The following is a 72,089-nucleotide window of genomic DNA, read 5'->3' as shown; positions in this document are numbered from 1 at the left end:
AAGAAAGAAAACCTTGGAAAACTAGGAAAGACAATAAGATTTGTTGAAGAGGAAAAAATATTTCTATTCTTAAGTCATATGTATTAATAACCTTACAAACAATCATTATAAAAGAGTAATTAGTCATATGTATGTAATTACTTATACATACAGGCCCAAGCCCATTAATAATTAAATAAACCCTAATTTTATAAAAGACAATAAAAAACTACCATTTTAATTTTTTGACAATCAATGTTTAAACTCAAAAAAGCTTCACAGTGTTCAACCTTATTTTCTCATTATCACATCAAGATCTGAACGTAATTTTACAAGAATTAGCAAACGTAAACTATCTTCATTTTCAAATACAAAGATGTTGAAATTGGATTCAATATGAAAGAATTAGTGCATTGAGAAATGTTGAATCCTGAGATCAAATTTGTGAAAGAATGGAATGAGAAATAGATTGCTTACTCCTTACAATTATAGGCCATAACTAGCAATAAAAGTCTTGTTTGTGTACTATTATAAATGAAATATATGTTATTAGGTATGCTACTTTTGATAATGTTTCTGACCGACCGAAAGATCCAAAAATAATTTACAGAACTATTTTCATCTCAATTCTTTCTCGCCCTTGTCACTCTTTTCTTCTCCGGTGACTTAACTGTCTTTGGCTTCACCGGTGCTTTCTTTGGAGCCGGCTTCAGAGTAGGGGAAGCTGCGGGAGATGTCCTTGTAGAGGTCTTGGCAGTGACAACCTTAGCTTTCTTGACGACTTCCTTTGGATTAGCCGCAACAGCTTTGGGCTTAGCCGCAGCAGCTTTGGGCTTAGCCGCAGCAGCTTTGGGCTTAGCCGCAGCAGCAGCTTTGGGCTTAGCTGCAGGTTTGGCCTTCGAAGCAGCTTTAGGTTTAGCTTCAGATTTAGCAACAGTGACCTTCGATTTAGGGGTTGGTTTAGCCGCAGGCTTAGTGGTGGCAGCCTTAGTCTTGACTGGCAACTTGTTTTTCTTCTCAACCGGCTTGACAGAACTCGGAGGGATGACAGTCTTGGACACCTTAGATCGAGCCGCCGCCGCCGGAATCTTGAACGAACTCTTCACCTTCACCAATTTTCCAGACGCAACGAGTTTCTTAAGTTGAACCAATAACAGCTTCTTAAAATTGGAAGGAAGTTGTTTCTGCTTGTCCTCGATGTGCTTCGCGATTGCGTACTGACTCGATCCATTCCTCTCCTTCAATGTCACAATCGCTTCCGTAACCATCTACAAATAAATCGATTCAAACAAAGATTAGTTAGATATATGAAACAGATTCCGACAAAACAACGTTAATTGACATTCACCTCGATATACCGAGGATGGGTCGGAGGATTCTTAATCTTCTTTGCCTTGACCGCCGAAGAAGTTTGGGTCGCCATTACAGAGAATAAACTTGAAGCTTTTCTAGGGACAAAAATTGATATCAATTTGAAGTAGATTATATATAATTATGAAATATAGATCATTTAAATAGTAAAGGGTGACACCCTATATATAGAAGTTGAAAGCTGATTGGTTGAATTTTCATGCACGCGGATCACTTTTTTTTTATGTATTTTGAATTCTAACCGTCAGATGAAACCCAATCTACGGTTATTAGCGTCAAGGAATGATGCTTTGATGTAGAACAATAGATTGGTTTGGATTTTAGGACTTTTTATTTGTGCTTTTAGGCTTAATTGATATGGCCAAAACTAGACTTATACTTAATGGATCTGAGTGATATTTAGCTGGGTGTGTTGGATATTTCATTACCTTTCCAATGCATATTCGCAATAGTCATCATAGTTTCTAGTTAGGGAGACATTTTAAGTTAAATATATTAGTGTCATGACATGGTTTTATTCTTATCATGTTGAGGTTTAGAAGAGTTTAAAGAAAATTTCAACACCAAATCTCAATCTTAGCATTCAATTGGATAGAAGATTTGTAGAGGAATCCATTACACTTTAAACCTTTAAATTCGGGAAGTTTGGGCTTAAAAAATAGGATTTGAAAGTCAATAAAGATGAAAATTTGGCCGTAAAAACGATAAATGGGAGAATAATGCAAAAATTCATGTTCTTTTAAACCAATCTATTTCTACCTTGTACCAACTCAACATAAACCATCGAAAACGTATTTATCATGTCAAACTAAACCACAAAAGAAATCAAATTAAAAGCTTAAAAAATGTAATAGATGTTCAAATCAACTAGGATTGACTTGGTATTGATCCCAAATTAATACATAACTCATTATGGGGCTTCTTCGGTTCGTCAATCTTGAGAAGAAGATCAAGAACGACTACCCAAACATTAATTTCATAAATTGAATTAGGGCATTTTATTCCACAATCAAGCAACTAGATCAAACGTTGTAAATAACGCTTAAATCATGCAATGATATAGAGATGGCAATGAGTACCCATATACCCGATACTCGTGGGTATCCGATGGTTGAGTTTATGTATTTATAATTTGGTACGGGGTTGGGGAAGAGGAGTGAAAAATGTTACACTAGTGAATAACAAGTTATTACTGAGAGTATAATCTCTCGATAATGACCCGATATTTGTCGGTATAACACTAATACCGAAAATTTAGGAAACTTTGGGCATTTGTTGGTATAGTGGCTTTCGGTAAATCTATTTTGGTGTTTCCGTAAATATTTCATAAATCTCTCGGTTTAGACACTAGAGAGAAAAACCGAATGCCATTGTTCCATGTAGTTGGCGTCCAAACACTTTCTCCGTCAAGTTAAAGTTAGAGATATCTGGTTCGTTGCTTCTTACTTCTTCCATCTCCGCCTGCATATTTAAAATTAATTTTCATTTATATAAGCTATATATAATTTATTAAAATTTCAATTAAAGTCATTTAACTTACAATCTTCTCTTGTGCTCGTACGTCCGAGATCGGGTTAGAGTTTTCTTTATAGCTTTTGGTGTACGGATCCTCTTAAAAATTTCAACAACAATGGGTGTTCGTCCTATTTTACCCGTCTGTTGAAATAAATAACTTATGAAATTAGTAACATTATTTATATTAAGTTATTTGAAATAATGTACATACCAAATCTTTCTCTACTTGTGAAAATGGCTTATTGCCCATATAATGCGGAAATTTCAATTTATTCACGTTCTCTATATTTATACCATTGTTTCTCTGCATTTAAAATAAAAATGAAGTTAGAACTAGTGTTATAAGTTTTTATTTCAATTTTGAAATCGTACCTTAAATTTATGTGTAAAGTAATGGTGTCTACACACGAATTCTCAATCGGCTGGATCGTAGTCTCGTGGGGGATTGCCTAGTCTCCATGATGAACTTAGATATACTCCCTGTTCAAATCAAAGCGCCACCTATCCCATATATGTTTGGTGTATTCCAATTCGATCGCTTGATATTGATCAATATGACCATCCGTAACCTAAATCTAACATATATAACCTAAATATAACATATATAATCAAAATTTTCTAAATCTAGCCTAAATATACACTAATTACTAACCTTGAAGCAATGCGTTGAAGAGGACGAAGAGGACGGTGGGAAAAGGAGAGGTCGAAGATGCAGCGGCGTCGGTTGTGGGCGGAGGTAGTCGTGGGTGTCGTCGATCGTGGGGCGGATTCAGTCTGTAGCGGGTTTAGGAGAAAAGAGGGTGTGAGCGCGGAAAGTGATTAGGAAAAAGGGTTTATATCTAAAATATGAAGGTTTTTCTCGAGAGATATACCAAAATCTCTTGTAATACTCTAATTTGTTACCGAGAGATATACATAAATCTCTTGGTATTTATAGTATATGAAACCAGAGATTTGTGTATATCTCTCGGTTTTGACCTTAAATGTTACCGAAGGATATACACAAGTCTCTCAGTTTTGACCCCAATTACCGAGAGATTATTTCATATATCTCGGTATGCCTAAATTTTTTCCCTTTAAAACATTTAACACATTCATCTAGTTTAAAATTATACACAATCTTTACACATCCATATAATCAAACTCTAGACAAATCATAAATAACATCAAACACAAACAAACATACATATACACTTCTTTATATAATCAAAATACAATCATATACATTTATAAAATTAAAAACAATCCCTATAATTAAAAAATAACACACACTTGATTATCTTAGTTAGGAGTAAAACACCAATTCTCATTCAATACCGAAAGATGTTTAGAAATCTTTCGGTATTCGACTTCTTAATTTGTTATTATTCTAATTGGTGCTTGCACTTGATTTCAATTTCGCGTCTTCTTTCGCTTCCCATTTTTCTTCAAATCAAGATAGAATATTTCCTTTAGGTCTCTCTTGCGTCGTTGTCGCCACCTCCGTCGCGTCGTTTTCGTCGTCCACCTCCTCTTCTTGTGCTACCTATAACAAAGGTAAAAGGAGAGTCGATTTAAAAAAGACCTAGAGCTAAGGAGAAAAGAGAGACGTTTGTACCGCAAAAAATTGATAAATACCGTTAGAATTTGATGAGAAATTCATATAAAATGTGTTAAAAAATTTCGAATCCTCAAAGGCAGAGAATACTGGGCTTCCTCTAGATTTCGATTCCTCGTCTTCCTTCGCTTCCCATTTTTTCGAATCAAGATCAATTTTTTTCTCTAGGTCTCTCTTGCTTAGTCGTTGCCCTCCTCCGTTGCGTCGTTTTCGCCCTCCTCCGTTGCGTTGTCATCTCTCTCCTCCGTCACGTCTCCTCTTCTCGTGCTACCTATACCTAAGGAGAAAGGATAGTCGATTTAGAAAAACCTAGACCTAAAAAAAATGAGAGATGATTGTACGCGAGAATTTGGTAACTACCATGAGAATCTGATGAGAAATTCATATAAAATGTGTAAAAATAGAAAACAAATTTTTAATTTTTAAAAAAAACTTTTCTAAATCCATGAAGGCAGAGAATCCTTGGCTTCCTCTTAATTTCGAATTCTCGTCTTTCTTTGTTTCCCATTTTTCTTCAAAACAAGATCGAATCTTTTCTTTTGGGTCTCTCTTCCGTTGTTGTCGTCCACCTCCTCTTTTGGTGCCTCCTATACCTAAGGAGAAAGGATAATTAATTTAAGAAAGATTCAAGGAGAAAGGGAAATAATTGTACCATGAGAATTTGATGAGAAATTCATATAAAATTTGTAGAAACTCGGTAGATGTCACCCTTAATTATTTATATATAGATTACCTCCCTTCGAATAATTTGTACAAATTCACACACACATTTATGTAGAAGCTCGCAAATATCATCCCTATCGATCACAAATGTCATCCACACTCCCCCATCAATCACAAATTCACACACATTATATTTATGTAAGGACTCTAAATCATACATGCACTATCACTTTCATTTTAATATTTATAAATTCGCATTAATCGAGATTCGAACACTCTGGTCTCTAATATGAAATTTGAACACTTTAACCAATAGACCATTTGTGATTTTTGAATTTAATTTAAAATTTTATGTATGTATAAATATTTAATCATGGTTAATTAATAATAGATAAAATATATAATGAATAAAAGAAAATTAATTAATTATATAAATAATAAATATGTAAGAAGGGATAAAATTAATTTTTTAATGAATTATTTGAAAATTTTAATTAAAGACTAAAGTGAAAATATTTTTAAAATCTAATATATATAATTATATTAAATGAATAAAAAGGTTAAAATAATTGAATAATATATTAAAGATATATTGAATAAAAGAAAATTAGTTATATAAATAATAAATATGTAGATAATGTATAAAATTATTCTTTTAATAAAAATGGAGAGTTATGTATATATATTTAAAATAATACATAAAATATATAATTAATAAAAAATAAAATAGTTGTATAAATACTAAATATGATGAGAAGGTATACAAATATTTTTAAAATATAATATATAATTATATTAAATTAATTCATAAATCAAAATAATGAAATTATTGATAAAAGATATATTAAATCAGAGAAAATTAATTAATTAAATAAGATATAAATTATTTTGAAATTTTAATTAAATATTAATGTAAAAATATTTTTAAAATCTAATAGATTATTATATTAAATTAAAAAGAGTTAAAATAATTGTTCATATAATAAATATGGAGAGAAAATAAAAAATAAATATTTTAATCAAAAATTAAAAATTATTTTAAAATTAATTTAATAAATATGGAGACGTTACATTTATTATTTTATAATGATTCGCATGTTTTTTTTAATAAATATGGAGTATAATTTATAATTTTATATACAAGAGAGAAAATAAAATATAAACTAATTATTATAAATATAATATATATATATATATATATATATATAATATATATAATATATATAATCATAAAATATAATTTATATAGATTTTAGGAGGGAGAAAATTTATAATTTATAAAAACAATTATAAAATTTAAGTGTAAGAAAATATGAAATATATATAAATGAGTAAAGAGAAAATAAAAAACTAATAAATTATTAGAGTTACAAAATTTATATAAATAGAGAATGAGATAGAAAATAAAAACGAAAATTAATTAGGAAAGATATATTATAAATATTAGAGAAATGTATATTTTAATAAATTATATTTGACGTTACTATATATATTATTATGTATATTATAAATATTTTATATATTAATAAATAAATATTTAATATTAAATATAAGTTTATATAAAATTAATGAAGAAAAATAATATACTTATATAAGAGATAAAATAATACAAATAATAATTAAGAAAAAAAATAAAATAAAATTTATTTAGGAAAAAGATAAATTAATAATCTATATATATAATGATGCTTAATTTTTAAAGTGTCCGATTACCGGGTTGAGAGTTGTGGTTAATTTGGATATTTATGTGAGAGTAAATGGATACTTGGGTCGAATTGTGGGTTGACCCGCCCATAAACTTAAAACAGTTAAAAATAAATTTAAAAATGTTATTTGTAGGTTTCGAACTTGCAACCTAACAAAACAAATACAACTCTTTAACCAACTAGGCTAACAACACTTTATATATTAGATTTAACACCATATTTGAAGAACGCGAGATATTTTAACAATAAAAGTTCAAAATTTTAACTAACTAATCTATATATATATATATAATGATGCTTAATTTTTAAAGTGTCCGGATCGCTAGTTCGAGGGATATGGTTAATTTGGATATTTTTATGTGAGAGTAAATGGTTACTTGGGTCGGATTGTGGGTTAACCCACTCATAAACTTAAAACGGTTAAAAATAAATTTAAAAATGTTATTTGTAGGTTTCGAACTTGCAACCTAATAAAATAAGTACAACCTTTTAACTAACTAGGAAAACAACACTTTATATTTAAGATTCAACACCAAATTTGATGAACGTGAGACATTTTAACAATAAAAGTTATATTTTTAACTAACTAATCTATATATATATAATGATGCTTAATTTTTAAAGTGTCCGGATTACCGGGTCGAGAGCTGTGGTTAATTTGGATATTTATGTGAGAGTAAATGGATACTTGGGTCGAATTGTGGGTTGACCCGCTCATAAACTTAAAACGGTTAAAAATAAATTTAAAAATGTTATTTGTAGGTTTCGAACTTGCAACCTAACAAAACATGTACAACTTTTAACCAAATGTGATTGAGATGTGGTTTGTCAAGGGATAATAGTCTGGTATCATTTGAAAATGGTTAAAGAAATATGAATAAATATTTAATTGACCAAAATGTGAGGTTAAAAAATATGTATCAAATATTTGATTGACAAAGTGAAAGTGTAAAGTCACGAAATGAGAGATTTTCATTCGGAAAAAATATGTGATAAAACATGTGAGAAAATAAGTTATTTTATCGAAGTGAATAAAATGTGGAATGAGAGTATTATATTTTTATTTTAATAATTTTAAACATTGAATACATATTATTATAATTTTTTTAATTTAATTTATTTTTATTCTTATCCGTGTATATTTTCCTAGTTTTGATAATGAGAGATAAATTAGTAATTATGAATAGGTAATTATGATAGGAGAGAAAAACTCTTGGAGATGTGATAAATATGGTAAGCTAATTAATAAGATGTGGTAAAAACATATATGTCACCATTTTATTTATATTATGCATCATATCATATCATATCATATCATATCATATCATATCATATCATATCATATCATATCATATCATATCATATCATATCATATCATATCATATCATATCATATCATATCATATCATATCATATCATATCATATCATATCATATCATATCATATCATATCATATCATATCATATCATATCATATCATATCATATCATATCATATCATATCATATCATATCATATCATATCATATTATATTATATATATATATTAAAAAAATTGAATTTTAGAATAATAATTTATTATCATTCTAATTAATTAATCAAGGAATTAAGAAATTCAGTTCTAATTGATTAATTAAGGAATTAGGGAATTCATTTTTAATATAATAATTAATTGTTATAATTAATTAAGGAATTTAGATTTTAAAATAATAATTAATTATGACTAATTATTAATTAAAGAATTAAAAAAATGATAATAATTATTGTAATTAGTTAAATATTAAGTAATATTTATCATGAAATAACTTTGAAATAACGGTTAATATATTAATACATTCATATACAATTAAGAATAAAATTAAAATAATTTATGAAAATAAAGATTAAGAATTATAAAATGGAGTAGTTATGAAATTATATATATATATATATATATATATATATATATATATATGTATATATATATACCTATTATATATATACACATAATTTGAGAATTAAGTAAAGAAAAATATACATATTAATATTTACATAACACATTTTTCAATATTATTATTTTATCAGTATGATTACATTAAGTACACATTAAAATTAAATATTAAAAAGTATTTAATGAATTAATATAGTACACATTAAAATTAAATATTAAAATGTATTTAATGAATTAATATAGAGACCGATAAATACAATAAATACATAACATTAATTTATAACTTAATTAAGGTATTCATTATTTATATTATTCAGGATATAGAGAAAGAAAATAAAGAAAAAATTCATTATTATATTTTTTTTATTAATAATAATTTATAATTAAATAATAAAAAATATTAATAACTCTTTTTTATATTTATCAAGAATTAAGTAAATAAATTATAATATATTAATTAATATAGTAATTAATAAATTTAAAAAATTTAAAGTTATTTATATCTTTTATATTATATTTGAATGAATAATCAATAATGTTATATTACACATTTTAATATATATATATATATATATATATATATATATATATATTTCTGCCTTTATGTATATATTGTATTGATTGAAATATTTGAGTGATTAGTAAAATATAATTAATTGTTTTGTGTTACACGCATATGAAATTTATGTGATTTTGATACATAAAACAACATTCAGATTCTCTGTATTAATAAGACATTCAAAATTTGGTATAATTTTAGGCCCACTTAAATTTATAATTATGTGATTGTTAATCAGCCCAAAGGAAGGTTAATAATTGGTCATATTGCAAATTTAAATAATGTATAAGTTATTAATTTATAAAATATATTTGTTTTATAAGATTAAGACGGTTGTGTTTGTAACTGTGCGGGTATGAATCGAACAAAATGAAGTTCAATAACTAGTCGAGTTACACACTTAAAGTATGTACATAAGTTATTAATTTATGAAATCAATTAATTGAAAAAACATCCTACCAAAGTAGGCCTATTGTGTAGGTTAATCTATTTTATAAATTAAGAAAGTAGCGTGTATGTAATTCATTCGGTCCAAAAGAAAATTAACATTATGCAAATGTGATAATAAATATTTAACAATTACTCGGTGTTACTTGTGAATACTTGGACTATCCAAAGATAACCAATTATTTGAATTTATGTGATTATTAAATTTTTGTGAGTATGGTTATTCATTTATTTTGTTATCTAATTAAATTAACACTTCTGCTTATACGATTTTCTTGTCAACACCTTAAATTCATTTTAAATGATAAAGTTTTAAGGCGTATCTAGAATTTGTTATTTTTTATGAATTATATCTAAAAGGCTTTAAATTGCTAAGGGTATTATTAGAATAAAGATTTCATAAGAAATACACCATATGTTTTATTTTGTTTCAAAATTAAATGAATTAAAGTTAGAGTTACACTAATGTATTCTCATGCATCTAATTTGAATTTTCTTATTCACACTTAAGTTTATTGATGTAAATTGCAGTTGTCTAAACGGAGACTTAGTCTCTATATGAAATCACATCATATTGTGTGTAAGAAAATAAAAGATTGAAACATAAATAATGTTCACTTAGGAAATACCTTTAAAGATAATAAAGAAATAAAGTTGTAAGAATTGCAAATGTTGCACCTAAATAAAATTACTGAAGAAAGTGGCTCATAAAAGAATAAATATTATAGTTTTTTTGTTCTATAAGTAATTTAACTTCAGTACTCATACACATTTGATGATAAACTTCAGTATTACTAAAGGAAATGTGTTGATGTACGGTTGAGTTAGTTGTCAAAAATCAATTGATGGTGAAAGAAACATCAACGTTGGAATTGACAATTCATATTAAAAAAGAAGAAATAAAGAACTACTTCAGATACTCTTTATTTGGAAACAAACATTTATGGAATATCTCAATATAATTAATTTATTTGTAGAGAAGAATTAAAAATACAACTTGTATACAGAATAAAATTTTAACTAAAACAACTAGTAAATTCTTTTGAGGATGTCCAATTAATGTTAGACTTTATAGGTATAAAGAAAATAAATTAGACTAAAGAATTGTTAAATGTTAATTGTTGGATATTTTAAATCGTCTAAAAATAAATTTGGTCTCATAAGTATATCAAGATTAGCCTTGAAAATAAATAAATACAAAAGACTCCTTAAACAAAAGTTTAATGTATGCTCAAGATTATATGAATCGAGAAATTAAGTATATTTATGATGTTGGAAAAATACTTGAATGATTCTAGTTTGGATCATTAAGAAAAAAAATAAAACGAAATAACACACTAACATAATTTGATAACGGAGTTCGGCCAAAATGTTGTCTATGTCTCCAAGCACTAAGGCTATTAATTAATAAGAAAAAGAGATACAAGTATTGAGTGCAATAAACCATAGATGGGAGTGTTTCTTTTATACACTAAGAAACTTCCCCAACTCCCATCATCTTCCGATGTGGGATTTTATTCTAATTATGAATATAGTTTCTTTTATATACTAAGAAACTTTTTTCACTACCATCATCTTCCGATGTGAAATTCTAATTGTGCCAAAAACAATACAAAACTCATTCAAGGATCGACGAGTATTATTGTATTAGGGAACTAGCCCAATCGCCATCAGCAAAAGTAACAACCTTTTAGAATATTATACTTAGCATAGAATAAGACAAGTGACTTGATCATATTTTAAAATTCTGACTATTGAATTATGAGTTTCCAATGATAGGATGAGACATGAATTGACTTAATTTTTGCACCCATATGTGATGTCGGAACTAGTGAAGTTTAGATATAATAGTCGACTAACGTCCAATCGTATGTATATACGGTTCTCGTTCAGCAAAAGGAACGCCTTCATAAACCGGTAGTTTGAGAGTCAAGGGAATAGAATTTTACAAGGATTATCACCAAGAAATCTAATGTCATTTATATGTTCAAAGTGTACTTCCTCTAGTTAAAATAAATCCCTTAAAAAGTTTGAGAAATTTAGACCAAGAAAATACTTGACCTAGTAAAATAGGTGTGAAGACAAAATTCCAATAAACAATTTCCTACTACAAGAGCATCATCAACATAGAACAATAATGATGTAAAATTAGAAAAAAAATATATTTTGTAAACAGGAAACTTTGCAACATATTATTTAAAACCGCATCCTAACAAATTATTATAAAATTCAATGTCACTCATGTTAGGCTGTTGGAATTATTTCCAATATTTGGGTACATATATAATTTAATAATTGTATATTAGTTGTTATCATAATAAAGATTAAAGCCCAAATAAAGTGATCTATTAAAGTATAAAGGTTATGGGCTTATTTAGACATCTATAATAAATATGGGGACATATTTGTGTAGAAGCAGAAATACCATTCATTATTTCATTGATGGGCCGAATAATAAATGGGTATATTAGGGCTAGGTCCCCAACCCATATAGATAGCCAGCCTATTTGTTTCTCTCATCGAACAATAAGGATTTAGTTCATCTCTCAAGAAGGCTATCAATATAGGGTTTGAAGACTTAAACCCCACCCACATGAAACATTCCGATCCAGGTCCAGATCTAGAACGAGAAGATCCACATTTAGATTCAGATCCAAGATCAAGAAGAAGAGAATAACGAAGAACGGCTTAATGAACCGTTCTTCATTAAAGATCCAGGTACGTTTCCGCAACATATGTTTATCTTGATTTATCGACATAGAGTATTAAGAATATAGATTTAAGGATTAAAGATCTAGACTAAATAATCTAACAAGTGGTATCAGAGCCTCTCTATGTCGATCTATTGAGATTTAAGTTTATAAGAGTTTTTAGGAATATGATTAGACATTTTTTTTTGTTCTTGATCTAATTTGGCTAGTTATGTTCTTCATCTAATTTGGCTAGAACGGATAATGATAGAATGAATTAATGAATAGTAACAACAATATTTGATGTATATATTAATCTAAAATTTTGGATTAGATTAAAATAAAGAAAAGACATCAAGTATCTAAATAATTTTAGATATTCAGATTAACATATTTTGTTTAAAGAATTATGATTAAAGAATGTTCATATTCTCTAATTAGATATAATATATGAATATTTAATTAATTAGAAAGATATAATAAAGAAGTTAAAATAAAGAACTGATCATATGTTATAAAGAAAGATATCAAATATTGAAAAGGATTTGTTAAAGAATATTTGTTAAAGCATGAGAGGAAGATGAACGGTTTAGAAACAATCAAATTAATAATTAAAGAATTAATTAAGGAATTTAATATTTTAAGAATATTAATTAATTATTATTATTATTAATTAAGGAATGTAATTATATATACATGAATTATGGAATAAAGAACTCTTCAAATTCTAATTAAGTTTTTTTTTATAACTTAATTAAGATATTAATTATTTATAATAATTAATGTATATGTCATAAAAGAAATTAAGGATGACATTAAAGGTATAAAAAGAAAATAAAATCAAGAATTATATATATAATTTTTTGGTAAGAATATTTGAAGAGTTATATATATATATATAATTAAGAAAGTGAGATATGATTAGATAATTAAGAAGATATTAATCAATATATTATATATATTTTGGTTATATTTGATATATATACAATTTTGTATGAATTTAATAGTAATTATAAAAGAATCTTAACCTATTAATTAAGGAATTTTGAATTTTGAATTTTAGAATAATAATTTATTATCATTCTAATTATATAATAATTATATAAGTATGTAAGGAATTAAGGAATTCAGTTTTGGAATAATAATTAATTATTATAATTAATTTAAGGAATTAAAATAATAATAATAATATATATAAGGAATTAAGGAATTCAGTTTTGGAATAATAATTAATTATTATAATTAATTTAAGGAATTAAAATAATAATAATAATATTTTAATTAGTTAAAGATCGAAGTAATATTTATTTCTGAAATAATTGTTATTGTATTAATACATTTATATATAAGAATAAATAAAATATAGAATGAAATTTTGGAATTTTAATATATACCTATAATATAGTTATGATTTGAGAATTAAGTAAAGAAAAATAGTTATCATGTTTATAATATTTTATAAATATTGATTATATTATGTTTGTAATATATTTAATGAATTAGTATAATATTTAATTTATGACTTAATTAATTAATGTATGGAATATTTATTTATTCATCAAGAATTAAGGAAATCAATTAACCTAATAATTGATAAATTTAGAATTTTAGGTAATCTGTGTAATTGATTATTTAATTATTTATTATTATTATTATTATATTTGGATAAATAATCAATCATGTTATATTACACATTCGAATATATATACATATTTTGGTCTTTATGTATATATTGTGTTGATTGATATTAAGAAATAATTGAGTGATTAGTAAAATCACAATTATTTGTTTTCTGTAACACATATGGAATTTATGCAATTTTGATACATAAAACAACATTCAGATTTTCGGTATTAATAACACATTCAAAATTTGGTATAATTTTAGGCCCACTTAAATTTGTAATTATGCGGTTGTTAATCGGCCCAAAGGAAGATTAATAATTGGTCGGATTACAAATTTAAATAATGTACAAATTATTAATTTATAGAACATATTTGTTTTATAAGATTAAGACGGTTGTGTTTGTAACTATGCGATTATTAATCGGACAAAAGGAAGTTTAATAATTGGTCGAGTTACACACTTAAAGTATGTACATAAGTTATTAATTTATTAAATCAATTAATTGAAGCAACATCCTACCGAAGTAGGCTCTCTTGTGAAGGTTAATATGTTTTAGAAATTAAGAAGGTAGTGTATGTATTTCATGCGGTTATTTAATCGGCCCAAAGGAAGATAAATAATTGGTCAGAATAACATTATGCACATGTGGTAATAAATATGTAACAATTATTCGGTGGGCCATGTGAATAATTGGAATATCCAAAGATAACCAATTGTTTGACAGGACCTATTGTTAATATTTGATTACTACAAAAGAGTACCGTTTGCAAGTTAATATTTAATGTCCAAAGACTAAATATTAATGTTGCGTTTGGTATCTTATGATGAGACGTACCATTATTTTGAATTTATGTGATTATTAAAATTTAGTGAGTATGGTTGTTCATTTGTTTTGTTATCTAATCAAGTTAACACTTCTGCTTATACGGATTATTTTTTTTTGTCAACATCTTAAGTTCATTTTATATGATATAATTTTTAAGACATATTTGGAATTTGTTGTATTTTTAAGAATTATATCTAAAATTGCTAAGGGTATTATTAGAATAAAGATTTCATAAATAATATATGTTTTATTTTGTTTCAAAAAGTAATGCATTAAAGTCAGAGTTACAATAATGTATTCTCATGCATCTAATTTGGATTTTCTTATTTACACTTAAGTTAATTGATGTGAATTGTAGTTGTCTAAAGAGAGACATAGTCTCTATATGAACTCACATCAATTGTGCGTAAGAAAAATAAAAGATTGAAACAAAAATAACATAAATAGTGTTCACTTAGCAAATACCTTAATACATAATAAAGAAATGAAGTTGTAAGAATTGCAGTTATTGCACCTAAAAGAAAATTACTAAAGAAAGTGGTGCATAAAAGAATACATATTATAGTTTGTTTTGTTTGTTCTAAGAGTAATTTAACTTCAGTACTCATACACATTTAATGGTAACTTCAGTATTACTAAAGTAAATGTGTTGATGTACGGTTGAGTTAATTGTGAAAAGTCAATTGATGTTGAAAGAAACATCGGCGTGGGCATTGACAATTCATATTAAAGATGAAGAAATAAAGAATTACTTTAGATACTTTTTTATTTGAAAACAAACATTTATGGAATATCTTCATGTAATTGATTCATTTGAAAGGAAGAGTTAAGAATTACAACTTATATATGGAATAAAGATTCAACTAAAACAACTAGTAAATTCTTTTGGGGTTGTCCAGTTAAGGTCAGGCCTTATAGGTCTAAAGAAAATAAACTAGACTAAAGAATTTCTAGATGTTAATTATTGGATATTTTGAAAGATCTAGAGATAAATTTAGTCTCATAAGTACTTCAAGATTAGCCTTGAAAATAAATATATATACATAATACTCCTTAAACAAGAGTTTAATGTATGCTCTAGATTATATGAATCAAGAAATTAAGAATATTTATGATGTTGGACAAATACTTGAAGGATCCTGGCTTGGATCATTAAGAAAGCAACCAAACAACTAATATGATATTTTAAGAACAAAACATTGCATACTCATATAGTGAAATCGAATCGGATAGAGATCATTTGGTATATTGATTCGAATTTTGTTGGATACTAAAATAGTCGAAAATTCGTGCCACATCATTTTAGTTTAAAGAATTAACTTTTGGAAGAGTGTTAAGTAGACACTCGAATTATTTCAAGTTGATGGCAGAATTTATTAGGTGTTTTGTGGTATCCAATTAAAGAATCTGACTGCAAAATTTTGTCACGAGGTTGCAAATTATGGATGATATAGAAAGACCACTAAAGTTATTACGTGACAATAATTTGCAGTTCTTTTACTTTAATAGTAATATGAGTTTGACTAAGTCGAACTATTTGGAAAATAAAGAATTCAGAATGTTTATTTATCTATTGAGCATATTTGGACAAACTCTAAAATTACGGATCCGTTCTCTAAATATTTGCTATCCGAGGTCTTTCATGAACATATTGTTTCATATGGATATTACATATTTAGATGATATACAGTTTTAGTGGGAGTTTGTATTGTGATGTTTGTATAGATACAATTTGGAATTTATGTGCACATTAAAGAATTAGTTTCTAAAGAAATTAAAGATTTAGTTTTTTAAAGAAAATCAAGATTTTAAAGTTATTTAGATTGATCTCTATAAGGAATAAAGGAGGACCAGTTGGTATTAGACATGTTAAAGATCACACTACATGTTAATCCACACTACACACCCATGTTTAATCTATGTCATTTGATTGTATTGACATATGTGACTATTGAGGGTTTAGTTACGAATTAATGTAACAAAAACCACTTTAATCCTATGTTGTTATAATTGATGGACGAGATTGATATAGATGTATTTGTAATGATAACAATATTTTGAGCTCTTAAGGTTATAATATACAATTGAAGAAAATATTATATGACCCAAGTGGGAGATTGTTGGAATTATTTCCAATATTTTAGTACATATATAATTTAATAATTATATATTAGTTGTTATCATAATAAAGATTAAAGCCCAAATAAAGTGATCTATTAAAGTATAAAGGTTATGGGCTTATTTAGACATCTATAATAAATATGGGGACATATTTGTGTAAAAGCAGAAATACCATTCATTATTTCGTTGATGGGCCGAATAATAAATGGGTATATTAGGGCTAGGTCCCCAACCCATATAGATAGCCAGCCTATTTGTTTCTCTCATCGGACAATAAGGATTTAGTTCATCTCTCAAGAACTCTCAAGAAGGCTATCAATATAGGGTTGGAAGACTTAAACCCCACCCACATCAAACATTCCGATCCAGGTCCAGATCCAGAACGAGAAGATCCACATTCAGATTCAGATCCAAGATCAAGAAGAAGAGAATAACGAAGAACGGCTTAATGAAGCGTTCTTCATTAAAGATCCAGGTACGTTTCCGCAACATATGTTTATCTTGATTTATCGACATAGAGTATTAAGAATATAGATTTAAGGATTAAAGATCTAGACTAAAGAATCTAACATAGGCTTGTTAAAAATTATCAAGTCTCTTTACGAGTAGACAAACCTGGCAAGGTTTAAAAGTAACATAATGAGGATGTGGTTTTAAATAAACCTCTTCATCCAAAATGCCATGTAAAAATGCATATTTATGTTGAGTTGATGAAGATGCCAAGATTTAGAAGCTATAATTGCTAATAATGTTCGAACATATATGAGTTTAACAACGGGGATGAAGTTATCATGGTAGTCTACCCTCTTGATAATTAAAATCTTGAGCAACCAATCATGATTATATCTATACATTATTCTATAGGGTGAATCTTAATCTAATAGAATCATTTAGAAGCAATAGTTTTCTTGCCTAAAGGAAGATGGATTTCATTTTAACATTAAGCTTACAATTCAACCGGTGGAGTAGTATCATTAACTGGAGTGGTAGTGAAGATATAGTAGACGATGAAGAAATGTCTACTATTGGAGTTATTGTTAGAAAATGTTGAATATCAACATAATCATAAATTCAGACACAAGGAATATGAATCTCAAAATGATCGGTATCAATCGAGTGAAAAAGATGTTCAAAAAAAACATTTATACTAACAAATATTGAACCACTATCAACATTGAACAATTTATGTCTTTTGTTAATGATTGAGACCAAAATAGATATATTTAGAAACTCTTAGATTAAATTTATTTTTATGTGGTAAGTATCAGTTGCATAACATATACAACCAAAGATTTTAAAGAAACTTAATATGTATTCTTACCATGTAATATTAGATAGTGTTTCCTACTGAGTATTTTAGTAGACAACAAAATATTTATGATATAAAAAAGCGGAGGACTATGATAGTGTCATACTAGTTCTTCTTATTTAAAAAAATGACCCTAAATTATTTTGTAAATTGGATAGGAAAACAAGAGTTTTTTAATATTTGTAATACATGTTTGTATTTCTCTCAACAACCCTGTTTTATTGTGGAGTATAAACACAACTATTTTCATGAACCATCTCAAACTAATTTAGAAACATTTGACACTGTAAAGAACATAATACAATGTCATTATGAGTGCGAATTGTTTTAATAGTCAGATTAAATTGAGTTTATTTTATAATGTATTTTTAAGAGTATAAACTACTTGGGTTCATGCCATACATTTAGGGAAATGAGAAAAATACTAGAATCTGAACTAAAACTAGACTTATAATTAACTTGGATGTAAAACTTGTTAAAAAAAAGGTTTCATGATGTAGTTACTAGAATTGAAAAAGGTAGATACCATTTTTGAGCTTGGGTTATCGGAATACTGTAAGTGGAAAAGTGAATCGACGACAATAAGCTCAGTTGAAGTAGAGCTAGTAGAAGCATTAGTATACTCGGTATTAACAATTGCATCTCTAATACCATGTACAAACAAAACATAGAGATGGCTAATATTGACATATAATTGGAATTTTCTTATATATTTATATGAGGAGGCATAAGCCTCCTCTATTTGGTAAAGGAAATTACATAAATCAAAAACTATACGATCTAAACATTTGTATGCTAAAAGAAGAGGGTGAAATTGATTTAAAAACTGTATTGAATGAAACAAAGCTCTTACTGTGAAACATTTTTGGGCCACTACTCATTACCAAGAAGCAAGATTCTCTTTGGATTAGATGAGTTCATTCGAGATTCATGAAGGGAGAGTCCAATGTTTTGATAAACTCTATCTCGGATAAAATGTCATGATTGCTTAAAAAGATAATGAATACGAGAGAGTATGTGGTAAAGATGTTTGAATACAGATTGATAGATAGAAAAAGATTCCTTATATTGGCTAGAACCTTGGTTCGAATATCAATCGAGTGAAATTAGATGTTCATAAAAAATATTTATGCTAACAAATATTGAACCAATATCAACGTTGAACAATTTTTATGTATTTTGTTCATGATTGAAACTAAGATAGATACAATTAGAAACTCTTAGATCAAATTTATTAATATGTATTCGTACTATGTAACAGTAGATAATGTTTTTCAACGGAGTATTTTAGTAGGTAAAAAAAATTGATGATATAAGAAAATGGAGGGTTATAACGGTAGGGTGTCATATTAGTTTTCTTTATTTTAAAAAATAAATAAACCATAAATCATTTTTCAAATTTTATGGGAAAATAAGAGTTTTCTCTATTTGTAACAGATGTTCGTATTTCTCTCAACAGTACCGTTTTATTGTGGAGTATAAACACAACTTCTTTGATTAACCATTTCAAACTAATTTAGAAATATTTGACACTGTAAAGAATATAATGCAGTGTCATTATGAGTGTGAATTGTTTTAATAGTTTGGTTAAATTGAATTTATTTTATAATGAATTTTTAAGAGTAGAAACTACTTCAATTTTTGAATGCAACATAAATTTCCAAGTACGTTGAGAAAATCGCCGACAATTGTTAGTATAAAATTAGTATTTAAGATAGAAGTTTTCCAATAACGTCTCCATATATCAACGTGGAATAGATCGAATAAAAAACTCAATTTATAGAGTTATATAGGAAAGAAAGTCGATGTTGTTTAGCTTTCAGACAAATATCATATTCATAAACTTCATTCAATGCAGATTTTGACATTGAAATAGAAGGATAGATATATTTGATAGTATCGACTAATGCATGACCAAATCGTTTATGCCATACATTTAGAGAAATGAGAGAAATACTATAATCTGAACTAAAAACCAGACTTATAACTAACTTGGATGTAAAACTTGTTAAAAATAACTAATTGGAATTTTCTTATATATTTATCTTAGGTACAAGCCTCTATTTGGTAAAGGAAGCTACAGAAAAAAAAAAAACTATACAAATATTCCTGTTGAGACATCCTATACACAACAGATATTAGATGATGATGTGGAGAGGATAAAATATTAGATGTACATTGTATCCTATACACAACAGAGATGGAGACAGTTGTTCATATCATTGAAGTTGATCATTCACCATCGATATAGAAAAAACTCGCAACAACTATGTGCTTGATTAACTTTATAGAAAAATGACACATATCAAAAAATTAGACAGCCAAAAAAGTGAGAAACAACATGTTTGTAGGTAACGCCTTCAAATCTAGTATACTATAGTACTGAATCTATAGTATACTAAATCTAGTCATAAATCTAGTATAATTTTTTTCTTGGGTTAGACAGATAAAGCAAATTTGATGATAACACAATTAATATCCCCAAAATTCAAAAGAGGCCTAACACACCAAGCCCACTTCCTGGTGAACTAATCCAGCATGTGTTTAAAAAAATTGATCCTTCTAAGTGATATTATTTTCACAGCAAAATGTATTTTTATTCCGCACACTGTGTAATGTCTATTTCAAAACTTTTTAATTGTTTTTCCTTTCGATAAATAGTTAAAGGTTCATTCTCAAACCTTGCAATCAGGCTATTAACCATTAGAATATGACATCTTTATTGAAGAGAAGTAAATATAAGTAAACCACTCAATTTATTCCTAAATGACCCTAAGTGTTAGAATCTAAACCACAATAAATGAGGATAAAAGCAATAAAGAAGAACGAACACCAAGATTACGTGGAAAACCCTTTACGGGTGAAAAACCACGGGCAGAAGAGAAGATTTCACTATAACAAAGATTGTACAGAATTTTGGTGGACAACGTAATAAACTGTAATAGAGAAAAGACGGCCGCAATCTCTACATATTGTCTAACCCTAGAATATGATGTAAATTAAAAGGGGCAAACCCATTAAGACTACAGGTCCATATAGTGCGGGCAAAGCCCGCTGACCCAACAAGAATTCGGGCCACAAACTCTAACAATCTCCACCTTGAAACGAATTCCAATCTTTGATAGCATAACCACAAAATCAAACCTCTTTCACCAAAGCCCCTAAGGGCATAACTCAGCAATAAAGACCAACCAGGTTCAAGCAATGCTCAAACTTGGTAATAGGAAGTGACTTGGTCATCATATCTGCAGGATTATTGTGTGTACTCACCTTGCTCACAACAATATCACCACGAGCAATCACATCACGCACAAAATGATACCGTACATCAATGTGCTTAGTCCTCTCGTGAAACATCTGATCCTTTGTCAGAAAAATAGCACTCTGGCTATCACAAAAGATTGTAGAAATCTGCAAATCATCACTAAGTTCGCCAAACAAGCCTTTCATCCAAATTGCTTCTTTGCAAGCTTCTGTAATCGCCATGTACTCTGCCTCTGTAGTAGACAAAGCAACTGTAGCTTGCAACATAGCCTTCCAACTAATAGCGCAACCACCAACACAAAAAATATAACCAGACAATGATCTTCTCTTATCAAGATCTCCAGCGTAATCTGAATCAACGTAACCGACAACTCCATCTCTACTTTTCCCAAACTGTAAACAAACATCAGTAGAACCACATAAGTATCTGAGAATCCACTGAACTGCTTTCCAATGTTCCTTACCAGGGTTTGCTATATATCTACCTAACAACACTAACTGCATATGCTAAGTCAGGTCGTGAACAAACCATAGCATACATAAGGGAGCCAACAGCACTAGAGTATGGCACTCGCGACATATAATCATCATCACTATCTGACTGTGGTGACAAAGAAGACGAAAGTCTAAAATGAGCAGCTAGTGGAGTACTTACCGGCTTGGCACTTTGCATGTTAAACCTACTAAGGACTTTCTCGATGTATCTCTTTTGACTTATGTATAATTTACCAGCCGGTCGATCTCTAAGAATCTCCATTCCAAGCATCTTCTTTGCTGCACCTAAATCTTTCATCTCAAACTCGCTACTCAACTGTTCTTTCACCTTTCTGACCTCTCTCTGATCTTTAGCGGCAATTAACATATCGTCAACATACAACAACAGGTAAACGAACGACCCATCATCACATACTTTAAAGTAGACACAACTATCGTAATTGCTCCTCCTGAAATCATGAGTGGTCATAAATGTATCAAATCTCTTGTACCATTGCCTCGGTGACTGTTTCAAACCATAAAAAGACTTTTTCAGCTGACATACATAGTCCTCCTTTCCTAAGGCTACGAATCCCTCTAGTTGCTGCATGTAGATGTCTTCCTCAAGTTCTCCGTATAAGAATGTAGTTTTTACATCTAACTGCTCAAGCTCTAGATCGTGGTATGTCACAATACCTAGTAAAGCCCGAATAGAACTATGTTTCACAACTGGAGAAAATACATCAGTAAAATCAACACCTGGAGTTTGACTATATCCTTTTGCAACAAGCCTGGCTTTATACCTGGCTTCTTCAACTCCCATTGTACCTTCCTTTCTCTTATACACCCATTTGCAGCGAACAACCGTCTTGCTCTTTGGTAACTTCACTAGATCCCATGTAGCGTTCTTGTGAAGCGATTCTATCTCTTCCTGCATAGCGATCATCCACATACCAGAGTTTTCGCAGGTAATCGCCTCTGAATATGTCGCAGGTTCTTCTTCTGAATCAATCTCTTCAGCCACATTTAATGCATACGCAACTAAATCAGCCTTTGCATATCTCTGAGGGCGTCTAATTTCTCTACGAGGCCTATTTTTAGCAATTGAATGTTGTGGAGGTGCTTCTGAGGAGCTAGCATCATCCATTAAAACTGGAATAAGCTCTGGAGTTTGCTCTGGTGTAGGTTTTAACCCAATTTCAAGCTCCACCTCAATACTTGACTTCTGTTGATTTCCCTCGGAGGGAGTTGAAGATGGAGACCCCTGAAGCATGCTAGTCTCATAAAAAATAACATCTCTACTGATGACGACTTTACTAGTCTCAGGACACCACAACTTGTATCCCTTCACACCTTGCTTGAACCCTATGAACACACACTTCACCGAACGAGGCTCTAACTTCCCATTATCCACATGAGCATACGCAGGACATCCAAAAATTATCAAATCAGAATAAATAGCAGGAGAACCAGTCCATACCTCTTGTGGAGTTTTCTTATCAATAGCAGTCGAAGGAGAGCGATTAACGAGATGACATGCATACGCAGCGGTCTCAGCCCAAAACGACATCGGTAGCCCAGCATTAAGGCGCATACAACGCACCTTCTCCATCAAAGTCCTATTCATCCTCTCTGCAACTCCATTCTGTTGAGGATTATGTCGAACTGTATGATGCCTCACAATACCTTCAGTTCTACATAAAGTATTAAACTCATTAGAACAAAACTCCAAACCATTATCAGTTCGGAGATGCTTCACTTGCCTCCCTGTCTGCTTCTCAATCATTAACTTCCACTCTTTAAAGGTAGAAAACATGTCACTCTTTTGTTTCAAAAAGAATGCCCAAACCTTCCTGGAGAAATCATCTACAATAGTCAACATATAGAATGCACCACCTTTAGATGGTACTCTAGAAGGCCCCCACAAATCAGAATGAATGTAGTCTAGAGTCCCCCTCGTATTATGAATACCAGCCGAGAACCTAACTCTTTTCTGCTTACCAAAAACGCAGTGTTCACAAAACTTCAGCTTCGTAATACCCTGCACATCAAGAAGCCCTCTCTTGTTCAATTCGACCATGCCATTCTCACTCATGTGACCTAGACGCATGTGCCATAATCTTGTAACATCGGAATCAGACAAAGACGAACTAGCAACAACAACATCACCTGTAATCGTAGAGCCTTGCAGAACATATAAATTGACAGTTTTCTTGAGTCCCTTCATTATAACAAGAGACCCCTTGCTGACTTTCACAACTCCACATTCACCAGTGTATTTGTACCCTTTAGAATCAAGAATACTCAATGAGATCAGATTTCTCTTCATGTCAGGAACGTGCCTTACATCACCAAGTGTTCGAATAGTGCCATCAAACATCTTAACTCTAACTGTACCAATACCAGCAATTCTGCAAGATGCATTATTACCCATCACAACGGTACCTCTAGAGACCACTTCATATGTAGAGAACTAGTCCCGATTAGGACACATATGAAACGTGCATCCAGAATCAAGAATCCATTCGTCGCTCTGTTTCGAATCAATATCAGACGTAACAAGAAGTTCTCCATCATTGTACTTTTCAGCAACATCAGCTTCGCCATATTTCTCTGGTTGATTGCTCTTATGATCCTCACCAGCCCTCTTATTTTTATTCTGTAACTTATAACACTCAACAACAATATGACCTTTCTTCTTGCAGTACCTACACGTCTTATCTCTGTTCTTGGATTTTGACCTGCCACGGTTATTGCTGCTAGAATACCTCTCCTGTTGTCTGCCTCGTGCAACAAGGCCTTCAGCCATATTATCTGAACCAACAAGTTTATGCATCTTCTCTTTCGAGAAGAGTGCATCATAAACCTCATCTAGAGTCAAAGTCTCACGACTATAGAGAATGGTATCTCTAAAATTAGCATACGAAGGAGGTAGTGAACACAATAATATGAGCCCTAAATCTTCTTCATCGTACTTAACCTCCATAGATTCCAAATCAGAGACTATTTCTTTAAAAACAGTTAAGTGATTTTCTAAAGACGTATCGTCAGACATACATTGGGAATACAAGCGTTGCTTCAAGTGTAGCTTGTTAGTCAACGTTTTCGTCATGCATAATTGCTCCAATCTTAGCTAGAGTGCAGCAACTGTTTTTTCCTTCAAACAGTCTTGAAGAATCTGATTCGACAGATGCAGATAAATTTTCGATAGAGCCTTACGATCTGCTCGTTGCTTCTCTTCATCAGTCCACGAAGACGGCATCTTGTCAGCGCCATATAGCGCATCTTCCAGATCCATCTGTGCCAAAATAGCTCGCATCTTCACTTGCCATAACGCAAATCTGGTGTTACGATCCAGCAGCGGAATGTCGTATTTCATCGTGGTCATGACCAAAAAATAAAACAAACAAATTTGGCTCTGATACCAATTTGTTAGAATCTAAACCACAATAAACGAGGATAAAAGCAATAAAGAAGAACGAACACCAAGATTACGTGGAAAACCCTTTACGGGTGAAAAACCACGGGCATAAGAGAAGATTTCACTATAACAAAGATTGTACAGAATTTTGGTGGACAACGTAATAAACTGTAATAGAGAAAAGACGGCCGCAATCTCTACATATTGTCTAACCCTAGAATATGATGTAAATTAAAAGGGGCAAACCCATTAAGACTACAGGTCCATATAGTGCGGGCAAAGCCCGCTGACCCAACAAGAATTCGGGCCACAAACTCTAACACTAAGTATGGAAGATCATAACTATTTACATGTGCAATCACTAAGAAATTGAGTGCCTCTAAAGTAAAACCTTCATTTTGTTCCATATCATAGACAACCATTTTTTCTACACAAACATGAAACTCACAAATTAGTTAATCATAATGAGAAGTATATTAGAAGAAAAAGAAAACTATCGTATCAAAAAAATCACAAACAATTTTCAAACCAAATTATTTGAATATCATCTCTACAACGTCACATGTCTTCACTATGAATCTCTTGATGAAAATAGGGCTGCAAATGAGTCAAGCCGCTCGTGAGCCGCTCGTAAGCTACTCGGTCGAAGCTCGACTTGAGCTTGACTTTGACCAAGTTCGAGTCGAGCTCGAGCCGAATCGTTTATTACTCGAGTCGAACTCGAGCCTATATAAAGCTTGCTCGATGGCTTGTCGAGCTTTTTCGAGCCTCAAAATAATTAAATACTTTTTATTTATTTAATATTAAAATTTTACACAATATTTTTTATTTCCCTCTCTCTTCAAAGCCCAATATGAAGGCCCATAATCCCTAAAGTAAAACCCTAATTTCTACTATATAGTTCATTTATCATATTCTACCGTCACTCTTCATCTATTTTCTTCATCAATATTCTACTTTACTCTTCATCTCTTCTTCTTCAGTTACTTTTCATCACTCTTCATCAATATTCTTCTTTACTCTTCATCTCTTCTTCTTCAGTTACTTTTCATCACTCTTCATCTCTTTTCTTCATAAGTTACTCTTTATCTTGTTCATCAGTTACTCTTCATCTTCTTCATAAGTTACTCTTTTTCTTCAATAACTCTTATCTCTTCTTCTTTAGTTTTTCTTTTTCTTCTTCTTATTCTTTAGTTATTCTTCTTCTTCGCCACTCTTATCTCTTCTTCTTTAGTTTTTATATACTTCTTATTCAGTTTTCACAATTTCTTTTACTCTTCTTTTTCTTCTTCTTTATTCAATCTTCACATCTCATTAATTTACAAAATCTATTGGTAATTAAATTTGTTTTAACTTATTTTATAGTTATTGTTTTTGCTTTTAGAATATTTTTTCATGTAATAGGAGAAACTTATGTTTATATAGATAGAGTTGAATAAATATAAAAAAACACTGATTTTCAATTGATTGAGAATAGAAAAAATTGATGAACAATATTAGGGATTTATGATAAAAAAAATGTTAATATATTATATATATAATAAAAGTATGTTATAAATAATAATGAAAGAGATAAATAAAGATTAATATATTATATATAATAAAATTAAATATTAGGGATATAATAACTAATATGTTATATATAATATTAAAATATTAATATATATATAATAAAAGTAAATAGTAAGAATGTAATAATGAATATATTGTGTATAATATTGAAAAATATTAAAAAAACGTTAAAATAAAACTATATAATATATATTGTTAGGATCTAGGTCGCCGCTGGTGGACCGGGGGTTGGACCGGTTAGCGGTTCTCACTCGTAGGGTGGTGATTAATCCGGTTAGAGATCAACACCGGGGTTTCAATACTACACAACCTGTCACAAACCCTTGAACTAGGTTCAAGCGCGGAAGAGGTTTGCTTTCAAGTTGAAGCGGTACACGTGTATGATAGGCGGAGTCGGTTTCGGATGATGGAGATTTGAAGAATGGTGGGTCGGTTTCGGTTATCTGGATATTCGGTATGGTTAGTATAGAGTCGGTTTGGAGCGGTATGGTTAAGTTAGTCGGTTATGTAATGAAGCCAACAGAAAGTAAATGACACAACAGATTTTATGGATGTTCGGAGATAAAGCTCCTACGTCACCCCTTCCTCTCGAAACCGCGAGAAGGATATTCACTAAGGAATACAAATACAATCCGATCGAGACTTATTTTCTGCTCGATAACACTCTTACAATTCACACCGAAATTGTAACACACTTAGAGTTTAGCACTTAGGCTTTCTTAGAATACCACACTGTTATCACTTGTAGTAAATGCTCTCAACGCTTTACTTGTCTCGCTTAATGTCCCGCTTGGTAACTCTTAGTAACTGCATTTACTCTTCTGCAACTGCCTCCTTTTATAGGTGAAATATGCCAACGGTCATATTTCGAAGCCTTGAATCTGATTGGCTGATCAGAGATGCAGTGATTCAGTGTCTCAGACCTGCCGGTCGTCTCCTCAGACCTGACGGTCAATCTCAGACCTGGTATCCTGTTTCAGACCTGCCGGTCTGTAAGGCAAGCCTGCTGGGTTTGTCTTTTACTCAATGTAGGCACTGTCTGTTTGGACAGTTGTCTGTACTTTGAAGATTTCCTTTCTGGCTTATCCCGAAGTAGAAAGATCCGGTAGTACTGTTTTCTGCAGCCTGCAGTCTTTCCTCAGACTTGCATGGATATGGAAGTATTCAGTCTGTTCTTTTGGTATCATTCTCAACAGATACCCAAAGTGTCTTCTTGTACTCGTCGGCCTCTTGACTTGGCCTAGGTTGGCCACTTGACTTGGCCGAATGTCTTTTGATAGTGAAGTAACCGGACTTCTTCCGGTTATGATTGCCTTGTGGATTGATCGGCTGTATGATGGTTCCGGTTTTGAGCTTTGGCCGATCCTTCCTCTGTGCGGTCACGTACCGAATACTCTTGATCGGTTTGGTTTCTTCAGTTGGTTTTCTTTTGTTCATCCGGTCCGGTTCCTTGTTCCTGCGTAGGAAGTTTGTTTAAGTTAGGTTTATTTGAACCGGTATGAATTATCTAACAATTTCTCCCTTTTTGATTATTTTATTTAAAATTATCAAAATTATGTAAGTTTGCAACCGTAGGCCGGTTGTTTTGTTTGGCCGATTTTGAAAAAGACTTAGAGAAAAATTTTTTCGAAAGATTTTGAGGGAGGAGTTTTTGAAGGATTTTGGAAGAATCTCTATCATTTATCTAACAATTTCTCCCTTTTTGATTATTTTATTTAAAATTATCAAAATCATGTAGAAATGCAAAATAAGGCCGGTATTCAAAAATAACTTTATATATTTATAGATAACCGAAAAAGACTAAGCAAAAATACTAAGGCAAGTAATAAAAAGAAGGATAGTCCCTATTCCGAGTCCGTGAATTCGTAGGCACTCTTCTTTCTCTTCGGTTGCGGTGGCGGTTGCGGTTGCTGTTGCGTGGAGTGTCGTGGTCGTTTAGATCGGGACCGCAGCTGTTCTTCGAATTCATCCTCGACTTGGTCGTCTTGCTGCGAAGTACCGGGCTCGACCGGGTCAGAAATTGTATTGAGCATCTCCACAATCCGAACTTTCTTAGGAGCCGGCCTTTTTCTCTTCTTCGGTTCTGAATCGGAGGCGGCCGCTTTCTTCTTTTTCTCGTGTTCCTTCGCAAATCCCGCCAGCCTTCGTTGCTCCGTTTCTAATCGTTCGGCATCCGCTGAGGCTTGTCTGGCCAATTTCTCAGCATATCCCGGATATAAGATCTCGGCCCTTCTTATTCTTTCGGCCTCTACTTCTTCCTCGGTCAGCTGAGTCGCTCGCGGCGCCTCTTTGTCTTTGCTAACTTCGGCGTCCAGCCCTTCCTGGACTCTCTTAGCAACCAGAGCATCGGCCTCTATAGCCGCGGCATCCGCGTTTTCCTTAACTTTCAGGATTTCGGCCATCTGTGCATTAAGAGCCTTTACTTCGGCCACGAGATCTTCGTTTTTCTTTTCCAGTACCGAGACCCGGTCGATTGTCATGTCGACCCGTTCGAAATCCTTCTTTAATTCCGAAGTGATACCCTCCAGAGCTACAATATGCTGAGCACAGTTTGCTCGCTCACCGGCCTCTTCCCACAGTCCGGTGCTGAGTTCCGCTAGGCGTGCTTGATGTTGATCCACAACCTGTTTTGTCACATCGGCGAACTGCATAGCCGTATCGAATATGTTCTCGCATCTATCTTTGAGCGGTTGAAGCTTAGAAACGTTGTGGTCAAGTATGCGGTCATCAATCTGCTCTGATATTGATGCCTCAAATTTCTGAAGCCGATCTTCAATTTGCCCCGATGTGGACACTTCAAATTTCTTAAGTTGCTCACCAATCCGCCCAGAGACGGATGCTTCAAATTCTTGGAGCCGGTCTTCAATCCATTCCTTAGGAGGAACTGAAACGGTGGCTTCCGGTGGTGGAGTGGGAGGGGACTGCTCGGTCGTATCAGGATCGGCTCTCTCACCGGAGTCCATCAGTGCTGCATTCTCATTAGGAGGTTCCAATGTAACCGCATCCTCCAAATTCAATGCCGCATTTTCCAGGATCGGTACCTCGACATCCTCTAAAGTTTGGACTTCAACAGTTTTCGAAGTCGGTACCTCATCATTTTCCTGCATCGGTGTCTCAATGTCCCTCGGTGTCTCAGTGTCCTCTCTTGAAGTTGTTGTCCAGTCAATTGGAAATTCTTCGATGACTGGAGTGGTATATACCGGGACTTGTTTCTGATTGCATATGGCTTCCAGCCGCTCTATTTCTTGCCGAATTTCCAGTTTGCCCTTTTCAAGCTTTTCCAATACTCGCGGTGCTACTGTGGACACCGATCCCCCTTCGGCATATTCTTCCTTAATCTTTCTGATGCGCCTTCTCAGTTTCCGAAGATGACTTCTCGGTATCAGTAGGCAAGTTCGGCATTGTGCCTCATGAATGGTATTGGATTTTGTGAGGCTTAAGATCATCTTCTCGACTTCCTCCAATCTGGCGATGCAATTTTCTTGCGAGAGGTCTGATAGGATGTCTTTATACTTTGTATTAAACCGGTACTCATGCCACTCCAGATATAAGTCTATGACGTCCTCGTCCCGCTTGTTGATGCCGAAAAAGATATTCTGTGCTAGTCTTTCGGCCTCGGCCTCATCGGCTTCTTCCCTGCTGAGGCCTTCATCATTGGCACCTGTGTCAACCCCGTCCTCACCCTCGGTGGTCTCAGGATTGATGCTATGTTCGGCATCGTTCGGACTTTAAGCCGAAAAATCATCGTCATGGTCCGTTCTATTTTCGGTTCCCTCTGTGTCGGCTTCCTCATCGGCCCACTCCTCATCCTCTGTTTCTTGAGGTGGGTCTTCGAAAATTACCTTTTCTTTTCTCTTCCCTCCGGTGCTTGCTTTTGCCGGGGTATTTTTCTTTGCGGCTTTCTTCTTTCAGCCACCTGTGGAACTGGAGGCCGACTGCTTTCTTGGAAGAAAATGCCTTGATCGGATGATGCTACGTTTTATTATCCCAACACCGGGACCGACGTTGATGTTCAAGTGTAAGAAGATCTTGCCGAGTTGTACGGCGTACCCCCACGACCTGTCTGAGTCTGGTCTTACCATGTCCATGAGATTGCTGAAGACCGATCTTGCCCAGTTCACCTCTGTTCCTTCCATCAGACGAAAAATCATTTTGATTTTGTCTCTGGTCAGATTGCTGAAATTTCCTCCTCTTGCCAGTATCGCCCTGGCAAAGACGTCACATGCCGGGATAAGCTCCGGTTTCAACATTTGTTTCTTTCCGGATGTGGTGACCGGCTCGTTGGTTGCTGATAAACGACGGCAAGCCATCTTAAAGATATCATCGTCCATCTCTGCTGTTGCGTCCATGCCGGTAGTTGGGAGACGCAGACTCTCGGCCACCACGGCTTCGGTGATCTCAACTTGGGAACCGCAAACCGTTGCGAGGATTCTATCGTAGGAGATGGTTGCGGTTCTGAAGAACTCTTCAACCGCGTCCTTGTAGATTACGTGAGGTCCCTCCAGAAAATATCCCAGACCAGTTTTAATCAGTCGGTCAATTACGTCTTTTGCCCCGGTTGTTCCATTCTGCCGAATCTCTTCAAAGTTTACTTGAGAGTATAGTTTGAACAATACCGCATCACGGCCCATGTTTGAATAGTTTGAGAATGAGAGAAATCGGCTTCGAAGGATTTAGTAGCTTAGAGAGAGAAAGTGAATTTGTGTGAAAATGACAAATGTGACGAAGGCTCCCCTTTTATAGGCACGGTTTGGAAGCCAAACCGTCCCATCATGAATGGGCGGGAGTTTTCCCTCCAAAACGAAAGGACGCCAAACTGTGGGCGGTTACGTACGAAACGGTGGGCGGCATCTTTGGGCGGGAGATTTCCCTCCAAAAGTTTGTCTATGTCATCGGTGACGCAATCTTTTCTTTGAGACCGAATGGTAGATCGGTTTCTAATAGTGTTTCAGATATTTTGATTGATCGGTGTTTAACAGTTTTAAGCAGATTTTATGAAACCGGATACGAACGATATTAAGCCGGTTATGTTAGATAGATACAAAGAGTAAAGAGAAGCGATCATCAAAACTGAAACGATATTTTATTAGAATGGAAACCGATAGGACGAAAGAAAGACATTTAAGTAAAGATGTTTAAGCAGTAAGCACCATTTTGGAATACTTTTCCACCACGGCATCTCTATCGAGAATATTTGAGGGGGATGCCGGTGTGCCCGGTCCAAAATCTGGCCGGTGCTTGAGAATCAACCTGCTGATGTGGGGTGCAAAGCCGAGACCCTTCTTGGTCCGCACCATTTTCCTCAAGATTTGAAAGAGGACCGCTGCCCAATTAATGGGCGTGTGATTGTAGATGTGGGTCATGATATTGTAGGTATTCTTTGAATACCACTGATTTAGAGATTGGCACAGAATGGACCGAGTGACTATCTCAAGAAGTAGCTGAGTGCTGCGACCGAGACGGGTTTTTAACCCATGGGGTTCCACCGGATCGAAGGTTGTAGAGCAGCGGAACCCATAGTAGTATTCATCAGATCCCTCCATGGCCGGAAAATCAGAGAACCCTTCTTTGGGCAGACTGAAGAGGGTGGCAAATTCGGCTTCATCAAGCCGGAAGGTATGATTCCTTACAGTGGTTACAATGCGATCTCCCCAGTTGATGGCATTTCTGAAAAATTCCTTGACATCCTCAGTCAGTATGGGACCGGATTCGTCAAGGAAGGCTTGAAGACCGGTAACAATGAGACTTTCAAACATGTGTTTCTTTGGATGGTCATAGTCCCATTCGGCCAAGCATGAGCCGAAGTCAACACTTAGAAAATTTCCCAAAGTTCGGCTTGGCATGATTATGATGTAGAGAGAGAGAGATTCAAGAGAAATACTAGTGATTGTGGATGTGAGAAAATGAAAGGAGGATGGCTCCTTATATAGAATCGATTTTGGAGGGAAAATCTGAGCATTGATGGTTAGTTTTGTTTTATTAAGGGAAAGAATCTTTTCCTTTTCAAAGTGCATAGGGAAGTGGCGGTTTGCAAAGCCCGAGGTAAATATTTGTTGGAAAGTAACCAAATTAGTTGGGAATTAAATATGCGGGTGGTTGGGAGTTATTGCATTAATTGGGTTTATCACATTAAATGCATTTAAACGATATTGATTAGATGGAGACCGAAAATGGTAGAGAAAATGCCGAAACTGACATACAGAAATGATGAAGTTAAGAAAAGCACAAATAAAACCGAAATGGACATGGATGAGGCCGATATGGTCAAAGTTGAATAGGTTAATGATACATCCGGTACATGCAGCAAAACGACCGGATGCCAGACGAAGTGACTTAGCGAGGGGGGTTGAAGTTCCTCCTCCTCCATTCTCTTTCAAACCGACTGTAGAAAGAGTCGGTCATTTCCCTAGTTAGCACCTGAGCCTGGTTCAGGCCTTCGCCAGGACAAGTTGGAACGCCGAGCTCCACCAGAAGGGTGCTCATTTGGGGAATGAGACCGACTGACTGAACGTTGATCATCCAAACTAAGGTGTCGAACAGCACCCGGGACCAGTTTACCGGTGTGCCAGTAATGATGGCGGCCATCATATTGAAACTTGCCACGCAATAGGTATTAGTGACATCTCTTCCAAAGATGCCCCTTCCTAACACATCATTGAGGAGCTGGTACTCAGCCCTCAAGAGAGATTTAGAACCATGATCATTGACAGGTTCATCTGACCGGGCAAGGGCTAGGGATACCTCAGCCTTAATGTCTGCAGGAGGATTGAGATCTGTGATCCCTTGCTTAGGCAGACTGAAACACCGAGCAAAGTCCTGCTCGGTGAAATCGAAAATTACACCCCCAACCTTGGATTGGATGTGTGTCTCAAAATGGGGTGTGCCCCGGAATACCCTGGCATTGTAGTAGAATTCCATGACGGATGCAGGGTAGATGATTTGCTTATCATCCAGAAAATACTGGAGACCAGTGTCTTCTAACTTCTTAATCATCCGATACACCTCATAGTGCTCGGTACCGGTACAGGATTCAAAATCTACTTGGAGGATGTTTGGGAATTGAGACATGGTTAGTTTGCCTTAGTGAGAGGATATTCTTGTGACTTGTGAGTTTTGTGGTGAGTGTTACCCTCTCTTAAATACTAGTTTAGGGGCTAACCTATTGTCCAGGCATTAAATGGAATGACATGTATTAACTGCAGGATAAAAGTTTTTTTCACCAAAATGGGTATGTTTGCAGTCTAGGTGTCGGTCATAGGCCTGAACCATGAAAGATATCAAAAGATCTTCACGTCTTTTTAGGCGCGACCAGTTTTCTTTAAAAAGGCAACATTTTAGAACAGATATCTATAAACATTGGTAGTTGTTCCACATCTGTGAAATTCAAATAATCTAGGATGACCTGCTTCCGAACCGGTCAGTCATCAGTTGTTCATCCCGATGCGGTTAGTTGGTGTTTCCACCAAGTAGCCGGTCGGTTTACTCTTTCTGATGAGCTGGGCGGTTCTTCCATAGGCATCTTGAGAATTCAAAAGTCAACAGCTTAAGAAGAACTACCTGTTTTATCTGTCGAAGCCAGTTTTCCTTTTAAGTATCCTTAGGAAGGATCTGACAGATGTCGGTTAAACCGAGAGTAAGTCTAAATTGAGAGAACTTAGCTTCCTGTAGAGGCTTTGTGAAGATATCGGCTACTTGTTGGTCGGTCGGTACGTATTCCAGCCGGATATGCTTCAGCGTGACATGCTCTCGAATGAAATGATGCCTTATGTCGATGTGCTTGGTTCTGGAGTGGAGAACCGGATTGTATGTAATCGCAATGGCACTTGTGTTGTCACAGAAGATTGGGGACTCTTCGGCAATGATACCGAAGTCCTTCAGCTGCTGTTGGATCCAGAGGAGTTGAGAGCAGCAGCTTCCGGCCGCCAAGTATTCAGCCTCTGCGGTTGATGTAGCCACCGATGTCTGCTTCTTGCTATGCCATGATACCAGTCGGTCACCAAGGAACTGACATGTTCCGCTGGTGCTCTTCTTGTCAATCTTGCAGCCTGCATAGTCTGCGTCTGAGTAGCTTGTTAGATTAAAGGATGAGTCCTTTGGATACCACAGGCCGACATCAGGTGTGCCTTTTAGATACTTCAGTATCCTCTTTGCGGCTGTGTAGTGGGATTGCTTTGGATTTGCTTGAAATCTCCCACACACACCAACTGCAAACAGGATGTCCGGTCTACTCGCTGTCAGGTACAATAGGGAGCCAATCATGCCTCGGTATGCAATCTGATCTACTGATTGGCCTTCATCATTTCTGTCCAGTTTAATGGATGAACTCATTGGAGTGGCAGCCGATGAGAATGTGTCCATACCGAATTTCTTCAGAAGCTCCTTGGTATATTTAGGTTGACTGATGAATGTTCCTTCCTTGAGTTGTTTAACCTGAAGACCTAGGAAGAAACTTAATTCTCCCATCATACTCATTTCAAATTTGTCAGTCATCATTTTTGAAAACTTGTCACAGAGCTTTGGATCGGTGGAACCGAAAATAATATCATCTACATAGATTTGAACAAGTAGGATATGTTCCTTCTTTTCAAACTTAAACAAGGTTTTATCCACTGAACCGATGGTGAAGTCATGCTCTAATAGAAATGCGGTTAGCGTATCATACCAGGCTCTTGGTGCTTGCTTTAGACCGTATAAAGCTTTGTTCAGCCGGTATACATGGTTTGGAAATGCAGCATTTTTGAAACCGGGTGGCTGTTCAACGTACACTTCTTCACGTATATCACCGTTCAGAAATGCACTTTTAACATCCATTTGAAAGACTTTGAAATTTTTGAAAGCAGCAAATGCAAGAAAAATCCTAATGGCTTCAATCCTGGCTACAGGAGCAAATGACTCTTCAAAGTCAATGCCTTCTTCCTGTTTGTAGCCTTGAGCCACTAATCTGGCTTTGTTCCTCGTGACCAAACCGTCCTCATTGAGTTTGTTTCTGAATACCCATCTTGTTCCTATGACCGATTTATCTTTCGGTCTGGGAACTAAGTACCAGACTTTACTACTCTCGAACTGGTTTAGCTCTTCTTGCATTCCCAAGATCCAATCCGGATCTGACAATGCTTCATCTATTCTTTTCGGTTCAATCTGGGATATAAAAGCAGAGTTAAAATATCCTTCCAGAAGTTGACTCCTAGTTCGAACAGGTTCTGAAGGGTCACCTATAATTTGCTCAGGAGGATGTTTACTGTTTCTTCTGAGATTCAGTTCAGGGGTGTCTACCAAGTTACCGTTTGATTGATCAAGGCTAGACATGTCGGTAGGCTGACCGAGATTGTCAGACCGACCGGCTTCCTCGGGTTGGACCGAAGTGTCAGCTTCCTGTTGTGGAACAGCTTGATCCGGCTGGGTATCAATATTACCCATTAGGTCATGGACAAATCCCCTGAAGACCGGGGTCTCATCTTCGCTATCAGAATGAATATCGTTATTTTCCAGTCTGTTGTGTAGATCAAAGCATGAAGCAGTATTGCTTTCAACCGATTCATCGAAAACAACGTGAATTGTTTCCTCCATGGTCGCAGTTCTATTGTTATATACTCTATATGCTTTACTTACTGACGAGTATCCTAGCATAATGCCGGTGTCGGTCTTTGCATCAAAAGCAGTGAGTTGAGTTTTACCATTATTATGAATATAACATTTACAACCGAAAATCCTGAGGTATTTAAGTTTAGGAACTCTGTTAAAATAAACCTCATATGGTGTTTTGTTGTGAAATCTGTTAATCAAGGACCGGTTTTGTGTATGGCATGCAGTGTTGATAGCTTCAGCCCAATATTTCTGAGCAATGCCGGAGTCGGCTATCATGGACCGTGCGGCTTCCTTGAGAGTCCGGTTTCTTCTCTCGGCCAGGCCGTTTTGTTGAGGAGTCCTAGCACTAGACAACTCGTGTCTAATGCCGGATTCATCAAGATATGCAGTTAATGTGCTATTAGTAAATTTGGTACCTCTATCGCTTCGAATGCAATTAATACGAGTTGATTTTTCATTTTGCAAACGCTTAAGGAGGTTGATTAGGTTTGATACCGTTTCACGTTTAGATGGTAAGAATATTACCCATGTATATCTAGAGTAATCATCAATAACTACCATGGTGTAAAGCATACCTCCTAGGCTTATGACCTGGATTGGTCCAAATAAATCCATGTGAAGAAGATCTAGACATCGGCTAGATTGGAGATTTCCTTTGCTCTTAAACGATGACCTAGTTTGTTTACCCATTTGGCATGCTGAACAAACCTTATCCTGGTTAAATACTATATCTGGGATGCCTTCAACTAGTTTCTTACCACGAATGTAGTTTAATGTTTTCATGTTTAGATGGTTTAGTCTTTTGTGCCATAGCCAGGTTTGATCAGTCTTAGCTATCATGCATATAGGGTGTTCTACTCTAGTTTTCCAGTCTACCTTGTAGATGTTACCTATCCTATTTCCGGTTAGTAGTACTATCCCTTGAGAGTTCTTAACTAAGCATGCATGTTTAAGAAATTCTACCGTGTATCCAGCATCACACATCTGACTAATGCTAAGTAGATTAAAACGTAGGTTTTCAACTAGAAGTACATTATCAATAGTTAGGTTACCATGGACAATCTTACCCTTGCCCACGGTTTTACCTTTAGAGTTGTCACCGAAGGTGATAGGAGCACCGGTTACTGATCTAATGTCGGTTAGCAGATTGCTATTTCCGGTCATGTGTCTGGAGCAACCGCTGTCCAAGAACCATTCGGAGTTTCCTAGCCGTTTCTTTGGATCCTGCAAAATGTACATATTTACAACTATTTGGTACCCACGTTTATTTGGGTCCACATGCGATTAGTCCCTTAGGTACCCAAACCTTGATGAATCGAACGGTCTTCTTTGCTAAAGTTTCAACTGTTCTCCTCACACTTGGTCTGGTGTATTTCGGTTTTCCTACAGATGACCTAAATGATGGTGGTCTTTGGTTTGATGATCTATAGTTTGACCTACGCGGTTCAGGGAAGTCTTTCTTATATTTGAGGATTTCTGCTTTCCTTTTCTCAAGGTCAAGCCATGAATCGGTTGGGCCAACATAGTCATATTTTGTCTTTTCTTCCCTATAATATGCGGTCTCCTCTTCTTCAGCTGTGCAGGTGCTCTTAAGGAATTTTATAAAGGGAAGGTTTCCTTTTGTAAGCTTTGCTTTCCATATGGATTTTCGGTTTTTAGATCTGTTCTCTGTGTATCCTAGGCCATTCTTACAACGTGGATGCCTGTATTCTTTATTCAGGTTCTTTACTATATCGCTAGATCTCCTATAGGCGGCCATCGTATACTGAAATCTGGCATTCTCTTTCTCGGTTAGTTCTCTAGTCAACTCACTAGATTGTTCGATCTTAGGGTCTGATTCGGTTTCTAGGGTATGAGTATTATCAGATTGTATGTCCTCCGGTTCGGTTATGATGGGTACCTCTGGTTCTACTGGGATAGGTACTATGGGATCGGTTTTGATGTTGAGGTGCTTAGGTAACATGGTCAATAGGTTCTTATATTCTTCTACCATGTCATTCAATGCATTGTATAACTCATCTTTAGTAAATTCTTCACAGGGAGAGTCAAATACCTGTTCCTCATTTGCCATGAGACATGTGAGGTCATCGTCACTGTCACTGTGAGCCCATAGGCTTCCTCCATCATCGGCTATCAGTGCTTTCGGTACTTCACTTCCTTCACCGATTTGTTGATAGTTGTTCCGGTTATTTTGGTAGTCTGGTTTCTGTGTATCTCTCCTTGGTTTCCTGCATTCCCACTTAAAGTGTCCCATACAGTTACAGTTATAGCATCTTACATTGGATTTGTCACCATAGTAGTTGTTTGTTGGTTGGCTCCTTTTCATGAACCTCCCAAACTTCTGCGCAAGCATTGCCATGGCGTCCTCAGTAAACTGTTCGGCGGTTCTGATCGGTGCAGGTGCAGGAGTCGGTACCGGTGCAGATGTAGATATAGGAGCAGGAACAGGTGCAGCCGGTTCCGTAGATGTGAACAGTGCTCTGGTTGACGTTGAGGCCGAGACTTCCTCTTCAGTTCTGGAATTCATCTCGAACTCATATGCCTTAAGATCTTCGAATACATCGTATAATTTCATCTTACGTAGGCTCTTTGATTCTCTCATGACCATCGTCTTTATGTCCCAAGCACTCGGAAGAGATCTCAAGACCTTCATAATGACCTCTTTGTTGTCGTACTTCTTGCCCAGATTTGCCAACTCATCTAATACGCCAGTGAACCGGTCACTGTATTCTTTCATAGTTTCCCCTGGTTTCATTTTGATACTTTCAAACATCTGTGTGGCCACCATTATTTTGTTCTCCTTTGTTCTTTCATTTCCCTCAAAGATCTGGATGACCGTGTTCCAAGTCTCCTTCGCGGTTTTGCAATCTCTGATTTTGCAGTATGTATATTTGTCTACGCTGTTGGAGATCCGGTTTCTTGCATGGTTGTCCAGATTGTTCCTTCTCCTATCTTCAGCCGTCCATTCTTTTCTATCTTTATCAATGAATATCGGTCCTTCGGTTAGAATGGATTCCATTTCATCATCCAAGGTGACTAGGTGCAGGTGCATGCGTGCCTTCCAGTTGGCAAAGTCATCACCTTCTAGCATTGGAGGCCTATCCTGATACATGTTCGCTTGAGTATTGAAACTAACTGCTCTGATACCAATTGTTAGGATCTAGGTCGCCGCTGGTGGACCGGGGGTTGGACCGGTTAGCGGTTCTCACTCGTAGGGTGGTGATTAATCCGGTTAGAGATCAACACCGGGGTTTCAATACTACACAACCTGTCACAAACCCTTGAACTAGGTTCAAGCGCGGAAGAGGTTTGCTTTCAAGTTGAAGCGGTACACGTGTATGATAGGCGGAGTCGGTTTCGGATGATGGAGATTTGAAGAATGGTGGGTCGGTTTCGGTTATCTGGATATTCGGTATGGTTAGTATAGAGTCGGTTTGGAGCGGTATGGTTAAGTTAGTCGGTTATGTAATGAAGCCAACAGAAAGTAAATGACACAACAGATTTTATGGATGTTCGGAGATAAAGCTCCTACGTCACCCTTCCTCTCGAAACCGCGAGAAGGATATTCACTAAGGAATACAAATACAATCCGATCGAGACTTATTTTCTGCTCGATAACACTCTTACAATTCACACCGAAATTGTAACACACTTAGAGTTTAGCACTTAGGCTTTCTTAGAATACCACACTGTTATCACTTGTAGTAAATGCTCTCAACGCTTTACTTGTCTCGCTTAATGTCCCGCTTGGTAACTCTTAGTAACTGCATTTACTCTTCTGCAACTGCCTCCTTTTATAGGTGAAATATGCCAACGGTCATATTTTGAAGCCTTGAATCTGATTGGCTGATCAGAGATGCAGTGATTCAGTGTCTCAGACCTGCCGGTCGTCTCCTCAGACCTGACGGTCAATCTCAGACCTGGTATCCTGTTTCAGACCTGCCGGTCTGTAAGGCAAGCCTGCTGGGTTTGTCTTTTACTCAATGTAGACACTGTCTGTTTGGACAGTTGTCTGTACTTTGAAGATTTCCTTTCTGGCTTATCCCGAAGTAGAAAGATCCGGTAGTACTGTTTTCTGCAGCCTGCAGTCTTTCCTCAGACTTGCATGGATATGGAAGTATTCAGTCTGTTCCTTTGGTATCATTCTCAACAGATACCCAAAGTGTCTTCTTGTACTCGTCGGCCTCTTGACTTGGCCTAGGTTGGCCACTTGACTTGGCCGAATGTCTTTTGATAGTGAAGTAACCGGACTTCTTCCGGTTATGATTGCCTTGTGGATTGATCGGCTGTATGATGGTTCCGGTTTTGAGCTTTGGCCGATCCTTCCTCTGTGCGGTCACGTACCGAATACTCTTGATCGGTTTGGTTTCTTCAGTTGGTTTTCTTTTGTTCATCCGGTCCGGTTCCTTGTTCCTGCGTAGGAAGTTTGTTTAAGTTAGGTTTATTTGAACCGGTATGAATTTATCTAACATATATAATATTAAAAAATATATAAAAAAATTAATTTATTATATATAATTTAATTCTGGTTCAAGCTTTTGAGTCGAGCTTTTGGGTAATATAGTCGAGTCGAACTCGAGCTCAAATTTATAAGCCCGTTCGAGTCGAGCTAATAAATACTTAATCGAGTCGAGCTCATTTGCAGCCCTAGATGAAAACATCATCAGTATATCCCATTTCTACAGAATTGTGGTGTTTTAAAGATGTGTTTGTAATTAGGACATGCCTATGTGAAATAGTAAAAAACCAAAACTTATAGTATGAGATTGGAAGTGAATCTTAACATAACACACTAAAACATAGATTAGGCAAACACAATAACATAAAAAGAGGAAACACAAGAGTGAGCATTGTTTACACTCAAGTAAGCATACATAATATTGACTAGTATTGTTTAATTCAGAATATTAAAATGTGTTACAACTTCCAATAATATTGACTCTCCAAAGTGTTCTTATTTTGAAACAAATAAGATAGAATACACAATTTGTAAAGTAACATTTGCATCAGCTACTCCAGTTCGAGAGTGGAGTCTAACTTACTGGTAGAGCGCACAATCATATATAAGCGTGGAAACTTATCATCACTCATGCAGTTCCTGTGTTCGCCTCTCCATTTGGCGCTGATGCTTCCTTTCATTTTTTTATGAATATTCTATCTCTTGTCATTATTAGCCCCTGGTATTGATTCTTTGTGAGAAGCTTGATGCGATGTCTTGTCTATCTTCTGACTCTTAGGACCAGCTACCGTTATTAGAAACCTTCATCATACTCGAGGCCAGCCAGTTCCGAGCGCACGTCGACGTCTTGAGCGACTGAGAGGGAAGCGCTTTCAGGAATTTGAATTCCTCAATATCATGTATTCAACTTAGGTCTTCAAGATCATTGGTTAGAGTAACTTATGTCCTCACGTATTTGTTGGCTTTTGAGTATTGGATCTTTGAAAAACGATTACGAAGAAAGAAAATCTTGAAAAACTGAGAAAGACAATAAGATTTGTTCAAGAGGAAAAAGTATTTCTATTCTTAAGTCATTTGTATTAACCTTACAAACAACCATTATAAAGGAATAATTAGCTTAGAAACACTAAATTACTTATACACGCCCATTAATAATTAAATAAACCCTAATTTTATAAAAGACAATAAAGACCTACAACATTTAATTTTCTGACAATCAATGCTTAAACTCACAGTGTTCAACCTTATTTTCTCATTATCACATCAAGATAGTGAACGTAATTTTACCAGAATTAGCGAACGTAATTTTACAAGAATTAGCGTCATTTTCAAATACAAAGATATTGAAAGTGGATTCAACCCGAAAGAATTAGTGCATTGAGAAATGTTGAATCCTGAGATCAAATTTGTGAAATAGATTGTTTACTCCTTACAATTATAGGCCATAATTATAAATGAAATATATGTTATTAGGTATGCTACTTTTGATAATGTTTCTGACCGACCGAAAGATCCAAAAATAATTTACAGAACTATTTTCATCTCAATTCTTTCTCGCCCTTGTCACTCTTTTCTTCTCCGGCGACTTAACTGTCTTTGGCTTCACCGGTGCTTTCTTTGGAGCCGGCTTCAAAGCAGGGGAAGCTGCGGGAGATGTCCTTGTAGAGGTCTTGGCAGTGACAACCTTAGCTTTCTTGACGGCTTCCTTTGGCTTAGCCGCAGCAGCTTTGGGTTTAGCCGCAGCAGCTTTGGGCTTAGACGCAGCAGCTTTGGGCTTAGACGCAGCAGCTTTGGCCTTCGAAGCAGCTTTAGGTTTAGCTTCAGATTTAGCAACATTGACCTTCGATTTAGGGGTTGGTTTAGCCGCAGGCTTAGTGGTGGCAGCCTTAGTCTTGACTGGCAGCTTGTTTTTCTTCTCAACCGGCTTGACAGAGTTCTTAGCCGGAGGGATGACAGGCTTGGACACCTTAGATCGAGCCGCCGCCGCCGGAATCTTGAACGAACTCTTCACCTTCACCAATTTTCCAGACGCAACGAGTTTCTTAAGTTGAACCAATAACAGCTTCTTAAAATTGGAAGGAAGTTGTTTCTGCTTGTCCTCGATGTGCTTCGCGATTGCGTACTGACTCGATCCATTCCTCTCCTTCAATGTCACAATCGCTTCCGTAACCATCTACAAATAAATCGATTCAAACAAAGATTAGTTAGATATATGAAACAGATTCCGACAAAACAACGTTAATTGACATTCACCTCGATATACCGAGGATGGGTCGGGGGATTCTTAATCTTCTTTGCCTTGACCGCCGAAGAAGTTTGGGTCGCCATTACAGAGAATAAACTTGAAGCTTTTCTAGGGACAAAAATTGATATCAATTTGAAGTAGATTATATATAATTATGAAATATAGATCATTTAAATAGTAAAGGATGACACCCTATATATAGAAGTTGAAAGCTGATTGGTTGAATTTTCATGCACGCGGATCACTTTTTTTTTATGTATTTTGAATACTAACCGTCAGATGAAACCCAATCTACGGTTATTAGCGTCAAGGAATGATGCTTTGATGTAGAACAATAGATTGGTTTGGATTTTAGGACTTTTTATTTGTGCTTTTAGGCTTAATTGATATGGCCAAAACTAGACTTATACTTAATGGATCTGAGTGATATTTAGCTGGGTGTGTTGGATATTTCATTACCTTTCCAATGCATATTCGCAATAGTCATAATAGTTTCTAGTTAGGGAGATATTTTAAGTCAAATATATTAGTGTCATGACATGGTTTTATTCTTATCATGTAGAGGTTTAGAAGAGTTTAAAGAAAATTTCACACCAAATCTCAATCTTAGCATTCAATTGGATAGCTAGAAGATTTGTAGAGGAATCCATTCCACTTTAAACCTTTAAATTCGGGCAAGTTTGGGCTTAAAAAATATGATTTGAAAGTCAATAAAGATGAACATCTTTATAAAGCGGGCTTAATGTAACAAGAAGACATTATTTCATAATATTTGGTGAATTCATACAAGTCTTTGAGTGATTTTTATTTATGAATATAAACACTAGTTTTTTATTATTAGCGTTGTAATTAGGGATGCTATTTAAAAATCGCCCCGACAGTTACCAAGTCAATCTGAACCGATTGGGAGGATTTTCCTCTCCCTTTGGTTCTTCATCGAGTATTTTGACACCACTAGAGGGTCTTCATTCAACTAGTAGTGGCTCCAACGGAACTTCCCCGAAACATTTGATGACATTTGGCCGTAAAAACAAAAATGGGAGGATAATGCAAAAATTCATGTTCTTTTAAACCAATCTATTTCTACCTTGTACCAACTCAACATACACCATCGAAAACGTATTTATCATGTCAAACTAAACTACAAAATAAATCAAATTGAAAGCTTAAAAAATGTAATACATGTTCAAATCAACGAGGATTGACTTGGGATTGATCCCAACTCATTATCGATCTTCTTGGGTTCGTCATTCATGAGAAGAAGCTCAAGAATGGCTACCCAAACTTTAATTTCATAAGTTGAATTTAGGCATTTATATTCCACAATCAAGCAACTACATCAAAAGATGTAAATAACGCTAAAATCATGCAATGATATAGAGATGACAATGGGTACACGTATACCCGATACTCGTGGGTATCTGATGGTTGGGTTTATATATTTATAATTTGGTACGGGGTTAGGGATGAGTATTGAAAAATGTTACACTAGTGAATAACAAGTTATTACCGAGAGTATAATCTCTCGATAATGACCCTATATCTGTCGGTATAACACTAATACCGAAAATTTAAGAAACTCTGGGCATTTGTTGGTATAGTGGCTTTCGGTAAATCTATTTTGGTGTTTCCTGAAAGATTTCATAAATCTCTCGGTTCAGACACTAGAGAGAAAAAACGAAAGTCAATGTTCCATGTAGTTGGCGTCCAAACACTTTCTCCGTCAAGTCAAAGTCAGAGATATCTAGTTCGTTGCTTCTTACTTCTTTCATCTCCGCCTGCACATTTAAAATTAATTTTCATTTATATAAGCTATATATAATTTATTAAAATTTCAATTAAAGTTATTTAACTTACAATCTTCTCTTGTGTCCGTACGTTCGGGATCGTGTTAGGGTTTTCTTTATAGCTTTCGGTGTACGGGTCCTCTTAAAAATTTCAACAACAATGGGTGTTCGTCCTATTTCACCCGTCTGTTGAAATATATAACTTATGAAATTAGTAACATTATTTATATTAAGTTATTTGAAATAATGTACATACATAATCTTTCTCCACTTGTGAAAATGGCTTATTGCCCATATAATGCGGAAATTTCAATTTATTCACGTTCTTTACATTTATACCAATGTTTCTCTGCATTTAAAATAAAAATGAATTTAGAACTAGTGTTATCAGTTTTTATTTCAATTTTGAAACCGTACCTTAAATTTATGTGTGAAGTAATGGTGTCTACACACGAACTCTCAATTGGATGGATCATAGTCTCGTGGGGGATTGCCTAGTCTCCATGATGAACTCAAATATAATCCCTAAAATCAAAGCGCCACCTATCCCATATATGTTTGCCGTGTTCCAATTCGATCGTTCGATATTGATTGATATGACCATCTATAACCTAAATCTAACATATATAACCTAAATATAACATATATAATCAAAATTATCTAAATCTAACCTAAATATACACTAATTACTAACCTTGAAGCAATTCGTTGAAGTGGACGAAGAGGACGGTGGGAAAAGGAGAGGTCGAAGATGCAGCGACGTCGGTCGTGGGCGGAGGTAGTCGTGGGTGTCGTCGATTGTAGGGGGGATTCATCGCTCGGCGTCTTCAGTCTGTAGCGGGCTCAGGAGAAGAGAGGGTGTGAGCGCGGAAAGTGATTAGGAAAAAGGGTTTAGATCTAAAATATGAAGGTTTTTCTCGAGAGATATACCAAAATCTCTTGTAATGACTCAAATTTGTTACGGAGATATATAAATAAATCTCTCGGTATTTATAGTATATGAAACTAGAGATTTGTGTATATCTCTCGGTATTGACCTTAAATGTTACCGAGGGATATACACAAGTCTCTCAGTTTTGACCCCAATTATCGAGAGATTATTTCATGTATCTCGGTATGCCTAAATTTTTTTTCCTTTAAAACATTTAACACATTCATCTAGTTTAAAATTATACATAATCTCTACACATCCTTATAATCAAACTCTAGACAAATCATAAATAACATCAAACACAAACAAACATACATATACACTTCTTTATATAATCAAAACACAATCATATACACTTATAAAATAAAAAACAATTCCTATAATTAAAAAATAACACACACTTGATTATCTTAGTTAGAGTAAAACACCAATTCTCCTTCAATACCGAAAGATGTTTAGAAATCTTTCGGTATTCGACTTCTTAATTTGTTATTATTCTAATTGGTGCTTGCACTTGATTTCAATTCCTCGTCTTCTTTCGCTTCCCATTTTTCTTTAAATCAAGTTAGAATATTTCCTCTAGGTCTCTCTTGCGTCGTTGTCGTCTCCTCCGTCGCGTCATTTTCATCGTCCGCCTCCTCTTTTCGTGATACCTATAACAAAGGAAAAAGGAGAGTCAATTTAAAAAAAACCTAGGGCTAAGGAGAAAAGAGAGAGGTTTGTACCGCAAAAATTTGATAAATACCGTTAGAATTTGATGAGAAATTCATGTAAAATGTGTTAAAAAATTTAAATTAATTTTTAATATTTTTACTAACTTCACAAAGGCATAGAATACTGGGCTTCCTCTAGATTTCGAATCCTCGTCTTCCTTTGCTTCCCATTTTTTTCGAATCAAGATCGAATCTTTTTCCCTAGGTCTCTCTTGCTTAGTCGTCGCCCTCCTCCATTGCGTCGTTGTCGCCCTCCTCTATTGCGTTGTCGTCTCCCTCCTCCGTCACCTCTCTTCTTCTCGTGCTACTTATACTTAAGGAGAAAGGATAATCGATTTAAAAAAACCTAGACCTAAAAAAATGAGAGATGATTGTACGCGAGAATTTGGTAAATACCGTGAGAATTTGATGAGAAGTTCAAAACATACATAGCATTTTTCAGTTTTTTTTAACCGTTTTAAGTTTATGGGTGGTTCAACCCACAATCCAACCCAAGTATCTATTTACTCTCACATATATATCCAAATTAACCACAAATCTCGACCCGACAATCTGGACACTTTAAAAATTAAGCATCATTATATATATATATATATATATATATATATATTAGTATAGTTAAAAATTTGAACTTATATTGTTAAAATGTCCCGCGGTCATCTAATTTGGTGTTGAATTTAAAATATAATATGTTATTAGCCTAGTTGGTAAAAATGTTGTATTTACTTTATTAGGTTGCAAGTTCGAAATATACATATAAAAGTTTTAATTTTATTTTTAACCATTTTAAGTTTATGTGCAGGTCAACCCACAATCCGACATAAGTATCTATTTACTCTAACATATATATCTAGATTAACCACAGTTCTCGACTCGACAATCAGGACACTTTAAAAATTAAGTATCATTAATTATATATATATATAACTGTCATTAGTGTTAGACATCTAACTAGCTGATTCAAGTATCATTAATTATATATATATATAACTGTCATTAGTGTTAATCATTGGCTTCCTCTTGATTTCGAATTCTCGTCTTTCTTTGTTTCCCATTTTTCTTCAAAACAAGATCGAATCTTTTCTTTTGGGTCTCTCTTCCGTTGTCGTCGTCCACCTCCTCTTTTGGTGCCTCCTATACCTAAGGAGAAAGGATAATTAATTTAAGAAAGATTCAAGGAGAAAGGGAAATAATTGTACCATGAGAATTTGATGAGAAATTCATATAAAATTTGTAGAAACTCGGTAAATGTCACCCTTAATTTTTTATATATAGATTACCTCCCTTCGAATAATTTGTACAAATTCACACACGCATTTATGTAGAAGCTCGCAAATATCATCCCTATTGACCACAAATGTCATCCACACTCCCCCATCAATTACAAATTCACACACATTATATTTATGTAAGGACTCTAAATCATGCATGCACCATCACTTTCATTTTAATATTTATAAATTCGCATTAATCGAGATTCGAACACTCTGGTCTCTAATATGAAATTTGAACACTTTAACCAATAGACCATTTGTGATTTTTGAATTTAATTTAAAATTTTATGTATGTATAAATATTTAATCATGGTTAATTAATAATAGATAAAATATATAATGAATAAAAGAAAATTAATTAATTATATAAATAATAAATATGTAAGAAGGGATAAAATTAAATTTTTAATAAATTATTTGAAAATTTTAATTAAAGACTAAAGTGAAAATATTTTTAAAATCTAATATATATATTATATTAATTGAATAAAAAGGTTAAAATAATTGAATAATATATAAAAGATATAATGAATAAAAGAAAATTAGTTATATAAATAATAAATATGTAGATAATGTATAAAATTATTCTTTTAATAAAAATGGAGAGTTATGTATATATATTAAGAATAATACATAAAATATATAATTAATAAAAAATAAAATAGTTGTATAAATACTAAATATGAATAGAAGGTATACAAATATTTTTAAAATATAATATATAATTATATTAAATTAATTAATAAATCAAAATAATGAAATTATAGATAAAAGATATATTAAATCAGAGAAAATTAATTAATTAAATAAGATATAAATTATTTTGAAATTTTAATTAAATATTAATGTAAAAATATTTTTAAAATCTAATAGATTATTATATTAAATTAAAAAGAGTTAAAATAATTGTTCATATAATAAATATGGAGAGAAAATAAAAAATAAATATTTTAATCAAAAATTAAAACTTATTTTAAAATTAATTTAATAAATATGGAGACGTTACATTTATTATTTTATAATGATTCGCATGTTTTTTTTTAATAAATATGGAGTCTTATTTATAATTGTATATATATAAGGGAGAAAATAAAATATAAACTAATTATTATAAATATAATATATATATATATATATAATCATAAAATATAATTTTATATAGATTTTAGGAGGGAGAAAATTTATAATTTATAAAAAAATTATAAAATTTAAGTGTAAGAAAATATGAAATATATATAAATGAGTAAAGAGAAAATAAAAAACTAATAAATTATTAGAGTTACAAAATTTATATAAATAGAGAATGAGTTAGAAAATAAAAACGAAAATTAATTAGGAAAGATATATTATAAATATGAGAGAAATGTATATTTTAATAAATTATATTTGACGTTACTATATATATTATTATGTATATTATAAATATTTTATATATTAATAAATAAATATTTAATATTAAATATAAGTTTATATAAAATTAATGAAGAAAAATAATATACTTATATAAGAGATAAAATAATACAAATAATAATTAAGAAAAAAAATTATTTAGGAAAGATAAATTAATAATCTATATATATAATGATTCTTAATTTTTAAAGTGTCCGATTACCGGGTTGAGAGTTGTGGTTAATTTGGATATTTATGTGAGAGTAAATGGATACTTGGGCCGAATTGTGGGTTGACCCGCCCATAAACTTAAAACAGTTAAAAATAAATTTAAAAATGTTATTTTGTAGATTTCGAACTTGTAACCTAACAACACAAATACAACCCTTTAACCAACTAGGCTAACAACACTTTATATTTAAGATTTAACACATGAACGCGAGATATTTTAACAATAAAAGTTCAAATTTTTAACTATCTAATCTCTCTCTCTATATATATATATATAATGATGCTTAATTTTTAAAGTGTCTGGATCGCTAGGTCGAGGGATATGGTTAATTTGGATATTTTTATGTGAGAGTAAATGGATACTTGGGTCGGATTGTGGGTTGACTTGCCCATAAACTTAAAACGGTTAAAAATAAATTTAAAAATGTTATTTGTAGGTTTCGAACTTGCAACCTAATAAAATAAGTACAACCCTTTAACTAACTAGGAAAACAACACTTTATATTTAAGATTCAATACCAAATTTGATGAACGTGAGACATTTTAACAATAAAATTTATATTTTTAACTAACTAATCTATATATATATATAATGATGCTTAATTTTTAAAGTGTCCGTATTACCGGGCCGAGAGCTGTGGTTAATTTGGATATTTATGTGAGAGTAATTGGATACTTGGGTCGAATTGTAAGTTGACCCACCCATAAACTTAAAACGGTTAAAAATAAATTTAAAAATTTTATTTGTAGGTATCGAACTTGCAACCTAACAAAACAAGTACAACCTTTAACCAAATGTGATTGAAATGTGGTTTGTCAAGGGATAATAGTCCGGTATCATTTGAAAATGGTTAAAGAAATATGAATAAATATTTAATTGACCAAAATGTGAGGTTAAAAAATATGTATCAAATATTTGATTGACAAAGTGAAAGTATAAAGTCACGAAATGAGAGATTTTCATTCGGAAAAAATATGTGATAAAACATGTGAGAAAATAAGTTATTTTATCGAAGTGAATAAAAATGTAGAATGAGAGTGTTATATTTTTATTTTAATAATTTTAAACATTGAATAAATATTATTATAATTTTTTTAATTTATTTTATTTCTATTCTTATCCGTGTACATTTTCCTAGTTATGATAATGAGAGATAAATTAGTAATTATGAATAAGTAATTATGATAGGAGAGAAAAACTCTTGGAGATGTGAGAAAATGGTAAGCCAATTAATAAGACGTGGTAAAAACATATATGTCACCCTTTTATATTATATTATATTATATTATATTATATTATATTATATTATATATATTAAAAAAATTAAATTTTAGAATAATAATTTATTATTATTCTAATTAATTAATCAAGAATTAAGAAATTCAGTTCTAATTGATTAATTAAGGAATTCATTTTTAGAATAATAATTAATTGTTATAATTAATTAAGGAATTTAGATTTTAAAATAATAATTAATTATGACTAATTATTAATTAAAGAATTAAAAAAATGATAATAATTATTGTAATTAGTTAAATATTAAGTAATATTTATCTTGAAATAACTTTAAAATAACGGTTAATATATTAATACATTCATATACAATTAAGAAAAAAATTAAAATAATTTATAAAAATAAAGATTAAGAATTATGAAATAAAGTAAATTAAATATATATATATACATATATATATATATATAATTTGATAATTAAGTAAAGAAAAATATACATATTAATATTTACACAACACATTTTTCAATATTATTATTTTATCAGTATGATTACATTAAGTAAACATTAAAATTAAATATTAAAAAGTATTTAATGAATTAATATAGTACACATTAAAATTAAATATTAAAATGTATTTAATGAATTAATATAGAGACAGATAAATACAATAAATACATACCATTAATTTATAACTTAATTAAGGTATTCATTATTTATATTATTCAGGATATAGAGAAAGAAAATAAAGAAAAAAATTCATTATTATTTTTTTATTAATAATAACTTATAATTAAATAATAAAAAATATTAATAACTCTTTTTTATATTTATCAAGAATTAAGTACATAAATTATAATATACTAATTAATATAGTAATTAATAAATTTAAAAAATTTAGAGTTATTTATATCTTTGAAATTATATTTGAATGAATAATTAATAATGTTATATTACACATTTTAATATATATATATATATATATATATATATTTTGTGTTGATTGATATTAAGAAATATTTGAGTGATTAGTAAAATCATAATTATTTGTTTTGTGTTACACGCATATGAAATTTATGCGATTTTGATATATAAAACAACATTCAGATTTTCGGTATTAATAAGACATTCAAAATTTTGTATAATTTTAGGCCCACTTAAATTTATAATTATGTGATTGTTAATCAGCCCTAATAATTGGTCATATTACAAATTTAAATGATGTATAAATTATTAATTTATAAAATATATTTGTTTTATAAAATTAAGACGGTTGTGTTTGTAACTATGCGGGTATGAATCGAACAAAATAAAGTTTAATAACTAGTCGAGTTACACACTTAAAGTATGTACATAAGTTATTAATTTATGAAATCAATTAATTGAAAAAACATCCTACCAAAGTAGGCCTATTGTGTAGGTTAATCTGTTTTATAAATTAAGAAAGTGGCGTGTATGTAATTCATTCGGTCCAAAAGAAAATTAACATTATGCAAATGTGGTAATAAATATTTAACAATTACTCGGTGTTTCATGTGAATACTTGGACTATCCAAAGATAACCAATTGTTTGACAAGATTTATTGTTAATATTTGATTACTACAAAAGAGTACCGTTTGTAAGTTAATATTTAATGTCCAAAGACTAAATATTAATGATGTGTTTGGTATCTTATGATGAGACGTATAATTATTTTGAATTTATGTGATTATTAAATTTTTGTGAGTATGGTTATTCATTTATTTTGTTATCTAATTAAATTAACACTTCTGCTTATACAATTTTTTTATCAACACCTTAAATTCATTTTAAATGATAAAGTTTTAAGGCATATCTAGAATTTGTTATTTTTTAAGAATTATATTTAAAAGGCTTTAAATTGCTATGGGTATTATTAGAATAAAGATTTCATAAGAAATACACCATATGTTTTATTTTGTTTCAAAATTAAATGAATTAAAGTTAGAGTTACACTAATGTATTCTCATGCATCTAATTTGGATTTTCTTATTCACACTTAAGTTTATTGATGTAAATTGCAGTTGTCTAAACGGAGACTTAGTCTCTATATGAAATCACATCATATTGTGTGTAAGAAAATAAAAGATTGAAACATAAATAATGTTCACTTAGCAAATACCTTTAAAGATAATAAAGAAATAAAGTTGTAAGAATTACAGATGTTGCACCTAAAAAAAATTACTGAAGAAAGTGGCTCATAAAAGAATAAATATTATAGTTTTTTTGTTCTAAAAGTAATTTAACTTCAGTACTCATACACATTTGATGATAAACTTCAGTATTACTAAAGGAAATGTGTTGATGTACGGTTGAGTTAGTTGTCAAAAATCAATTGATGGTGAAAGAAACATCAACGTTGGCATTGACAATTCATATTAAAAATGATGAAATAAAGAACTACTTCAGATACTCTTTATTTGGAAACAAACATTTATTGAATATCTCAATATAATTAATTTATTTGTAATTAAAAATACAACTTGTATACGGAATAAAATTTTAATTAAAACAACTAGTAAATTCTTTTGAGGATGTCCAATTAATGTTAGACTTTATAGGTATAAAGAAAATAAATTAGACTAAAGAATTGTTAAATGTTAATTGTTGGATATTTTAAATCGTCTAAAAATAAATTTAGTCTCATAAGTATTTCAAGATTAGCCTTGAAAATAAATAAATACAAAAGACTCCTTAAACAAAAGTCTAATGTATGCTCAAGATTATATGAATCGAGAAATTAAGTATATTTATGATGTTGGAAAAATACTTGAATGATTCTGGTTTGATCATTAAGAAAAAAATAAAATGAAATAACACACTAACATAATTTGATAACGGAGTTCGGCCAAAATGTTGTCTACGTCTCCAAGCACTAAGTCTATTAATTAATAAGAAAAAGAGATACAAGTATTGAGTGCAATAAACCATAGATGGGAGAGTTTCTTTTATACACTAAGAAACTTCCCCAACTCCCATCATCTTCCAATGTGGGATTTTATTCTCATTGTGAATATAATTTCTTTTATATACTAAGAAACTTTTTTCACTATCATCATCTTCCGATGTGAAATTCTAATTGTGCCAAAAACAACACAAAACTCATTCAAGGATCGACGAGTATTATTGTATTAGGCTTGTTAAAATTTATCAAGTCTCTTTACGAGTAGACAAACCTGGCAAGGTTTAAAAGTAACATAATGAGGATGTGGTTTTAAATAAACCTCTTCATCCAAAATGCCATGTAAAAATGCATATTTATGTTGAGTTGATGAAGATGCCAAGATTTAGAAGCTATAATTGCTAATAATGTTCGAACATATATGAGTTTAACAACGGGGTGAAGTTATCATGGTAGTCTACCCTCTTGATAATTAAAATCTTGAGCAACCAATCATGCTTATATCTATCCATTATTCTATAGGGTAAATCTTAATCTAATAGAATCATTTAGAAGCAATAGTTTTCTTGCCTAAAGGAAGATGGATTTCATTTTAACATTAAGGTTACAATTCAACCGGTGGAGTAGTATCATTAACTGGAGTGGTAGTGAAGATATAGTAGACGATGAAGAAATGTCTACTATTGGAGTTATTGTTAGAAAATGTTGAATATCAACATAATCATAAATTGAGACACAAGGAATATGAATCTCAAAATGATCGGTATCAATCGAGTGAAAAAGATGTTCAAAAAAAACATTTATACTAACAAATATTGAACCAGTATCAACATTGAACAATTTATGTCTTTTGTTAATGATTGAGACCAAAATAGATATATTTAGAAACTCTTAGATCAAATTTATTTTTATGTGGTAAGTATCAGTTGCATAACATATACAACCAAAGATTTTAAAGAAACTTAATATGTATTCTTACCATGTAATATTAGATAGTGTTTCCTACTGAGTATTTTAGTAGACAACAAAATATTTATGATATAAAAAAGTGGAGGACTATGATAGTGTCATACTAGTTCTTCTCATTTAAAAAATGACCCTAAATTATTTTGTAAATTGGATAGGAAAACAAGAGTTTTTTAATATTTGTAATACATGTTTGTATTTCTCTCAACAACCCTGTGTTATTGTGGAGTATAAACACAACTATTTTCATGAACCATCTCAAACTAATTTAGAAACATTTGACACTGTAAAGAACATAATACAATGTCATTATGAGTGCGAATTGTTTTAATAGTCAGGTTAAATTGAGTTTATTTTATAATGTATTTTTAAGAGTATAAACTACTTGGGTTCATGCCATACATTTAGGGAAATGAGAAAAATACTAGAATCTGAACTAAAACTAGACTTATAATTAACTTGGATGTAAAAGTTGTTAAAAAAAAGGTTTCATGATGTAGTTACTAGAATTGAAAAAGGTAGATACCATTTTTGAGCTTGGGTTATCGGAATACTGTAAGTGGAAAAGTGAATCGACGACAATAAGCTCAGTTGAAGTAGAGCTAGTAGAAGCATTAGTATACTCGGTATTAACAATTGCAGCTCTAATACCATGTCCAAACAAAACATAGAGATGGCTAATATTGACATATAATTGGAATTTTCTTATATATTTATATGAGGAGGCATAAGCCTCCTCTATTTGGTAAGGGAAACTACATAAATCAAAAACTATACAATCTTTAGATCTGTATGCTAAAAGAAGAGGGTGAAATTGATTTAAAAACTGTATTGAATGAAACAAAGCTCTTACTGTGAAACATTTTTGGGCCACTACTCATTACCAAGAAGCAAGATTCTCTTTGGATTAGATGAGTTCATTCGAGATTCATGAAGGGAGAGTCCAATGTTTTGATAAACTCTATCTCGGATAAAATGTCATGATTGCTTAAAAAGATAATGAATACGAGAGAGTATGTGGTAAAGATGTTTGAATACAGATTGATAGATAGAAAAAGATTCCTTATATTGGCTAGAACCTTGGTTCGAATATTAATCGAGTGAAATTAGATGTTCATAAAAAAATATTTATGCTAACAAATATTGAACCAATATCAACGTTGAACAATTTATATGTATTTTGTTCATGATTGAAACTAAGATAGATACAATTAGAAACTCTTAGATCAAATTTATTAATATGTATTCGTACTATGTAACAGTAGATAATGTTTTTCAACGGAGTATTTTAGTAGGTAAAATTTTTTTGATGATATAAGAAAATGGAGGGTTATAACGGTAGGGTGTCATATTAGTTTTCTTTATTTTAAAAAATAAAAAAAACATAAATCATTTTTCAAATTTTATGGGAAAATAAGAGTTTTCTCTATTTGTAACAGATGTTCGTATTTCTTTCAACAGTACCGTTTTATTGTGGAGTATAAACACAACTTCTTTGATTAACCATTTCAAACTAATTTAGAAATATTTGACACTGTAAAGAATATAATGCAGTGTAATTATGAGTGTGAATTGTTTTAATAGTTTGGTTAAATTGAATTTATTTTATAATGAATTTTTAAGAGTAGAAACTACTTCAATTTTTGAATGCAACATAAATTTCCAAGTACGTTGAGAAAATCGCCGACAATTGTTAGTATAAAATTAGTATTTAAGATAGAAGTTTTCCAATAACGTCTCCATATATCAACGTGGAATAGATCGAATAAAAAACTCAATTTATAGAGTTAGATAGGAAAGAAAGTCGATGTTGTTTAGCTTTCAGACAAATATCATATTCAAAACTTCATTCAATGCAGATTTTGACATTGAAATAGAAGGATAGATATATTTGATAGTATCGACTAATGCATGACCAAATCGTTTATGCCATACATTTAGAGAAATGAGAGAAATACTATAATCTGAACTAAAAACCAGACTTATAACTAACTTGGATGTAAAACTTGTTAAAAATAACTAATTGGAATTTTCTTATATATTTATCTTAGGTACAAGCCTCTATTTGGTAAAGGAAGCTACAGAAAAAAAACTATACAAATATTCCTGTTGAGACATCCTATACACAACAGATATTAGATGATGATGTGGAGAGGATAAAATATTAGATGTACATTGTATCCTATACACAACAGAGATGGAGACAGTTGTTCATATCATTGAAGTTGATCATTCACCATGGATATAGAAAAAACTCGCAACAACTATGTGCTTGGTTAACTTTATAGAAAAAGTGTTCTTATTTTGAAACAAATAAGATAGAAGACACAATTTGTAAAGTAACATTTGTATCAACTACTCCAGTTCGAGAGTGGAGTCTAACTTACTGGTAGAGCGCACAATCATATCTAAGCGTGGAAACTTATCATCACTCATGCAGTTCCTCTGTTCGCCTCTCCATTTGGCGTTGATGCTTCCTTTCATTTTTTATGAATATTCTATCTCTTGTCATTATTAGCCCCTGGTATTGAATCTTTGCGAGCAGCTTGATGCGATGTCTTGTCTATCTTCTGACTCTTAGTAGGACCAGCTACCGTTATTAGAAACCTTCATCATACTCGAGGCCAGCCAGTTCCGAGCGCACGTCGACGTCTTGAGCGACTGAGAGGGAAGTGCTTTCAGGAATTTGAATTCCTCAATATCATGTATTCAACTTAGGTCTTCAAGATCATTGGTTAGAGTAACTTATGATTTGTTCAAGAGGAAAAAGTATTTCTATTCTTAAGTCATTTGTATTAACCTTACAAACAACCATTATAAAGGAATAATTAGCTTAGAAACACTAAATTATTTATACAGGCCCAAGCCCATTAATAATTAAATAAACCCTAATTTTATAAAAGACAATAAAGACCTACAACTTTTAATTTTCTGACAATCAATAATCAATGCTTAAACTCACAGTGTTCAACCTTATTTTCTCATTATCATATCAAGGTAGTGAACGTAATTTTACCAGAATTAGCGAACTTAAATTTACAAGAATTAGCGTCATTTTCAAATACAAAGATATTGAAAGTGGATTCAATCCGAAAGAATTAGTGCATTGAGAAATGTTGAATCCTGAGATCAAATTTGTGAAAGAATGGAATGAGAAATAGATTGTTTACTCCTTACAATTATAGGCCATAACTAGCAATAAAAGTCTTGTTTGTGTACTATTATAAATGAAATATATGTTATTAGGTATGCTACTTTTGATAATGTTTCTGACCGACCGAAAGATCCAAAAATAATTTACAGAACTATTCTCATCTCAATTCTTTCTCGCCCTTGTCACTCTTTTCTCTCCGCGACTTAACTGTCTTGGCAGTGATAACCTTAGCGAATATACCGGTGCTTTCTTTGGAGCCGGCTTCAGAGCAGGGGAAGCTGCGGGAGATGTCCTTGTAGAGGTCTTGGCAGTGACAACCTTAGCTTTCTTGACGGCTTCCTTTGGCTTAGCCGCAACAGCTTTGGGCTTAGCCGCAGCAGCTTTGGGCTTAGCCGCAGCAGCTTTGGGCTTAGCCACAGCAGCTTTGGGCTTAGCTGCAGGTTTGGCCTTCGAAGCAGCTTTAGGTTTAGCTTCAGATTTAGCAACATTGACCTTCGATTTAGGGGTTGGTTTAGCCGCAGGCTTAGTGGTGGCAGCCTTAGTCTTGACTGGCAGCTTGTTTTTCTTCTCAACCGGCTTGACAGAGTTCTTAGTCGGAGGGATGACAGTCTTGGACACCTTAGATCGAGCCGCCGCCGCCGGAATCTTGAACGAACTCTTCACCTTCACCAATTTTCCAGACGCAACGAGTTTCTTAAGTTGAACCAATAACATCTTCTTAAAATTGGAAGGAAGTTGTTTCTGCTTGTCCTCAATGTGCTTCGCGATTGCGTATTGACTCGATCCATTCCTCTCCTTCAATGTCACAATCGCTTCCGTAACCATCTACAAATAAATCGATTCAAACAAAGATTAGTTAGATATATGAAACAGATTCCGACAAAACAACGTTAATTGACATTCACCTCGATATACCGAGGATGGGTCGGGGGATTCTTAATCTTCTTTGCCTTGACCGCCGAAGAAGTTTGGGTCGCCATTACAGAGAATAAACTTGAAGCTTTTCTAGGGACAAAAATTGATATCAATTTGAAGTAGATTATATATAATTATGAAATATAGATCATTTAAATAGTAAAGGATGACACCCTATATATAGAAGTTGAAAGCTGATTGGTTGAATTTTCATGCACGCGGATCACTTTTTTTTTTTTATGTATTTTGAATTCTAACCGTCAGATGAAACCCAATCTACGATTATTAGCGTCAAGGAATGATGCTTTGATGTAGAACAATAGATTGGTTTGGATTTTAGGACTTTTTATTTGTGCTTTTAGGCTTAATTCATATGGCCATAACTAGACTTATACTTAATGGATCTGAGTGATATTTAGCTGGGTGTGTTGGATAGCTAGAAGATTTGTAGAGGAATCTATTCCACTTTAAACCTTTAAATTCGGGCAAGTTTGGGCTTAAAAAATATGATTTGAATGTCAATAAAGATGAACATCTTTATAAAGCGGGCTTAATGTAACAAGAAGACATTATTTCATAATATTTGGTGAATTCATACATGTCTTTGAGTGATCTTTTATTTATGAATATAAACACTAGTTTATTATTATCAGCGTTGTAATTAGGGATGCTATTTAAAAATCGCCCCGACAGTTACCAAGTCAATCTGAACCGATTGGGGAGGATTTTCCTCTCCCTTCGGTTCTTCATCGAGTATTTTGACACCACTCGAGGGTCTTCATTCAACTAGTAGTGGCTCCAACGGAACTTCCCCGAAACATTTGATGACATTTGGCCGTAAAAACAATAAATGGGAGGATAATGCAAAAATTCATGTTCTTTTAAACCAATCTATTCCAACTCAACATACACCATCGAAAACGTATTTATCATGTCAAACTAAACTACAAAATAAATCAAATTAAAAGCTTAAAAAATGTAATACATGTTCAAATCAACGAGGATTGACTTGGGATTGATCCCAGATTAATCCATAACTCGTTATCGAGCTTATTGGGTTCGCCATTCTTGAGAAAAAGCTCAAGAATGGCTATCCAAACTTTAATTCATAAGTTGAATTTAGGCATTTATATTCCACAATCAAGCAACTAGATCAAACGATGTAAATAACGCTAAAATCATGCAATAATATAAAGATGGCAATGGGTACCCATATACCCGATACTCGTGGGTATCTGATGCTTGGGTTAAGGTATTTATAATTGGGTATGGGGTTGAGGATGATGAGTGAAAAATGTTACACTAGTAAATAACAAGTTATTACCGAGAGTATAATCTATCGATAATGACCCTATATTTGTCGGCATAACACTAATACCAAAAAATTAGGAAACTCTGGGCATTTGTTAGTATAGTGGCTTTCGGTAATCTATTTTTGTGTTTCCACTATAGAGAAAAACCGAAAGTTATTCGAATATCTTTCGGTATTATCCTAAATGAAAATACCGAGAGATAATAGATCATCTCTCAGTTTTTCAAACGAGAGAAATATCGAAAGTTATTCGATAAACTTTTGATATTTCCTTCATGTGAAAAATCGTGAGATAATAGATCATTCTTCGGTATTTTTTCTTGGGACAATATCGAAAGTTTTTCTTATAACTTTCGGTTTTTCCCTCGTGTGAAAAAACAAGAGATAATAGACCATCTCTCAGTTTTTCACACGAGGGAAATACCGAAAGTCATTCGAAAAACTTTCAGTATTTCTCTCGTTTGAAAAAATGAGAGATGATTTATTATGTCTCGGTATTGTCCCTGAAAAGCTCAAATAGGCCGTCCGATATTTACGCAACCAAATCCTGTTATCAGTCAAAATAAAACATATACAATACCATTCATAAACAAAAATATCATTATAATTCAAAATTCTAAATCAAACCCTATTATCTGCCAAACCAAAATGTTTACAAATGTTTAAAAAACAACTACATTGTACTAACTATTAGGGGGTTTAAACTGCCTCATTAGGAATGCAATTTGTTGTTTATATTCCTCCATTTGTACATCTTTTTGCGCCATTTCCGCCTCCCTTTGCGCCCTTTGTGCCTACCTTTACGCCCTTTGTGCCTCCCTTTCTCCCCTTTCAACATCCCTACTTTAGATTTCCTCCACTATCGATGCCATTTCTCTCATTTCTGCCCTATGTTTTTCATTCTCCTCCAACAACAACCGATCAATGGATCATTGAGAATTTTTACCACTTCATCGATTCTCTCGAAAGTGTGTGGGTCGGACGCTAAATCACATACCAATCATTGTCATATGTAGTTGGCGTCCGAACACTTTCTCCGTCAAGTCAAAGTCAGAGATATCTGATTCGTTGCTTCTTACTTCTTCCATCTCCGCCTGCACATTTAAAATTAATTTTCATTTATATAAGCTACATATAATTTATTAAATTTTCAATTAAAGTCATTTAACTTACAATCTTCTCTTGTGCTCGTACGTCCAGGATCAGGTTAGGGTTTTCTTTATAGCTTCGGTGTACGGGTCCTCTTAAAAAATTTAAACGACAATGGGCGTTCGTCCTATTTTAATCGTATGTTAAAATAAATAATTTATGAAATTAGTAACATTCTTTATATTAAGTTATTTGAAATAATGTAAATACCAAATCTTCCCCCACTTGTGAAAATGACTTATTGCCCATATGATGCGATAATTTCAATTTATTCACGTTCTCTATATTTATACCACTATTTCTCTGCATTTAAAATAAAAAATGAAGTTAGAACTAGTGTTATCAGTTTTTATTTCAATTATAAAATCGTACCTTAAATTTATGTGTGAAGTAATGGTGTCTACACACGAACTCTCAATCGGCTGGATCGTAGTCTCGTAGGGGATTGCCTAGTCTCCATGATGAACTCGGATATATTCTTTGTTCAAATCAGAGCACCACGTATCCCATATATGTTTGGCGTGTGCCAATTCGATCGATTGATATTGATCGATATGACCATCTGTAACCTAAATCTTACATAATTAACCTAAATCTAACATATATATATATATATAACCTAAATTTAACCTAACTTAAATCTAACATATATAACCTAAATATAACATATATAATAAAAATTATCTAAATTTAACCTAAATATACACTAATTAATAACCTTGAAGCAATGCGTTGAAGAGGACGGTGGGAAAAGGAGAGGTCGAGGATGCAGTGGCATCGGTCGTGTGCGGAAGTAGTCGAGGGTGTCGTCGATCGTGGGGAGGATTCATCGCTCGACGTCTTCAGTCTGTAGAGGGCTCAGGAGAAGAGAGGTGGCGAGCGCGGAAAGTGATCGGGAAAAAGGGTTTAGATCTAAAATATGAAGGTTTTTCTCGAGAGATATACCAAAATCTCTCAGTAATGACTCAATTTTGTTACCGAGAGATATACATAAATCTCTCGGTATTTATAGTATATGAAAACCATAGATTTGTGTATATCTCTCGTTTTGACTTTAAATGTTACACAAGTCTCTCAGTTTTGACCCCGATTACCGAGAGATTATTTTATATATCTCGGTATGCCTAGATTTTTTTCCTTAATAACATTTAACACATTCATCTAGTTTAAAATTATAAACAATCTCTACACATCCTTATAATCAACTTCTAGACACATCATAATTAACATCAAACACAAACAAACATACATATACACTTCTTTATATAATCAAACACAATCATATACAATTATAAAATTAAACACAATCCCTATAATTAAAAATAATACACACTTGATTAGCTTAGTTAGGAGTGAAATACCAATTCTCATTCAATACCGAAAGATGTTTAGAAATCTTTCGATATTTGACTTCATAATTTGTTATTATTCTAATTGGTGTTTCACTTTTTAATAACTTTGAACAACATTAATTTAACACATTTTATATCCTTAAAACATTACACAATCTCAACACATCCTATAATCAAACTCTACACACATTCTTATTATCATCAAACACAAACATACCTATACACTTCTTTATATAATCAAACACAATCATATACACTTATAAAATTAATCACAATCCATATATTTCAAAAATAAAACTCACTTGATTAGTTTAGGAGTTTAGACAAACTAGTTAGAAAGTAAAACACCATTTAGATTAACAAATAAAGAAGTCCAATATTGAGAGATATGTTAAATCTTCAATCAAAATAGGAGAAACATTTAATGACTTTTACAAGAGAATGGAGATTCTCTCACTGCCATCAATTGCTTCATAAATCTTGCCACTCTTCACCTATTTTCAAATTATTAAAGTTAAATTGACCAGCTAACAATGTTTAATTTATTCATTGTTTGCAAATACACATCTAAAGCATAACTTTCTTCTCTTGTATAAATTTTTGGCGGATTCATAAAACCCAAAATTATCCTATATACATGTTTTACTTGGGTGACATGAAAATCTTGAGAATTTCAACACAGTGATCCAATTTAACTTACACCAACGAAACAAAGGTTCATTGATTATGATATTAAAATCAGAATTTAAAAAATTCAAAATTATTATACCTTTGGTGTGTCTCGACTATTAGTCAGTAATGTGTTTTAGTAAATTATTTGGTATGTGCTTCACAATATGAGCTTGTCCACTTGTTTTGTTGCCAATATTCAACACTTTTTTCAAAATCAACAACACTCATCATCTCGGTCACCTCAAAAAATTTCTTGCTTTCATCTCGGATGCTTGATGCTTGATGCTTGATGCTTGATGGTTGATGGTTGATGGTTGATGGTTGATGCGTGATGGTTGATTCTTGATTCTGGATGCTTGATGCTTGATGTTTAATGCTTAATGCTTAATGCTTAATGCTTATTTCTTATTTCTTATTGCTTATTTCTTATTAATTAATACTTAATGCTTAATGCTTAATGCTTAATGCTTAATTCTTAATGCTTAATGCTTAATGCTTAATGCTTAATGCTTAATGCTTAATGCTTAATGCTTAATGCTTAATGCTTAATGCTTAATGCTTAATGCTTAATGCTTAATGCTTAATGCTTAATGCTTAATACTTAATGCTTAATGCTTAATGGTTAATGCTTAATGCTTAATGCTTAATGGTTAATGGTTAATGCTTAATGCTTAATGCTTAATGCTTAATGCTTAATGCTTAATGGTTAATGGTTAATGCTTAATGCTTAATGCTTAATGCTTAATGCTTAATGCTTAATGCTTAATGCTTAATGCTTAATGCTTAATGCTTAATGCTTAATGCTTAATGCTTAATGCTTAATGCTTAATGCTTAATGCTTATTGCTTAATGCTTATTGATTAATGCTTATTGATTAATGCTTAATGCTTAATGCTTAATGCTTAATGCTTAATGCTTAATGCTTAATGCTTAATGCTTAATGCTTAATGCTTAATGCTTAATGCTTAATGCTTAATGCTTAATGCTTAATGCTTAATGCTTAATGCTTAATGCTTAATGCTTAATGCTTAATGCTTAATGCTTAATGCTTAATGCTTAATGCTTAATGCATAATGCTTAATGCATAATGCATAATGCTTAATGATTAATGCTTAATGCTTAATGCTTAACGCTTAACGCGTAATGCTTAACGCTTAACGCTTAACGCGTAATGCTTAACGCTTAACGCTTAACGCTTAACGCTTAACGCTTAACGCTTAACGCTTAACGCTTAACGCTTATTGCGTATTGCTTAATGCTTATTGCTTATTGCTTATTGCTTATTGCGTATTCCTTAATGCTTAATGCTTTATTCTTAACGCATAACGCTTAACGCTTAACGCTTATCGCTTAACGCTTAACGCTTAACGCTTAACGCTTAACTCTTAATGCTAAATGCTTAACTAATAACGCTAAATGCTTAATGCTTAATGCTTAATGCTTAATTCTTAATGCATGATGCATGATGCTTGATGCTTGATGCTTGATGTTTGATGCTTGATGCTTGATGTTTTATGCTTGATGCTTGATGCTTGATGCTTGATGCGTGATGTTTGTTGGATTCTTAATGTTTAATACTTAATGCTTTATATTTAATACTCTATATTTTGTCTATCGTGGGAAGTATTCTTCTCGTTCTTATTTTCATTACACCCGTTCTATTCTGCCTTAGATTCAATCTAACTGCACCGGAAGAATATCCTCCCTTCTCACCCATGTGACAAATGGTGACTCCTTCATCGCATCTTTTGCTGAGTTAGAGCTCATGAAAGAAGAGCTTACTAAGCCAAGAAGATTCATATTGAGCCAAAAATACATTTTTTTCTCGTCAAGCAAAAATCAAATCCTGGAAGTAGGGTAGAATTGCTAAGTCGTCTAGAACCATTCCATGCCTCAACTCCACAGTCATTTATGTAAAAAAAAAAGGTTTTCTTCTGGCCCTGACAAAGTCCTGAAAAAGAATCCAACTATTGGGAAATGTGCTATATGGACGTTTTATGATTTATTTTTGATGTAATGACTCATGCTCAGGATTCGGGTTCAGGTTTTGATGCCTTCTAACAAGATTCACACTCATTGATGGTTAGATGGAAAACAAAAGGCTAAGCGCGACAATAGAAGGCTTTAATGGTCGGTGTCTTTGTTATCAGCCTCGTGCTAAGTGAATCCATTACTGAGCAAGGGATCATGCTATCCAAGATGGATGTGGCATAAGGTTTTGTTTCTCGGTCGGTAGTTTTCCGTGCACCGGACACGTAGCTTACCGAATCCGTTGCGACACAGATGGGAATGCATGCTACGAAGGATAGAGTCGAGTCTGATACATCAACTGTCTACTCAATATCCTTGTGCGAATACACAATCACTACACGAGATGAACCTTGGTTTGGTGAATTGAAGTTGACGTTAGGTGTAATAGGACTCCCAATTATTGTAAAAAAACTATTGTCTCTCTAAAATCTTTCGAATCTTTCCCCTCTAAAATATTTTTTTTATACTTAAACACCTTCTAGACCTTTCTTGGATTTATTTGGTTTATTTTTATTTATTTGATATTTACATTTTTTTTTATTTAAAGTTTGTAATTTTTTAATATTTACCCTTCTATATTAATGATTAAAAAATAAAATGTAATTAAATATTTTATTTTATTATTAATAAAATAACCAAACATCTATACAATCTTAATTATTTCTAAAGATCATACTATCTTTTTATTACAGATTATGATTATTATCTTTTTCTATTGATTAAACTTGACAATTCAACCTGTGAACCACAAAAGCACTCTTCATTAATACACTGTGTATATTTAAATGATCCGCACTTGTCCTAGCTAACTTGTCTTCATTGCTCCTGGTCCATCATTAATTGTCACTATCAATTTCACTAACCTGACATAGTCATATGGTTTGTTTAGTTATATATATATATATAAATATTTAATTAATATAATATAATATAATATTATTCATTAGATAATATAAATATATATAAAAAAATACTAAATTTATCATCAGAATAATTTCTCATATTTATTTACCATCTACAAATTTGTCAACTGATTTTATAATTATTTTAAAAATTAATATATGGTTTAAAAAATTAATGTAATTTAATTTTAATTTTGGTAATCTATATAATTTAGTAAATCTTTAATCAATTTTTTTCTTATTCAATAAATAATATAAATATATATAAGAAAGGATACTAAATTTATTCATTAAATTGGAATAATTTCTTATATTTAATTATTATCTAAAAATTTGTTGTCTTATTTTGTTAATTTTTTCTAATTTAATATATGGTTAAACAAAAATTTCATGCAATTTAATTTTAATTTTTGTAATCTATATAATTTAGTAAATATTTAATCAATTGTTTTCTTATTCAATATTTAATAAAATAACCAAACATCTATAAAATCTCAATTATTTCTATAGATCATACTATCTTTTTATTACAAATTATGATTATTATCTTTTTCTATTGATTAAACTTGACAATTCAACCTATGAACCAAAAAGGAATCTCCATTATATGAATATTGTTGGACATCGAATGGATAGGCAGATGACAGTGTAAATTGCTTTTGTAATGTCATTTTGTTGGGGGTGTACTATTAATCACATTTATATTCTTTCATCTTCACAATTTTTTTTCTAAAACTCTTTAGAAGAGTATTTCTCTAATAGAGATGATTATCTCTAGTCAATGTTCGTCGGTTTCTCTATCCATCAACATAAGTACAAATTGTAAGCTTAATATCTTAAAGTTGTGGTTACTATTGAGTCTCGGAAGTGATGCAATCAGCAATGGAGAATTCATGATTTTTTCCGTAAACTATAAAGACAGGGACGTATAGAAGTTGGTATAGAAGTTGGACTGAGGTGTGCTTAAGTCTACCCTTAGCTCATTCATAAATTTTTTATATATACACAATTTAGAGAAGTGTTGACTGTTTATAGGTAAATGGGGTCTTAAGCATTGTTTGAGAGAAAGAAAAAAAATAGAGATTAAATAATTTTTTTTATTTGAATAATTTTTTTTATTTTAATTATGTTTTAAAATTTGTTTGATATGGTTTTTAGTATTTTTATAATTTATGGATATTTATTTATTTTCTTTATATTAAAATCATATTTTATAATAAATAATTATATTCAAAATAGTATATTCAAATCTTTTTAAAATAATAATATTATTATTATTACATAATAGCTACTTGACATTTTTTCTTAAACTATATCTTACTAATTTTTTAGTTATATATTATAATTTATTTATTTTTGGTTTTTTTAGTTAATTCATAATATTATTTTTTATTTTTCAATAACTCAACTCTAACTCTAACCCTAACCCTAACCCTAACCCTAACCCTAACCCTAACGACAAGTTTAATGAAAACATATATAAGAAAGTCTTTAAAATAAATAAATTATTTTTTTAATAATCAATTATTATTTTATTCATTTATATTTAATAACAAATATTTTACTATAATTATATTTAAAAGGTTGGTATGGGATGGTTATCACTTATTGGTTGGACCCATTACAAATTGAATTTGAAATATTTATTATATTTAATTAAAATTTTAGTTTATTAAATTTATTTTGGTTTCATAATATATATTTATAAATATTCCCTAATATATAAGAATAACTCTCTTTCTATGTGGATAGAGGGCTTTTAAAAAAATTATAGTAGAATAGGGACATGGCTCCTTAATATATATATATATATATTTTTTTTTATAAATCTAAAAAATGTTAAACCCACGTTTATCCCTAGTTAAATCTATAATTTTTTCAATATTTTATTTTACCTCACAAAAATTAATTTTTAACCCATTTAAATTTTTTTGAAGCCCACCCTAACTAAAATTCCTAGATCCGTCTCTGTATAAAGATTATAAATATTACACTATTATGGGTAACAATTGAGCATATTAAACATACTAATCGAAATGATCCACGAATATCCCTACTAAAATAAAATAAATATACGAAATCTAAAAAGTGATTAAAATACCCGATTTAAAAATCAAATTTACATATTTAAATTTATATAGTTGACGAGAAATTAGGTTAAATAAACGTGATAAGTTAAATTAATTAAGAAAATAAGTGAATGATAACTATATAAATAATAAAAATATGAAAGTCTAGTTTAGTAGATTTCAGCATAGTTTAGGGAAAATATAGAAAAAAAATGCACAAAACTTGAAAATAAGAAGAAAAAAAACAAAATTTTCGCTTAAAACAAATTATCAAAGAAGTAGACACTCGAGAATACGATTATATAATATAAATGCCTATAAACCATTTTGGAAGAATAAATAATACATCAATTTCCAAATGAATGATTTTCTATATCCGATGAGTTTGTTCTAGGGTCGAATATTTATTTTATAATCGATTTAATTTTTGTTTTTGAAAAATTATTTGTTTATATAACCGGACCAAATAAATATAATTGTTTTTACTTATTTTGAATATTAATTTATATTTTTTTTATAAATTTTTAAAATTAATTTAAAACTAATTGTATAATTTTTTATTGGGTAGTATTTTTAAATTTATTATTATTTAAATCTAATTTTTAAGTTTATTTATTAATCATTCTATTAATGTTTGTTTACAATTTTATATTGATATAACTATTTAAATATGGTTATGATTGGTCTACTATTATTATATATGTTCTAATTCTGTTATTTTTTATTATCTTAATATTATTTACATACTCTATTGAGAGTTATCATTTCCACCATTATTATTTGAGTTCTTATATTGGACTCTTGCCTTGAAAGTAGTTCGGTTAGTGTCAACAAGGCAAAATATATTCTGGCGGAATAATGTATGATTTTGAAATAGTGGTAAACATAAAAAACGACCGAATGGGGAATTGCACTCTGCTTAATTGCATTATTATTGCGAATCGGTGTGTGACACTAGACTGGGAAGCAATTTGAGGTCACATAAATGGAAACTTCATAGAGTCGAGAGTTGTGACCAAATTCTCATTGTCGAGATCACAAAAGGAACATACAAGCATTTCTTGGTCTACCATATTTCAAACATTTTTTCTTAAATTATTCCATCTTTTCATTCATTCTCTCAAACTATCTGTCTTCTTTATAAAAAATTAATTAATTTTTTAATTAACTATTTCTCTCTTAATCCATTAATTAACCTCCTCTCTTTCTTAACGATTAATTAACCTTCTATTTTTTTTCTATAAACTATTAAATAACTTATTAATTAATCTCCTCCCTCAATTAACTAATTAAATATATTAAAGTGCTCCTGATGAAAATCAAATATGTGATTTTTTTTTTTGTATTTTAAGCCGACTCTTATCACTGGACTAATTTGATGGTTAGTTAATTTTTGTTGATAAACTCTTTAACACGACATTTTTTTTAATCAAGCTAGACCATATAAAGAAAATAGTGTAAAGAAAATAGAGTGAATGCATAATAAAGATTTATAAATTTAAGTAAATTTTATAATTTAAATATATATATATTATATTTTAAATTTAATTAATAATTAAGAGAATAGATTAATTAGTAGTTAAAATATAGAGAATGAGTTAATTAATAATTTAGAAAGAGAAGGTGGGTAAGTAGTTTAGGAAAAGGAATGAAAAAATAGGTAATTTAGGAAAATTTATTTAAAACATGGGTAGTCATGGGTTTAAAAAGAACAGAGGAAGGTGGTTTCTTAAGGGAAAAAAATCCACTTTTCTTTTTGCTTCCTTTTTAAAAAGATAAGACTGTAATTAATAAGAATTTGACTAATTTTACTATAAATGACTAATTTTTGTTGTGAGGGTGATACATGGTGGAATACAAAATTTGGAACATCATATTTGAACCCATTTTGACGGGATCAATTTTGTTGTTTCATATTTTGTGTTCCACTATGTACTATTTTCACGTTGATTTTTCATTCTTTCTCTTTATTATTTTTTATTCATTCTACAAAATGACCAATTTTTGTTAAGGTGGTACATAATGGAACACAAAATTTAAAACATCACATTTGAACCCATTTTGACGGATCAAATCTGGTATTTCATATTTTGTGTTCCACTATGTATCACCTTCAAAAAAATAAGTTAATTTTTTATTTTCTTTCTTCATTATTTTTTACTCGTTATATAAAATGATCATTTTTTGTAAATGTGGTACATAATGAATGAAACACAAAATTTGAACTAGAAGATTTAAACCCCATTTTGACCAACTGAAAGCAAAGCCTGAACCAATCAACTTCTTATTCCATGGCATGTAGACTATTGACAACAGTTATATATCCTCCATTCTTTGACAACTATTTCGTCTGCTAGGAGCTAAAGATGGCTCTAAAAAATTATTCTCATTGACAATAACGATTTGGAGATCCTCGAAAATTTCCTCCACCTGCTGTCATACTTTGATCTATGTTTCCTCCTACCATAAGCTGACGGCGATGAGCACATTGTTTCCTCACAAAGGTTTCATTTCTCCAGCGGTATGTTCCTTTTGTGATCCCAGCAATAAGAAATTATCACAACTCTCGACTCTATAAAGCTTCCATTTATGTGACCTCGAATTGCTTCCCGGTCTAGTGTCACACAACGATTCACATTAATAATTCAATTAAGCAGAGTGCAATTCCCCGTTCGGACATTTTTTATGTTAACCTAGTAAACATCACTACTTCAAAATCATACATTTTTCCGCCATAATATATTTTGCCTTGTTAACACTGACAGAGCTACATTAAAGGCAAGAGTCCAATATAAAAACTCAAATAATAATGGTGGAAATAATAACTCTCAATAGAATATATAATAATATGAGTATGTAATAATATTAAGATAACAAAAAAAACAGAATTAAAACATATATATAATAATAGTAGACCAATCCTAACAATATTTAAATAGTTATATCAATATAAAATAGTAAACAAACATTACTAAATTGATTAATAACTAAACTTAAAAATTAGATTTAAATAATAATAAATTGAGAAATACTACCCAATAAAAAATTATACAGTTAATTTTAAATTAATTTTAAAAATTTATAAAAAAATATAAATTAATATTCAAAACAAGTAAAAACAATTATATTGATTTGGTCCGGTTATATAAACAAATAAATTTTCAAAAACAAAAATTAAATCGATTATAAAATAAATATTCGACCCTAAAACAAACTGATCGGATATAGCAAGTCATTCATTTTGAAATTGATGTATTATTTATTCTTCCAAAATAGTTTATAGGCATTTATATTATATAATCGTCTTCTCGAGTGTCTACTCATTTGATAATTTGTTTTAAGCGACAATTTTATTTTTTTCTTCTTATTTTCATGTTTTTTCATTTGTTTCCTATTTTTTTTCTAAACTATGCTGAAATCTACTAAACTAGACTTTCATATTTTTTTTTTATTTATATAGTTAGCATTCACTTATTTTCCTAATTAATTTAACTTATTACGTTTACTTAACCTAACTTCTCATCAACTATATAACTTTAAATATGTAAATTTGATATTTAAATCGGGTATTTTAATCACTTTTTAGATTTTGTATATTTATTTTGTTTTAGTAGGGATATTCGTGGATATTTTGATTAATATGTTTAATATGTTCAATTGTTACCTGTAATAGTGTAATATCTATAATCTTTATACAAGGACGGACTCATGAATTTTAGTTAGGGTGGGCTTGA

At 32.0% G+C, this 72,089-nt stretch overlaps 3 protein-coding genes across 3 annotated transcripts; all 3 read right to left on the bottom strand.

Moving 5' to 3' along the window:
• Positions 1–421: 421 nt before the first annotated feature.
• Positions 422–1,457, bottom strand: LOC124930223 (histone H1-like). Its single transcript, XM_047470583.1, has 2 exons — positions 1,328–1,457; positions 422–1,247 (listed from the first exon to the last, which is right to left on the bottom strand). The coding sequence occupies exons 1-2, from the start codon at positions 1,400–1,402 to the stop codon at positions 603–605; spliced, it is 720 nt and encodes a 239-aa protein (XP_047326539.1). The 5' UTR covers positions 1,403–1,457; the 3' UTR covers positions 422–602.
• A 41,107-nt stretch (positions 1,458–42,564) lies between these two features.
• On the bottom strand, positions 42,565–43,475 carry LOC124930140 (histone H1-like). Its single transcript, XM_047470505.1, has 2 exons — positions 43,364–43,475; positions 42,565–43,283 (listed from the first exon to the last, which is right to left on the bottom strand). The coding sequence occupies exons 1-2, from the start codon at positions 43,436–43,438 to the stop codon at positions 42,654–42,656; spliced, it is 705 nt and encodes a 234-aa protein (XP_047326461.1). The 5' UTR covers positions 43,439–43,475; the 3' UTR covers positions 42,565–42,653.
• Positions 43,476–58,115: 14,640 nt separating this feature from the next.
• LOC124943115 (histone H1-like) lies at positions 58,116–58,970 on the bottom strand. The gene is made up of 2 exons (XM_047483672.1): positions 58,859–58,970; positions 58,116–58,778 (listed from the first exon to the last, which is right to left on the bottom strand). The coding sequence occupies exons 1-2, from the start codon at positions 58,931–58,933 to the stop codon at positions 58,116–58,118; spliced, it is 738 nt and encodes a 245-aa protein (XP_047339628.1). The 5' UTR covers positions 58,934–58,970.
• Positions 58,971–72,089: the final 13,119 nt, after the last annotated feature.

Source organism: Impatiens glandulifera, chromosome 1 (genome assembly GCF_907164915.1).
Source record: "Impatiens glandulifera chromosome 1, dImpGla2.1, whole genome shotgun sequence".
Taxonomy (NCBI): domain Eukaryota; kingdom Viridiplantae; phylum Streptophyta; class Magnoliopsida; order Ericales; family Balsaminaceae; genus Impatiens; species Impatiens glandulifera.
The sequence above is the reverse complement of the archived record's forward strand: the minus strand, read 5'-3'. Positions and strand labels throughout refer to the sequence as shown.

What these genes read in the sequence shown, in the direction of transcription:
- LOC124930140 (XM_047470505.1), bottom strand. Translation starts at nt 43,438, where the DNA reads ATGGCGACCCAAACTTCTTCGGCGGTCAAGGCAAAGAAGATTAAGAAT. An exon ending in CCCATCCTCGGTATATCGAG is followed by an intron (nt 43,284 to 43,363) that starts GTGAATGTCAAT and finishes ATTTATTTGTAG; the next exon opens with ATGGTTACGGAAGCGATTGT.
- LOC124930223 (XM_047470583.1), bottom strand. Translation starts at nt 1,402, where the DNA reads ATGGCGACCCAAACTTCTTCGGCGGTCAAGGCAAAGAAGATTAAGAAT. An exon ending in CCCATCCTCGGTATATCGAG is followed by an intron (nt 1,248 to 1,327) that starts GTGAATGTCAAT and finishes ATTTATTTGTAG; the next exon opens with ATGGTTACGGAAGCGATTGT.
- LOC124943115 (XM_047483672.1), bottom strand. Translation starts at nt 58,933, where the DNA reads ATGGCGACCCAAACTTCTTCGGCGGTCAAGGCAAAGAAGATTAAGAAT. An exon ending in CCCATCCTCGGTATATCGAG is followed by an intron (nt 58,779 to 58,858) that starts GTGAATGTCAAT and finishes ATTTATTTGTAG; the next exon opens with ATGGTTACGGAAGCGATTGT.